This window comes from Mixophyes fleayi, chromosome 9 (genome assembly GCF_038048845.1).
Source record: "Mixophyes fleayi isolate aMixFle1 chromosome 9, aMixFle1.hap1, whole genome shotgun sequence".
NCBI lineage: Eukaryota > Metazoa > Chordata > Amphibia > Anura > Limnodynastidae > Mixophyes > Mixophyes fleayi.
Genome location: NC_134410.1, coordinates 26,616,619 through 26,688,707, shown reverse-complemented (window position 1 = coordinate 26,688,707; position 72,089 = coordinate 26,616,619). Strand labels below are relative to the sequence as shown.

The 72,089-nt window shown below is 41.5% G+C and overlaps 2 protein-coding genes across 4 annotated transcripts in view; one reads left to right on the top strand and one right to left on the bottom strand.

The window, feature by feature from the left end:
* LOC142102311 (cdc42 effector protein 2-like) overlaps nt 1-564 on the top strand; it is a 23,435-nt gene extending 22,871 nt beyond the window's left edge. For all 3 annotated transcript variants that reach the window (XM_075187113.1, XM_075187111.1, XM_075187110.1), the window contains exon 2: nt 1-564. This exon is cut by the window's left edge and continues 4,140 nt beyond it. The gene's annotated coding sequence lies outside the window, so the exon portion shown is untranslated.
* A 21,081-nt stretch (nt 565-21,645) lies between these two features.
* PPP1R14A (protein phosphatase 1 regulatory inhibitor subunit 14A) lies at nt 21,646-45,323 on the bottom strand. The gene is made up of 4 exons (XM_075187109.1): nt 44,643-45,323; nt 37,310-37,390; nt 34,128-34,160; nt 21,646-24,723 (listed from the first exon to the last, which is right to left on the bottom strand). Exons 1-4 carry the CDS (start codon nt 44,832-44,834, stop codon nt 24,613-24,615), a joined length of 417 nt encoding a protein of 138 aa, XP_075043210.1. The 5' UTR covers nt 44,835-45,323; the 3' UTR covers nt 21,646-24,612.
* Nucleotides 45,324-72,089: the final 26,766 nt, after the last annotated feature.

Sequence of the window (72,089 nt, the reverse complement as noted above, 5' to 3'; positions counted from 1 at the left end):
ATCACATTTTCGACAAAAGAGATTTGGCAACTACTGAGGATTAAGCACTAAGCTTTAGATTGATAAAGATGTAATAAGTGGGTGTATTGGCTATTGCAGCAGATTACAGAGTTGCCACATATGTATGACTACATCATTCTGCTAAACTAGAAAGTAATTTCCATGTATTCCCCTGAGACCAGTGGTTTGTCATGTAACCGGGAAGTGTTCCTATAAGTCATTAATCTAATGAAGACTTTGTGCAGAGAGCAGTTGTGAAAGTCCCGTGTTTCATTTGTTGCCAAGTTAAATAAATGGTTTTTTTCCCGGTTTTATGAATATGAAATACATTGTGTTGGGAACCACCTCTATTGGAGTCCCGGAAAAATGTTAGACTGGCACTTGGGGTTCCTGCTAAGCTTGAGCACCATTAGCCTAAATGATGACGGTCTCTCTTAACAATGATTGGGAAAACTTGTCCAGTCCAGTGGATCTGATTCTTATATAGTGTCACCTCCATTGTCATTTTCCTTCTGCCCTCTGCTGGACAGTATTGGTAGTACTGCAAATAATACATTTTATTTATACCCATCTTGAAAATATGTTACTTTTGTTTCAGACTAGACCTCAGCTGTGTTTTCTGCATGGATATTGAGATAATTAATTTTTACTTTAAAGGGAAATCAGTCCTTGTAACAATGCATTTCTATTGATACATTGTTTCTAAAAATGAAGTATTTATTTTTGATTACTATTTAGAGACATTCCCTTATAAAGAGACATTTCTTTGTTCGTTTTAATAAAAAAAAACAACTAAAAAAAAACCTGTGTAACTTGTTATATTTTGTTATGCCAAGCTGTGTTTACTAATTCTCTGATATCTATATATTATATATCTAAATAAAACTCATGTGTTGCTAATAAATGTGTAAATAATATCTGTAAGCTCATATTAGAAATCCGCTTGGATTTCTGTGGCCTATATAAAGGCTCTCATCTGTGGCCTTGTGCCTTTATAAGTTCACTGAACTCATCTCTTCTCTTAATGTCTGTGTAGTTTACAGTGGGGGGTACATTACCCCATGTAGGTACCACCTTTGCAGATTCAGGGCCCTGTGCAATATCCATTGCCTGGTCCACCTATACCACTGGAGGGGGAGTGACTGCAGGCACAGAGGGTGTGGCTAGACTCCGCCCACCACTTCCCATCCTTCTTCACCTCTATGGGGTATATTCAATTGTCGGCGGAAACGCCAAAAATCTCACGCTCCGTGCACTATTACCGTTATTACGGTAGTTTTCTCGCTGGATTTCAGCTCGCAGCTCCCTGAGCCGCGAGCTAAAATCCGGCTTACTATTACCGTAATAACAGTAGCGCGGCGGGATATTCAAACAATTGAATATGCCCCTATGTCTTCCTCCTCCCTGTAGTACTTATTGTACTTCATCAGGCAGCAGCATTATGTCACGTCCACAATATAGAAAGAAAATCTCCATCTCTACATTACTTTTGTTGTGGGTCTGTGTTATTACTACAATAACAGTTCTAACACAAGGTGACTGAAGCATCTAAGAGCAGGACCCTGTGCAGGGTTGACCCCCAAAATGTTGTTATTATGGAGTAAATTTTCCCAACAATAGCGATATATAAATAAAACATATACCACATTAAGATCACCCTCTACTTTCATTTAAACATTTCGGTTTTTCGCATCCAACAAAATCTAATTTATTCATGTTGGTACAAAATTGGACACACTCCTGCATCCAAGGAGTGCCACAGAGCTGCCCAAATTCTCTCACTGGCTGGTGGAAAGTTTTGCACCGCTTGCATTCGCCCCCCGGGCCGTTCCCATAGCGGGCTAAGTTGAGTCTTGCCCCCGCCCGGGCTAAAATTTGCCAGCCCTCCCCTGATCTTGGCCTGCAAATCCATCCTTTTCCATCCTGTAGATATAGGTATATTTCTGAAAAAGTAGATACATGGGGCCTGATGGGGCTTCATTAAGTAAGGTAAATAAAGGAGTACATTTTCTCCTGGACTAATTATGTTACAATGTAAGGGGTGCAAATTAGTTTATTATTTTGCACATAAGTTAAATACTGGCTGTTTTTTCATGTAGCACACAAATACTTGATAGCTTTATGTTTACAGCGGAATTTAATGTTGATCTAGGACATGCCCTACCCCAACTATAAATCTGTCCCCGCATTTTAAATTTATCTCCCCCTCCAATGCAACATGGTTTTGCCCAGGTGCAAAGTTACTCCTTTTTTTGCTTTCCTTTCATTAACGAATCAGGGCCCTGGTGTCACAAAGTGACATTTGTACTGCAGGGCTGCCCTATTACATAGTCCTAAGCAGCCTCTATATGTAATTACTTCCTGATGTTGTTAATGGATTATCTATTATTAAAAACAGACCATATTTCTTATATTTCTCCTATTTCTTCAGCAACTGGTTTAAAAAGATAGAAGTGAAGCACTGACTAGTACCCTCCAAAACACAATAGTTTGGGGAAGTAACAAACTTACTTTTACACTTAAATAAGGATACTTATTACATACTTGCCTACTATTCCGGGATGGTAGTTCTCCCGGACTCCTGGTAGAGCAGGGCATTCTCCCGCATTTGCCCACTCCATAATGAAGTGGGCAGATTTGAAGCCTCCATGATGCGATTTCCCTGGAATGGCATCATTTTGGCCAGACCCCCATGGTAAAATAATGCATTTTCTGAAAAAAAAAGTGACTCTGCACACTCCATAGAGATCTATGGACACTGCCAGTCCTGAGTGCATACACACTGCAGGATTGGAAAGACATCGTTCCATCGTTAACAGAGATTTTAAATTAGGTATAAAAATCGAATGAAACGATAGGATGAGCTTTGGAATGATAATAGTTCATCGTTGGAGCGTACACACTGATGTGATACCGGGCCAAACGGTCATTTATGTGTAATTGGGCCGATAGTTGGCTGAAAACCCTGTAGTGTGTACCCAGCCTAACCCTCTTGGGGTCTAATAAGTTTTGCGAACACACAGAAAGTGGTTCCTAGCATATACAGCAGGGACAAGAATCTGCATTTAGTTCATCTATCCATAATTCTTCCGCTAACATACAGTGTCAGATCTTCTCTTGCTACAATGATTAGAGAGAATAAAAAAAATGAACCATAAATATGTAATTAAACATTACAGCATCACTTCCACTGGTTTAGAGGTTTTAAAGGGCTGCAATCAAGAAGTTGGTGAAACTGGAAGTTGAAGAAATCAGAAGAATAAATTTGGGTTGTCAGATATTTTATCGGAAGAACCTGACTAGTGGGTCCTATGGAAGAGTTCTGCTGACAGCGTGGTGTATGGAAGTACTGGTGGGTTAAGAGACATAGTTATTCATCCCTCACAGCTAAGTTTAAAGGTTGGGTAAAGTATTTGTGTAGCGTAAATACTTCCTGTACTTTCTCACCTAGAGTATTGTAACCACCTTCTCACTATCACTGCTCTTTTCTTCCACTCTTTAATGTATTCAGGACTATCATCCATTCCTCATTGTCTTTGTCTGTTATATCTCCTTATCAGGCTCTGTTGGCTTCTATAATGTTTCATATACTAATGTAATGGTATGAAATAGGAAAGCCAGTAGCAAAAATTGATACATATACTGCAAGAGCCCCCTATAAAGTTCTCCACATACACCTAGGGGTTATGTTTGTCTGTCTTCCTTTGAGACGTACTTTGAGGTGTTAACTTGAGAGACGAAAATCTTGCAAATTGTTCTGCCATTTAAATCTCCCTAGCACTCGCTGTAATCCCAAAGAAATCCAGTGGAGGGCAGCATTGCAACATTTATAGCAGTCCTAGGAGTTGCTTATTAGTGCTGTTGGCGTCAAAATCGATGCCATCTGTGGAATACTGAACCCATAAAGGTGCCAGGAGCTGGATAGGGAGTTTTGATACTGGTTAGTCTACGTATCACTGAGCCCTGCTCCCCTACAAATTGCAGGTTGTATTAACTTCTACCAACTCACTTCTGCCTCACAGCACTGGGGTAGTAAGTTAGATTCCTGACCATGGCCTTATCTGTGAGGAGTTTGTATGTTCTCTCCGTGTTTGCGTGGGTTTCCTCTGGGTACTCCGGTTTCCTCCCACACTCCAAAACATACTAGTAGGTTAATTGGCTGTTTGCTATCAAATTGACCCTAGCCTGTATGTGTGTATGTTAGGGAATTTAGACTGTAAGCTCCAATGGAGCAGGGACTGATGTGAATGAGTTCTCTGTACAGCGCTGCGGAATTAGTGGCGCTATATAAATAGCTGATGATGATGATGATGATGTGGAACCGTATTTGACGGCAACCTGTATTTTTCATGTATACCTCCACTGTTTGTCAGCCACTATTATTACTTGTGTAAAGGTCCTTTACATTTTATAAACATGTACTGGCCAGATTTAATCAAACAAAACTCTCGGGAGGTAGAGCGTACACAATGTAACATGCTGATTTTGTTTCACTATATTACTTATTTCCCTATCAAATGCCACAATGATTACAAAACTGTTTTTCTTACTATCCTTGTATGGGATTATCCTCAGAATGATAAGATTCTAAGGAAGTGCCCACCCACATCACACCCCTTTGTCTACATTACTTCTCATTGCTTCACTCCTCTCTAATGAACACGCATTAACTTCTTTAATAACTTTGTTTCTTGTCTGCAATATTCTCATCCTGCTACCAGAAATACATTTTACATTATACAAGCATCTTTTCTACCTAAAATCCAAGTTTCCCACACCCCCATACACATTAGCCATATCCCATCAATTACAAAATCTTTTAAATATGCCATATTGAATGTATCTATAGTAGAGGCAGAGGGCTAATGGTATTCGCCTCTGTTTTTCCTCGGCCACACCCACAAAGCCCCAATCTGCATAGTCTCCTCCCGCATAGTCTTCACCAAAGGAGAGTTATATGAGGATGCTGTGAGAGTCACAATTATGTTCAAATCTCCTGTTTGTAATACGTCTATCAATCTTGATGGATAACTGCATTAGAGTATCCAAACTATCAGGAGCTGAATATTGTATCAGAAAGTCCTTAACCTGCTCAGGTAGACCCTGCTGAAATTGACTGTTAAGAGCCAGGGGGTAAATGTATGAATCTCCGGATTATTCATCTCCGGCGTGTTCAGCCTCTTCAGCGCTTAAATTTAAAGCGGCGCTGCCTTGTAAAGGGAAGTTTCGCTTTACAAGGCAGTGCCGCTTTAAATTTAAGCGCTGAAGAGGCTGAACACGCCGGAGATGAAGAATCCGGAGATTCATACATTTACCCCCAGATCTTTTGAACCATATTAAGCTGCCCACTGTCTGAACTAAGCACAATAACCCTCTACAGACCTGCACTCCTGTCGTAACAAAATGGAGGTTTTTCTCTACTAAAAGTAACTCGTCATACAGCAGGCCTAACTCAAGAATTAAATGCACTGTTATGTGGCTTTAGTCTAAATGCCCAAGATTGGGAAGGGTTCTTCCCAATCTTGGGAATTAGGTCAATACATGCGGCAAAGGCAGAATAGAGAACAAGTGTTACATTGTGGTGAACAAGCACTAAATAATCTGATTTTTATTACAAAGCATATAACAGCCAAACATGCATCGGTGTGTACGCTGGGGACCTAATGTCCTCAACTTATGCGTGAGATAGATTACTCATTCCAATCTTACGTATCCCTATCAATGAACTTACCCACACTGAGTGAGTTTGTAATTCACTGTTGGTCCAGTCTAATCTGGTACTAATCTGCTATACACTAGGTGGCACGGGCACCCTTCTGGTGATGCACACGCCAACAACTTCTTGCTTTGTACTTTGCTTTTATTGTCAGGATGACAAATTAATTGATAACACAATGTTCCACACACTAAGACCAACTATCTAGACACCGGTCAACTTATTTGGCATCAGTTACAACACACAATTAGCCTCTCGGGTTTTTATACTTTATACTCCTCCCACAGCCCTAGCTTGATAGACGGGTGACACTCCCACCTGGTCTTTATTGAGAAGTTCTCCTCAGGTGCTCTGCTTGATGTGTCTCACTGCAGATACACCATGTCAACTGCTGTTAGCTATGGACAAGGATACCTCTAAACAACTTCAAAAGATGTAAGTTAAATCACAATCTTTATTATTATTTTGTCACACATATGTCCTCCACCTGTATCTCTTTAACCTAGGTACACTACTGTACAAATGTGTAACTCTGCAGCATTGCCCTGCAGATTGTCAGCTAAATACCTAACTTCTCTCTTAGAGGCCTGTGGCAAACTCCCTTTGTCACAACGAATATAAAAATCCACAACTGTCCAATAACTCCATAATCTAAGAGCATAACTAACAGCGCTTTAATCAATAATCACCAAGGATCCTATAACAGCTATAATTAACCTACATTGATTTCTATCTTGAGGACATATTACAACATACTTAGATAAATATTATAATAATGAGATTACTCCCAATATATGGCTTTTAACTCACTACACTTACAAATTTTAATAAATTAATTAAAACACTATCCTCATTGAGATAATATAAGTCCATATTTTAATAGAGAGAACTAAAGTTGTGTTTTTTAAATTATTGTCAGTTCTGTTTAATAGAATTCAGACTGTTTAGTGTTTGTTCAATGTAAGGCTCACGCTCTCTTCTGCCTTTGTGAATTTATAGCGTTTCAAGTGGTAGCGCCTCCTTGTGACTATAAAATAAACTGATATTCCCAATATTATGTAACGTTAAGATCCGGGAGTCAACAAAAACAATTACATTCATAGATAGATCTAGATCAGCGGTACAATACATGCAGCAGGCAGGAAGGACAGGCAGAGGTGGAGGCAGGCGGCAGGTAAGCTTGTCCTCCCTTTCACACTTTGCAGCAGCGGGGGCCAGTGAGCAGCAGTGAAGGAGTGATAGAGACGGGGTAGCTGGGTTGACTATTGGCAGTAAGCATCAGAGCAGTTTGAATTTTCTGCCAGGGTGTTCCATTTACAAGCCATGTCTGTCTGTAAGAGAGACTTACCTGCACCTTCAGCCAGGGCCGGACTGGCCATCTGGCAGTTCTGGCAAATGCCAGAAGAGCCGATGGCCAGATGGGCCGCTGCGGTCACGCTATCACTGTCTTACAGGACCTGACTGCCATGTCAGGTCCCGGCAAGGCAGTGTATGCAGCAAAGCTAAAGGGGCCGGCCCTAGCCTAATAGTTACCGGCCCCGACTTCACTGACTTCTGGGTGGCTGGCTCCTCCCAAGGAACCAGTCACCTTACTAACATTGCCGGGCGCGCTCGTTTCCCCCCTTCCCAGATGCTCAGAGCCTCTTCTGTCCCCTGCTCTCCGGCGGGTGCTCCCATCTTCCATCACACAGAAGCTGACAGCTGCAGGTCCCTCCTTGCTCAGCACCCAGAACAGCACCATAATCAGGTATGTATATATTTTCTTATATGCAATATATTTTTGATTACTAAAATTTATGCCACTGCAGTTGGCACTGCTGTAGCATAAATTGAACCTGGGGGCACACCTGTGGGGCATAATTTAAACATGTTGGCACTATTTTGGCATAATTGAACCTGGGGGGGCACTACTGTGGGGCATAATTTGAACCTGGGGGCACTACTGTGGGGAAAAATTTGAACCTGGGGGCACTACTGTGTGGCATAAATTGAACCCGGGGGCAATACTGTGCGGCATAATTTGAACATGTTGGCACTATTGTGGCATAATTTGAACCTGGGGGGCACTACTGTGGATCATAATTTGAACCTGGGGGGCACTACTGTGGATCATAATTTGAACCTGGGGGGCACTACTGTGGGGTACAATTTGAACCTGGGGGGCACTACTGTGTGGCATAAATTGAACCTGGGGGCATGTAATTCTTTTATTATAAAAGGAAAGTACACTTTTAGCTGTATGTTCCCCCTTCACTCTTTCTCTGGTCAAAGTTCACAGGAAATGATCCTGAGCTGTGGCACCTCAACAACAAATGCCAGACTGTTATCAGGGAGCCTTTCCCCCTCTCGGATCATCACCTTATTAGCTATTGCGTTCACCCCCAGTTCTTTACCCTCCCTAGTGTCAAACTCTTCCAAGCCTCCTCGTACCCGCAGGAATATCAACGCTATTGATTTTGAACAGTTTTCCACCTCTCTCCAACACCTTCTCTCCCCAATTTCTACATTCTCCTCCCCTGATCGGGCAGTACCCCATTTTCATCAAACCCTAGCAACTGCCCTGGATCAAGTGGCTCCAGCGACACTACATACTTCGCGTAGAATTCGTTGCCAACCATGGCACACTACAGTAAAGCAAACTCTACAAAAACTTTCTCGTAAAGCAGAACGTCACTGGCGTAAATCTTGTGCCTCTAATGATTTCATCACATATACTGATATCTACCACTCCTACAGAAATGCTCTGGACACTGCTAAACAAGCATACTACCGATCTCTCATCTATGCTCAGGCTTCTAACCCCAAACGCCTCTTTAACACATTTAACTCTCTTCTGAATCCTCCTGCCCCAAATCCTCCAACTAACATCAGTGCACAGGATCTTGCTTCCTATTTCAAGGACAAAATTGATAAGATCAGGCTTGAAATGGTATCTCCCTTGGCAAGCAATCTGCTCAATTCCTTTGTAGCACCCTCTGACACTCTCTCTTCATTTGATCCCACAAATGAAGAGGAAGTTTCTACTCTCTTCTCATCTTCCTACTCTACCTCCTGTCCTCTTGATCCCATTCCCTCACAAATGGGTATGTCCCTGTCTCCTGTGCTCATTCCCCCTCTAACTAAAATCTGTAATCTATCTCTTTCTTCTGGTATTTTTCCATCTATATTTAAGCATGCAGTGATTACTCCCATTTAAAAAAAACAGAATTCTGACCCTAACTCTCTCATAAATTACCGCCCCATCTCCCAGATCCCATGTCCCTCCAAGCTTCTCGAGAGAATTGCCTACACACGCCTCACACACTTTCTTACAGCAAACAACCTATTGGATCCTCTTCAGTCAGGCTTTCGCTCTCAACACTCCACAGAGACTGCGCTGACCAAAGTTGTCAATGATTTGATCACAGCAAAAAATAATAACCAATACTCTCTTCTAATTCTCCTGGATCTCTCTGCTGCATTTGACACTGTTGACCACTCTCTCCTCATACAAACGCTGCAATCCCTAGGTCTTGAAGGCACTGTCTTATCCTGGTTCTCATCCTACCTATCTAATCGCTCTTTCAGTGTTAATTTCTCTGGATCCACCTCTGCTCCGCTTCTTTTATTAGTTGGAGTTCCAAAAGGCTCAGTCCTAGGTCCTCTGCTATTCTCTATCTACACCACTTCTCTTGGAAAACTAATAAGCTCCTTTGGATTTCAGTATCATCTCTATGCGGATGATACACAAATTTATCTATCCTCTCCTGATATCTCGACATCTGTGTAGTCTCGCGTTACTGACTGTCTTTCTGCCATTTCATCTTGGATGTCTTCTCGCCAACTCATACTCAATCTTTCAAAAACTGAATTAATAATATTCCCACCCAAGAACAGAAGCTTCCTGCCTGACATTTCTATTTCTGTTGATAACATGACCATAAATCCCACCCCGCAAGCTTGTTGCCTAGGTGTAATCTTTGATTCACAACTGTCGTTTATTCCCCACATCAACTCTATATCTAAATCATGTTACATACACCTAGAGAACATTTCCAGAATACGCACATATCTGACACAAGACACCGCAAAAACATTAATTCATGCACTCATCATCTCCCGCATCGACTATTGCAATTCCCTCCTTATGGTCTTCCCAAAGTCAGACTTGAACCCCTACAATCTATTTTGCACGCAGCGGCTAGACTGATTTTCCTTACAAACCGTTATTCCTCTGCTGAGCCACTCTGTCAGTCTCTACATTGGCTGCCTGTATTTCAACGAATCCAATATAAAATTCTTCTACTAACATACAAGGCCATCAACAAAATTACACCGACATATATTTCCTCACTTGTCTAGAAATATCTCCCTACTCGACACCTCCGTTCTGCACAAGATCTACGTCTCTCCTCCACTCTCATCACATCCACCCATTCTCGGTTACAGGATTTTTTCCGGGCTGCACCTACTTTGTGGAATTCCCTCCCTCGCACAGTAAGACTTTCCTCTAGTCTTCAAACCTTCAAGCGTTCACTGAAAACCCACCTCTTCAGACAAGGTTATGATATTCCTCAACCATCATCTTAATTTCCCCAGATTACTCTATTGCCATCCTCTACACTGCTTACGCAAGACAACAACCTTCTGACCAACATTGCAACACACGCAGCCCACTCAGTACTTTTACTTTTGCAGTCTGGCTGGTCCATTCTGTAATATGATGTAGCACATGCCCTTGTGTGTCTAACTCCCATTGTCCTATAGATTGTAAGCTTGTGAGCAGGGTTCTCTTACCTCTCTGTCTGTATGTATTACCCAGTATTGTATTATTAATGTTTGTTCCCAATTGTAAAGCGCTACGGAATTTGCTGGCGCTATATAAATAAATGTTGATGATGATGATGATCCTCTCAGCTCCAGAAAATAATTCTCTCCTGGTACCACTCCTCTCGCTTTTCAGGCCATGTCGGAGTTCGGAAAACCTTAGAGGTTATCACCAGAAGTTATTAGTGGCCCACTATCCAAGGTGACGTTAAGGACTTTCTGGCCGCTCATGAAACATGCGCTCGATTCAGGTCTTCCCACCAAGCTCCAGGGCCACTTCGTCCACTTCCTATTCTTTCAAGCCTTGGACACATATTAGTATGGATTTCGCCATGACCTTCCACCTAGCAAGAAGTTTAACACTATATGGGTAATTGTGAATAGATTTTTTAAAATTACTCATTTTATCCGTCTTGTTGGTCTTCCTTCCTCTCCGATCTTGGCTAGCCATTTCATTAGGGAGGTCTTCTGACTCCATGGATGTCCCTCTGAGATCGTGTCTGACAGGGGAGTACAGTCCGTCTCCAGTTTCTGGCGGTCATTATGTAAGATTCTGGGTATTCGCTTGAATCTTTCTTCTTCTTACCACCCTCAGTCTAATGGACAGACTGAGAAAGTCAATCAAGACTTAGAGACTTTCTTGAGAATATTCTCTTCAGCAAACCAGGATAACTCTGTGAATCTTCTGCCATAGGTGGAGTTTGCCCACAACAATGCTTACCATGAATCCACCTCCACTACCCCATTCTCAATTGTTTATAGGCTCCATCCTTCTCTCCCAGAATTCTCCTCCCTCCCTCCCACCCAGGTTCCGGCTGCTAATTCCTTGCGACACAGATTTTCATCCATCTGTACTAAAGTTCGGACCTTCCTCAAGAAATCATCAGCTAAATACAAGTTTTTCGCTGACAAGAAAAAGGCGGCCCGTTGCCGATTTCAAGATTCAAAAGATTCAAGGTGGCCTCTGTATCTATGTGATTTCTTTTACCGGTGCTTGGCTATAGACCTTCTCACACCCAGGTAAATACTTTTGATGAAATTATGTTCAGCTTTGCCAATATCTATGGTGGGAAAAACCATGCTTGCCTTATCTCCCACCCTGAAGAGCAGGCATCCTCCCTGATGCCGGGCAGAGGCGGGGCTTAATGACACGATTCTCCTCATCAGGACTCATCCCCAGCTGTGCGATGCTGTAATTCTCACCATTACATAGCAGGGGGAGGAGCCACAGTGATGCAATAACCTCACCACACCCCTCCTCAATTTGAACCTGACATCTTCTGATTTTATGAATTTGAATTAAAAAAATATTTTCATAAACAATCTTTTCATTCAACAATTTGTCAACTCGTGGAATAATCAATTATATTTTGCACGGCACAGATCATTTTGATTGCTCACGCACACAGCGATACAATTGTTGTCACGCAAATGGTGATGAAAACGATGAAGTTTGGATAATCACATTTCTTAAAGATCTGTTCAGCAAGATTACATTGATTTTGACCTTTCCAGTGTCACACACACACATAGTGATAATGATGTGAGCTCATCAAACATAATTGCATCACAATCATTGTGTGTGTGGGCACCTTTACTCTGCATTCTGCAAGTCGTTATCTGTGCAAAGTGGTTCAGGTTTTCAGGGTTAATTCATTTCTGCAAACTGAAACCCAGCAGTGGAGGTGAAAGGTGTTTAAAATACCTCTAGAGACAAGAAGCCAGCACAGACGTGAAGGAGTTAACAAGTCACCAGGTCTTATACCAAATTTTAAATAGTCAAATTCCAATAAGACCAGTGTAACCAGTAAAAATTCTTTGCATACCAGCATCTGAATGTTACAAGCATTCCTGTAAATAGACAATGTCACAAGGGGAACACAGTGGAGACTGAGACAAACAAGTGGCAAGATTTTTCGGGAAATAACTGCACATTTCCTCAAACGTTTGTACCTGTCAATCTTATGTGTGCTTGACTAGTGTCTGAGCACCTACTGTCATAATTCCGCAAATGCAGCGACACAAATACTAAGAAGAGAAAACTATAACATACTGTAGCCAATCAGAATTAGGGGTAGATTTATCAAACCTTGTGAAAAGGAAAAGTGGAGTTGTTGCCCATAGCAACCAATCAGATTCTAGCTATCATTGTCCTCTAGAAAGTACTAGATAAATTATAACTAGAATCTGATTGGTTGCTATGGATAATACCTCTACTTTTCCTTTTAAGAAGTTTTGATAAATCTGCTCCTAAGAATGTTCACAGCAGTACCGAGTATTTCAGCTCTGCAAATGTCTGCATGTCAACCTAAGCCGGTTTGAAATCTGAGGCGCTATGCCAACAATTAGTTAATGCTTATGCTGTCACATGCTTTTTTCCTGCTAAAGGCTTCAAAAACCTGTGTAACAGGGAAAAAACATATCCCATCAAATGTAATGTCATGACAGCCATGATTGCAGGTATTTAATCTATCCATAGTTGTCAACTTTCCTTAATTTCCAGAGACAATCCCAGGTTTTGAGGATTTGAGCTGGATATATCCATAGTTTTCCATGCTGACCAATTGCACAGTATTCTGCATATTGGATGCAATTCCCACAGTCTAGTGTTATTCAGTGGTCTCTACTAATTGAAAATGAGTGTAGATGAACTTTTAAAATTCCAGTTCACGCATGCGCACTGGAAGTGTAAGCCTTGACATAGGTTTCCAATTCCAGATTCATATTAAAAAAAACTAATAAAAAAAAAAGTACCGAATAGACAAAATAAAGTAAACTTTATTTAAAAAAAGTAAAAATGTTTTATTTTACTAATAAAGCCTTTTTTTCTTTACAGTACCCCTGGATAAATAGGCAGCAGTGTATTTGGAAGGTGAATAAATAGACGGCTACGTATCTGGTAGGTGAATAAATAGGTGGCTACGTAACTGCACATTTCTGCTCTATAGATACATTACTCTCACATCAGACAGCAAAGCAGATTTAAGGACAAAACACTTTAAACAACTGTATCGGGATTACAAAGTCATCATTTATCATCATCATCCATTTATTTATATAGCGCCACTAATTCCGCAGCGCTGTACAGAGAACTCACTCACATCTGTCCCTACCCATTGGAGCTTACAATCTAAATCCCCTAACATACACACACACCAAGAGAGACTAAGGGCAATTTAATAGCAGACAATTAACCTACTAGTATGTTTTTGGAGTGTGGGAGGAAACCAGAGCACCCGAACTAAACCCACACAAACACAGGGAGAACATACAAACTCCACACAGATAAGGCCATGGTTGGGAATCAAACTCATGGCCCCAGTGCTGTGAGACAGAAGTGCTAACCACTAAGCCACTGTGCTACTTAAAAGAACAGAAAGACCGGGATAAATAAAACAATATATTTGGTTAAAATTGCAGGAGGTTATGTACAAGACGAATGAAAGTAGGCGGCAAATCCCTTCGATCTATCACTGTACGTGCTCCGTTGACTTCTAAATGCTTTATGCTTGTGCAACATTATGAGCCATAAACCACAGAGCGTTAAAACTATTCACAGTGGTAAAATCAAGAACATTTCTTTGTTTTGTGTAGTCAAAAATGGAAAAAAATCCCTCCCTTTTATGGTAATAACCATATGGAGTGTCCAATGCGTGTATCAGGATAATTACATACAAATGTCTAAATAAGAGCAAACATATCTAGACAAATAATTACAGGAAGTGTGAACGTGTGTCATTAGCAACCCAGGCTTAATTCATCACAATACAAGAGCTCTCTCTCTCTCCATCTGTCTGGAGGAAAGTGTAATTATGCAGATGTGTTGGAAGTAAAGACTGTCCATCCAGATGACCCACGCTCAGCTGAAGTAATGGGGCAATCACCAATATATAAAAAATATAATTCTGCCCATATTGTTGTATCAAAATATTGTTTATCAAATAAAAACAATGTTAGTAAACAGTGATGGTTTCAGTGGTGCACGCAGGGGGGGGTTCTGAGTCTCTAGAAACCCCCCCCCTGCGCTAACTAAGTGGCCACTGTCCTATACAGCAGCCGCGGCGCTGTCAAAGAAGCGTCCGCGGCGGTGCTGTATTGTATGCCGCAGACGCTTCTTAGACAGCGCCGTGGCTGCTGTTTAGGACAGCGCTGGCGAAACGGAGCTGCTGCGCATGCGCAGCAGTTCTCTCTCGGGAGAAACCCCCCCCCCCCGACAATGCTCCGTGCGCCCCTGGGTTTGATCTTCCCCTTTCTCCAGCTGAATAGATTAATAACGATACAGTGGGGAGTGTTTATGAATACTGTATTACAAGTACTTTAAAAAAAGTTGCGTAACCCATAGCAACCAATCAGCCTTTTCCTTTTATTTTGTAAACTCTACTATAAAAATGACAACTGGACCCTGATTGGTTGATATGGGTATCATTAATCTTTTACTTATATAGTGACAACATATTACCCAAGTCTTTAGAAGTAGAATGTGCATTAATTCACATCCATCCCTGCCACAGTGGAGCTTACACTCTAAGTTCCCTACCACACAGACACTATGGTTAAGTTTTGTCAGCAGCCAATTAACATATAAGTATGTTTTTGGAGTGTGGGAGGAAACCCACGCAAATACGGGGGGAACATACAAACTCCACACTGATAAGGTTCTGGTTGGGAATTGAACTCATGACTCCAAATGGTATGAAGCAAAAATGCTAACCCCTAAGTCACCATGCTGCCCAACATAACATAATATGAATAGTACAACAGTGAGACTGAGCCTCTTATCTTTGTTCATTATTTTGTGTGGACTATTGCTGTAATGGACATCACTGCTACTGCTGACATACTCTGTGCTGCTAATGCTTTGTGGGTCTTTAAAGGGCCCATGGCAGATCCTCAATATTGGTGGCTCACACTTATAGTATTAGTAGCATTAGTAGCGATAATACCCTGTGGAGATCCCTAATCAATTACAGGTGAAATATTAATAACATTTAATAATACTATAATTGTTTATCAATAACTATTTATTTTTTAAAACAAAATGTAATGCTAAAAATACATTGTGCAGCCACTCTGAGCATTCAATGGCTGCATATAAGGCTCCCAAAATATAGTGGTCTATAGTCTTAACATAATGAATAACCAAATATAGGTGCAAAAAGTTCTACCGGCGTAATGCTGATCCCGGGTTAGCAATCCGTGTTGTTTTTGGTTGGCAATTTTAAAAATCTTCACAGACAGCATTATTACTGATGCAATATTTATGTGTTGCCAAAATGAGCACAAACTAATTGCAGAAATATCTGAGGGACAAAGAAATTTGGGGATTGCTAAAAATAAGATTCCCAAAACCTCTAGTATGGCGCATAAGTTTAACTTGTCAATCGGATGTCATATATATAATCATCTTTATTTTTCTCTTAGTGGGAAAAAAAGGTCTTTTTTTGTGTGTTTGTTTTACTTATTTGGCAATCATTAGTCTGTTGTAGGGGCGCTGCCAGACCATGCGATGACTGAGCAGTAATGATGAAAGCTGCGTATAACAAGGAATTAGGATGTGTTTATATGGAGATGAGCTTTGCAGTCACACCGAGGGTCTGGTCTGTCCTCACAAGCTGCACGTGATGTTTTCCGCAAACAAACTCAAGATGTTTATATTTATAAAGGAATGTCTCTCATTACTGCATGAAAGAAAATTCCTCTTCAGTCTTATTAGTGCAGGCACCGGCTGTCACTGGGAAACACAGATTAAGGCCACATGTCTATCCCTACAGGAAGAACAATAACACATTGACAATGGGCTCGGAAGAGAAGGGGTGGTGTCTGTACAATAGGACCCGTCTTCAGGGGGTACGAGAGCCATCTCCAGTGAGAAACTGCTTTCAGGACCGAGAATCAAAACTTCTGTCCATGCAAATCGCTCACTAGACAACAACTCAGGGCAGATTTGCTAAAAGGTCTAAAAAGGAAAAGTGGAGTTGTCGCCCATAGCGACCAATCAGATTCTAACTATCATTTATCTAGTACAGTTGTGGGCAACAGACGGGCTGCTAAGCTTTCACCTGCGCCCGCCAGGCCGGCTTATGCTCTGCTTCAGGGTCACGTGCCCTTGCGTGACTGGTGGTAATCATGAAAACGATTATCACCATCCCGACACCGAGGAGTACTACACTTAAATTCCGAATGTGGGAAAAAACTATTGTAATATAAGCAGACTTACCTCCAAACCGACGCTGTAGATCTCCAATCGCAGCAGGATGGTGACTCAAAGCTATTCCGAATAGTCGGGTGTCCGTCAGTAGATTTTGACGTCATCGCGACCTGTATCACTTTTAATTTAAAGCGGCAATGTCAGAACCCCACAGGTTAAGTCTGCTTATATTACAATAGTTTTTTAACACATTCGGAATTTAAGTGTAGTACTCCTTGGTGTGGAGTTATCCACACCGTTAAACTATACCCAACCCCGCGTGACGTAGGGAGATCATGCTACATAACGAAGGAGGAGGGAGCGCATTGTACTCCCTTTCATTCTTCAGTGTGGCCCTCCAGGAAGACAGACTTGTCCGTCAATGATCTGGTGCTTTCAAAGTTTCAAAAGGGACAATTTGCAGCTGTTGTTCCTGGGACTTCTCCATCCCTCTCACAGCTCCAGGGTGTTGGGGCTGCCGGAATACAAAAAAAAAAAGGCAAAATCATGAGATTGATACACTGGGACTGAGGGGGGGGGGGCTTTACAAATTACTGGGGGCCTCTTAGCCCAGGAGCCCACAATCTGGCCCTGGATAGACCTGGCACTCCCAGCCCTCTGGCACTGATGGCAGGGCCGCCATCTGAAATCGTGGGTCTCAGTACAATGAAGCAGGCAGGGCACAGTGACAGCCAGGCTAAAGACAGCAGCGAAGACGCCGGGACTGGAGGACAGCGGGCCCCCTGGTGTGCCGCCGGGCCCCCTGTTGAGCCCGGGCCAGGTACAAGGGTACCCCCTGTACCCCCCTGATGGCGGCCCTGATTGATGGTCCTTCATAAAACTAGACTTCCTTTCTGTCATTCCTTGCTTGTGATTGGTCCTCCCACTCATCACTTCCCGACGGTAAGCTTGAATGATTGGCCGGCTCTGTATTACAGAACTTGCAAAGCCCCGGGGAAAACAATGGCCTGCATGTGTCCGCCCCCAGGGTCCGCCCAGAGGGTGGAGTCATCTTAGTCAGATGTTTTCCTAGATGTTGGTGCAGCTTTAAAACCAACCAAATTAATTTTAATCTCCGAATATTAATGTTGCCACTTTATTTGTCCACGTAAAAACCAAACAGGACAATGATTTTAGGAATAACAGATTTCTATTATAGATTATATGTTTCATTTTCTCTTTTCTCAATTGTTCATTAATCTCCCTACCCCTATTTTATATTTACCTCAGGATATTTGCCTTCGCAGACGCTTCCAGGCATACATTGCCTAAATTATTTCCCATCTCTAGCTGCCATATGTAACGTATAAATAACATAATTCTTACTACAACCTGTATTACATTATAGTTATCTATGTTAAACTATCTCGCTGTCTGTAGTGAGTTACTGCTCTGCTTTGTGTCAACAACCCCACATAGCTCAGTGCCATGTCCAAATATGGACACCTTACTTTCTAGCCCATCTACACGGCCTTTAATAAAAAGAGTGAACAAGACAAGAACCAATACTGATCACTGTGATAGACAGAGCTGGCACTCCCAGCCCTCTGGAATTGATGGTCCTTCATAAAACTAGGCTTGCTTTCTGTCATTCCTTTATTTTCAGTACACAGTGGGTAAGTGGTTAGCACTTCTGCCTCCCAGCGCTGGGGTCATGAGTTCGATTCCTGACCATGGCCTTATCTGTGTGGAGTTTGTATGTTCTCCCATTGTTTGCGTGGGTTTCCTCCGGGTGCTCCGGTTTCCCCCCACACTCCAAAAACATACAAGTAGGTTAATTGGCTGCTATCAAAATGGACCCTAGTCTCTCTCTCTCTGTCTGTGTGTATATATGTTAGGGAATTTAGACTGTAAGCTCCAATGGGGGCAAGGACTGATGTGAATGAGTTCTCTGTACAGCGCTGCGGAATCAGTGGCGCTATATAAATAAATGGTGATGATGATGATTTTTCTGTCTAGCATCTCTTACAAGCTCTTCAAATATCTCTCACATCTGAGCTAAGCTGAGTTTCACTGATCTAGTTTTTTGGTTGCATTATGCTTCTTTTGTAAATACTGGTAACAAATCTACCTTAGGCTGGGTACACACTACAGAAAAAAGTCCCGATCAGCAGCCAATTCACGTGTACGCACTATACACGTTTTACAAGATTTACCTTCAGATCTGTGCTCTTCATCTGTCATAACCATCGGCTGAAAAGATCGCCACTCTGCTCACTCCATAGAGATCTATGGACACTGCCGGCCGTGAGTGAGTACACACTGCAGGATTGGAATGACATTGTTGAACGAGATTTTTAGGCTGGTACAAAAATCAAATCAAATGATACTATGAGCTTTGGAACAATAATCGTTCATCATTGGAGTGTACACACTATACGATATTGGACCAAACTGTCGTTTATCGTGTGCTTGGTACGATAATCATCTGAAAACACTGTAGTGTGTACCCAGCCTTACACCACCAGCCTTGTGGTACTGACCCAGTTATGATGGGTCCACAAATATAAATAATTATCTGTCTATCACTTAACTCCCTTAACATGAGTGCATATGATCTGGTCAAGTACGAACATGATTGCCAACCATCAATAAATTTACTGTCCATCAGTAAATGTATTGATGGTAATTTGTACATGTAAGATAAAAAAAACCAGATATCATTAACAAAACATGAGCCCCTCTGACAGTAGTGTACCTGACATTCACTAAACCAATAGTTTGGTTTATATGTGATCTGTTTCAGTATTTCAAAGTACTCCTTCCTTTCTAAACACTAATAGAAAGATGGCACGAACAGGATTTAACTTGAGCGTGTTTTTGTGGCTCAATTTTGTATGTTAGTGTCTATCTTAGACATCATCATCACCATTTATTTATATAGCGCCACTGATTCCGCATCGCTGTACAGAGAACTTATTCACATATGCTCGTAGACAGTAGACTTAGCAATAGTGCTCAATGTCAAGCAGCAGCTGCAAGGGCAAACAAAGTATTGACATGCATAAAAAGGGGCATAGATGCAAGGGAAGACAGTGTAATTTTGCCACTGTATAAATCGTTGGTAAGACCTCATCTTGAATATGCAGTACAGTTCTGGGCACCACTCTATAAAAAAGATAATTTGGAACTAGAAAGGGTTCAGAGAAGGGCGACAAAATTGATAAAGGGTATGGAGTCATTAAGTTATGAGGAAAGGTTAGCCAGTTTAGGCATGTTTACTTTAGAAAAGAGGCGTCTAAGGGGAGATATGATTACTATGTACAAATACATTAGGGGTCAATACAGAGAGCTTTCATGGGAACTTTTTACCCCAAGGACCATACACAGGACACGTGGTCATCCCCTAAGGTTAGAGGAGAGGAAATTTCACAACCAGCAAAGGAAGGGGTTCTTTACAGTAAGGGCAGTCAAGATATGGAATTCATTGCCAGGGAAGGTTGTGATGCCAGATTCAATAGATATGTTTAAGAAAGGGTTAGACAAATTTTTAGCGGAACGGTGTATCCAGGGATACGACCGTTAATTTAAAATGAAGGATAGTAGTGGATATAGGGTAAAAATAGGACTGCAATATTGAGTCTGGGGGGATTTTCACAATTGAAACAGATTGGCGGTTGCTTACTCTGGATTAATTTCAAATATAAGTGCAGGATCGCAGGAGATCCAAAATAGGTTGAACTTGATGGACTGGTGTCTTTTTTCAACCTCATCAACTATGTTACTACGTTACATCAAACATATTTCATTTAATTCCTTGGACTTCTTTAATGACCCCTCTGTCTAATCCAGTGTTAATAATTTAATAGCTTTCTTCTTTGCACGTATAGATTCTAATTCTTTCGTATTTAGCCAACTCAGTGCCTATAGGTAAATATACCTGCTACAATACTTCTTTAGAGTTTCTTCCGGCCTGGGTGCTTTCCTTTAAATGTCATCTCAGTGTATTAGTTGTAAGTAACAGTGTTTATTCATTTAACTTAACAGACGTTACGTCTGTTAAGTTAAATAAATTAACCTAACATTCAAGATTTTGTACCCATGGTACATAATTGATTGAAACACAATTTGAACCTTATGGTGTTATGATGACCAGGGGCAGGCTAGGCTGGGGGGCAGGGGGCATACTCCCCCCTGGGCCAGCCCCATAGTGGGCTATCTTGGGCTGGCTTTAAAATAGGCTGCTGAGCTGAGCCTTGCTCCCTAGGCTAAAATTTACTAGCCGTCCCCTGATGATGACTGTGTCCTAAATTCCCCCTTACCTGTTAGTTAGATGCAGATATTCTGTTACATATATCTAAGCCCAATAGGATTTCTGAGAGATGAGTAAAATGTTTTAACAAACTGATTTTGTATGAATATCAGGGTAATGCAGCTGTCAAATCGGTCCAAGGTCAGGCTGAAAAAATATTTATATTTGGGTGGATTTTCTTTTTTTCAAATTTGGACAACAAATTCTGAAAAAAATGAAAATAAATAAATTAAAGTATGGAATAAATCCGCATTATAAATTACTTTTTATACCCCTAAGGGATCTTTTTAAGACGTTTAAATCACTTTTTTACATTTGAACTAGTAATAAAATCAAACTATTGGACCACAAACCAAGCCGCAGGTGTTTCGCTTATGTATAGAGCTTACACTAGTTTCCAAATCCAATGTATGGTTTGAGTGCATAGAATCACCCTTGAGGACTGCACTTTGCTTTGTTTCTGTGCATTAATAATGAATCTCAGTATAATGTGTTACGCTGGACGACCTCTAATGAACCTTTAGTTTGTACTAAACCAGTGTCTTTGTCTACATATTGATCTACCAATGTTGACAAAGACTGCGGGATCCTCCTCTGCCATATGCTGCTTTCTATTGACAATCTCCACCTGACCTGGAGGCTACAGACATTTTAAATAAGTACATTTCCACCACAACAGACCAATAAGTGGTAAACCAAATTTTATTAACATTAAAGTAACAGTATGGCATGTTAATACTTATATTACAAAGAAACAAACCTGTATAAATATACTGTAAAGGGCCCAATGTTATGTCTGTAAACAAGCCAGCAGTACAAAATGTTATAAAGTGAGAGACGGTCCTGTGGACATGTTATGGGGTTTAGTCATAACATGTAGAATTTCTCACCTGTCACTAGAGTGTCTGGATTCTGGAGTGTAGGGTCTTTTTCTCACTACCGATTGAGCACAACTTCCTATACCAACTCTCTGCCACTGGGTGAATCACAAAATGCACTCTGGGAGAATGGCCTAGCGGCCATTTTGTTGGAGACCAGCAGATACAGCAAGTGCAGGAGTGAATTGCTCATTTATGCTGAGCAGATGAAGTCCATTTGTCTGTATTGGATAAGACAAATATAATCTATAATTAAAGCTAGTGCTTGGCATGCCCCATGCCATGGCCTGACCATACACCCTCTGGTGATGCCCATGAGTTTTTGTGCATTTTATCCTCTGAAGTTAGAAAAATGTATACTCAGAAAGGCCTGCGTTTTGCTTTAGAAGTGGTCACCGTACAATTTTAAGAAAACTGATATGTAAATACTTTATTGCAGAATTGTGGCATGGGCAGAGATATTAGTGTCTTCCAAAATAAATTGGAAGGGTGATCCCTGCTTTTCAGTGACTGCTAGTGGAAGAGGGGCCAGATTCTCTGTTACTAACAAGCCTTTAGCCCGTCATGTACTTTCTGTGTCCCAAAACTGATCCCTCTTAGGGGTCCATACACAATTTACTCACACATGTGGCCAAATCCAGGTTTTTGGAGTTCAGGTCTAGCACATGAGTTTGATGGTTTGAGCTTGTGGAAGCCAAAAACTGTCCACAAGCTCATCAGAGCGAAAGACATTATGGAGTCTGTTCCAGGGCTCACTGTTGCTACAGCAAAACACATGTGGGAGAATGTGGACTCTAAGAGGAGGCTTAATAGACATAAAGACATTGCATGGATGGGTATCCAGGGGGGTCTGCCTCTCAGGACATTCATGCACTCCCGGAATCTGTGCAGATATATTCACTGCTCCTTCTGTATCACCAGAAGGGAAACAGCACAGGATATTTTTTGGGACTGCCCCACTGCACAGGCACTGCTGGTTGCCTTGGAACATGAACTTAAGGACAGTGTGCTCAGGACTTGCCTTTCATACCATTCAGTATTTCATGGATTATATTTTGGGACCCACACTATTGAGGCAATCCAGGAGGCCTGGCGCCTTATGAACTGTTTTAAGGACGCTATTTGGCTTGTCAGGAATCGCCTCATTTTGAAGCTGGAGGTTACCACCCAGGACTGTTGCAGGCTGATCCACAGCCTGCTAAGAGACTATAACAACATTGGCAGTCCTGAGGAAGATGATTGTTGTCTCCCTCTTCTGCCCCCATATGTTTTTTTTCATTAAAGCCTTGGGCTTGAGTTCCCCTCCCTTACCCCCTCCAACCCATTCCCCCATCACTGTTTGAAGTGTTATTGAATGTCATGCCTTATTTATGCACCCTTCCCATATTTGTGTCTGTGCTCAATAAAGCTTCGGGCCTGTGATCTCCCCACCTACCCCTCTCACCCACCGTCCCCTCACATCCATTGCTTTTTTTAAATGTTATATTGTTTAAGTTTGTATGGTTAGTGCAATACTCAATGTATAGTGTAGGATGTCATATCTTGTACTTTATGCCTTGTATTGTACTAAAATATATGAATGATTATGTTTCACGGTGTACTGTGTACACTTGAATGTAATGTATTGTGTGTTTTTTGTACCTTTATACAAATAAAGCTACTTTTTCAATAAAAAAACATGGGTTTGATGGTGCCCAATTAGTAAGATAAGATGATGGTCGCACACTGTCATATTACGGTCAACGGGATTGGCAGTTGTTTTCGGCAGTGACTTGCACCCAATTTGTTCTAGAATAGTCAAATTCACTATTGCAATCACTCTGTACATGAGCACTTTTTGCAAGAATCCTCAATTTTTTTGAGATGCTTCATTCACTCATGTCTAATGTCTGAAATCTCTGAAAATAAATAAAACCATAGATAGCCAGACTACCACCCAACTGTTCCTATTTTGGCAGGACGATTCCTATTCGCGGCCCACAAATGGGACAGGGTTTAATGGGAAAGTGGGTGTGTTTTGACCAAATATGGCCATTTGTGGGCAGAGTTTGGCCATAACTGGGTGGAGTTTGGGTGTGACATGCTTATTTTGTCCCACTTTAGGGATTCTGAATTTTGAGAGCTATGGGCCAGTCCTAGGCATAGATTAACTGTACACTTTTTGTTCTCTGCTGTATGTAGGGAGTTACTGGTAAAATTGAAATGTTAAGTGGACCCATCAGCTACACACAAAGGAGGCAGCCATTTTGGGCTAATATTCATGCAGCTTATCAAATCACTAAGAAGTAACTTTGTGCCTTATGTCACAATGATGTCAATAGTTCCCGTTGAATAGAATGGCTTCCCGTTGTGTGTAGACGACAAGTATACGTTAAATCTGGGATCTCCTTATTGGGAACAAACTACTTCTATATAGGATCTGAACTTATTTTCTTCCCGTACAGTATGTATTTTTTTAAGGATATCAATGCTATGTCACTGTATAATACATAAACTCTGCGCCATTTAGTGAAGAACGTGAGAGGACGCGTTATGGAGTCAACTGTAGCTCAGGCTTCAGGCCTGTAATATGAAAACAGCAGGGTTTTCAGGAGACATCTGGAGTGGGGGGAATTATTATGTTTCACACAGGTGCATGGTCCTTTCATAAAGTCCTGAGGGTCACACAGGCCATTGTAGTCTATTCTATGCTCCAGCTTGACCTTGACGGTATGCTCCGTGTACTATACTCGCTGACCTGTGCCCCTCATTATATGTTTTTATTTTTGTGGGGTCACAGATGTTCCTGAATAGGCTCTTCATTGTTGACCTCCAGTCCATTCTTCCTCAGCAGAGTCTGTTTCTGAAGTCCCTTTAGCTTGAACAGAAGATCCCGTATAAACACCTGCAAAACAAGGAACGGGATTAACTATTTTCTTAAATGAATACTGTTGTGCCGTGATTCACTGAACATAGATCAGTTATGTGTTACACAAATATTTTGTTTTTATACAGTTTTTAAATAGAAAATGTTTGAAAGAATACAACAGTATGGAAATGAAGGGGGTACTTGGAAATACTGAAACAGATGGTCATTTTTCACATATTTACTAATCAGAGATTACAGAAAAGGGTAAACATTTAATAACATTGATAATTTAAAACTTAATGATTAACATTGTTTCATGGTATACTGGTATACTTCTAAATCTCCACTTTGACCACTGTGTGTGTGTGTGTGTGTGTGTGTGTGTGTGTGTGTGTGTGTGTGTGTGTGTGTGTGTGTGTGTGTGTGTGTGTGTAAATATACACACACGCAAACAACTTATTGCCTTTTTACTTTGTTTTAATGTCAGCATAGTAAAGTACTTGACAACATAAATATAGATCTTTAAATAACAAGAATCACTTATTAGAGATTTCAAATAATTATATCCTGTGTTACCCTTAGGTAAACCTAACAAGAAATATTAGGAGTAAGCATGATCCGTACTATTGGTAAAATTGGATACTTTACTAGACGTAACAGTGATAGAGCTTAATCATTATTACTGTACATATAACCTGAGCAATACTGCTTTACTACTGCCAGAAGTGTAACAAAAATACATAGAATTTACAGATCATGGAATGTGGATTGTACAAAGTTATAGCTATTTATAGCTTTTAGTCACCCCAACATCATAGTTCTAAAGAGGGTCACCTCTGCAACAAACGCAACACTATTAACCAACTTCCTCAATGTGAAAAATTGAATCATGTCAATTATTCAAAAAATGTGGTCAAACTGCCCTTTTGTGTGATTTTCCAACTATCTCGGTTGCGTCAGAGGAAGAGAGAATAGACTGAAATATTACATACTCATGTGTAGGTAGTGCGAGGGCTGAACAACGTATACATATATGCTCATGTGACACTTCAGTGCAATGATGGACAGTGCTGGACAAAAATACTATCACCCTTGCACTTTTTTCAAATAACTCACAATTTCCTCTAAACATAAATTGATATGTACAACAGGTCTCCAGAATTCTTTCTCTGTTCATGAACCTTTGTTTTTGATTCTGAGTTTAAAAACTGTACATCATTTTAAATCAGAAAATGAAAAGAAATGGCATTGAAAAACGAATGACGTCCTAGACTTCATTTAGCCCTTGATCAAAATAACTGCAATCACCTGCTTCCCACAGCCATGGATGAGCTTCCTGCACCTGCCTACTTGCAGTCTGGTCCACTCTTCTTGCCTTCTCCCAAATGATGATATCAGACCTCTCCACATGTGTTATATGGGATTAAGATCTGGACTTATTGTTGGCCACTTCAGAGCCTTGTCTTGAACCATTCCTTGGTGCTTTTTGAAGTATGTTTGTGATCATTGTCCTGCTGGAAGATCCATGAGCTTCAAGACCCAGCTTTCTGATACTGGGTTCAATATTGCACTCCAAAATGGCCAGGTAATCTCCATAATTCATGATGACATACACATGTTCGAGACACCCAGAGCTAGATGCAGCACAGCAACCCCAAAACATCACTGAACCTCCTCTATGCTTGACTATGGGGAAGGTGGTCTTTACTTTCAAAGCTTCAGTTTGATTTCTGTAAACATAGGGATGATGAGCCAAAAAGCTATTGTGGTCTCATCTGTCCACAGGAAAGTCTCCCAGAAGGAATTTGGCTTGTTCATGTGTGTTCTGGCAAACTCCTGTAGGCTTTCTTGGCGGAACTATCATTGGTGCAACAGGTGCCATGAACCGGGGCCCATGGAGATAATGGGGCCTGCTGCATGGGAGATGCAGAGTGTCAGGGGCCCCGGTTCCCACCTCTCCACCTCCCTGCACTGGGGCCCACAGCTCACTAGTTCCGCCTCTGGTCTGAAGGTCAACTTGAATCTGTTTGGCGGTCCATCAAGGTCTCCGGAGATTGATTTATAGCCTTGAGATTGTCCATGCTTGGCTACAATCTTCTGTCTGGCCTCCAGACTATTGTCTGTCTTTCTTTCTTTTCTCCGTGTAATGAGTGATTTTTATATTGCAGGTACCTGCTACTGACCACAGGTGACTTCAGTCCAAAGTGAAGGAGGATCACCAGCTTGACATCTAATTATTTATACTTCTAAAAGGTGCCAAAAACTTTGTCCGGTCCATTAAGGGTTTCTGTGTGGAATACGCTACGATTTAGTACTTTCTATGTTTTATTCCACTGTAAACCAAAGAAATACATATGTGGATTCCAACATCATTTTTAACAATTTTCTGGAAGACATGGTTCATTATTAGAAAAAACTGCAAGGGTGCCAATATTTTTTTAAATAACTGTAGGTGTTTGTCAGTACAAAGGAGATCTAAGTGAGTGATTTGTGCAGGAATTAGGTGTGCATTCGCCAAGTGTGTGACTCAAGACTAACTGTAAACACACACTGCCCTTCTATCACTACATCCAAACACATGATTAATAAACAGAAGGACATAAATAGTAATTAGAGGCCAATGGATCCTCTGGCAGGTTTTGCAGAAAAACATACTGGCTGGTTATTGTTAGCATTCGTGTGCTTATTGCCTATAAAAAAATGTATCTCCCCCTCAAATGCAACATGGTTTTACCAAGGCGCAAATTTACTCCTATTTTATACTTTGCCCTCCTTAATGACTCAGGCCCTTTCTGTCTTCTTAAGGGTCTGAATGCACCAAATGAAAAGGGAAGATTTTTCTTTTCAATGTCCTGCTCTCTGGGCCATTACCATGGTTTCCTTAGGTGGACCTGAATACTGCTGACTCCGTAAGATTTTGTGCTCACACAAGCACGCCCTTAACAGGAAAACGTTTAGACCTCGGCTGCAAGGAGGGGTTTATTGACCCCAAATAGCTCATTTATTAGTGCCAGGTGGAGGAAATGACCAGGACATAGAGCATAACAGACACATTTTACAGCCAAAAATGAAATCCTCACTAAGGAATCTGACACACACAAGTTCTGTGGACACTGCACCCACTGTACATTGCCCACACCCATCCTCTCACACTTCTCTTCTCAAAACCTGAGCCTCCATCTTCACTAACAAGCACCAAGAGCTGAGTCTCTCCAGCAGCCATTTTGTCGGCTGTTGATATGAGAACGTGGCCATTCAGTGCACTAGGTCACAGGTGCAAATTAATCACTAGAACACATTACTGCAATACTATACAGAACACTGTATATAAATATCTTCAAGAAGAATTCACTAAAATTACGTCACCTGGATCTTTATTCCCACCAAATACAAGACACGTGGGGCCTGATTCATTAAGGAATTTAAAATAAGAAGTTTCTTATTTAAGTCTCCTGGACAAAACCATGTTACAATGCAAGGGGTGAAAATTAGTTTTCTGTTTTGCACATAAGTTAAATACTGACTGTTTTTTCATGTAGTACACTAATATCAACTTTAAATTTCAGTGTACAAATAAGCTATCAAGTATTTGTGTGCTACATGAAAAAACAGTCAGTATTTAACTTATGTGCAAAACAGAAAACTAATTTTCACCCCTTGCATTGTGACATGGATTTGTCCAGGAGACTTAAATAAGAAACTTCTTAATTTAAGTTCCTTAATGAATCAAGCCCGTGATGTTTATTAAGTGGAGCAACGCTAGGAACCATCCACTGTGTTCTCAGTAACTAAGTAGAAATGAAATTACATTTGCAGAATAGCATTTCCCACAAACCCCAAATAGAATAAATAGAATACCGTCCAAGAAATTAATTCTGTAAAGTAATTAAATTAGTATGGCTGCATTCCAAGAAGGAAACACTCTTAAAGCTGCACTGTTTGTATACTGGTCCTGCTTATAGCCCCCTAGATTAGAGGACAGCGGATCGATTTTATCTTTTACTGTTTTCATGTGTCAGTTAGTTGTGTCAAGAATACAGATCTGGAGATGCTGGAAGGCAGGATTCAGCAAGCACCACAAACACTACGCATTGGATTATATTCAGTCAGTTATCTGAGTGAGAGAGTACAGTCATTGGGATAGTCTGCAATAAAACTCATGGTGGTCTGGGGAGGGAAAATATCTTTGTAAAAGTCTGTAATAAAACTCAGCAGTAGTCTGGGGGTGTACAGTCCTTGGGATAGTCTGCACAGTCCACAGAAGGCTGACATCTGGTGGTCCTGCCCTAGATTCCTGGTTAAGAACTTGATCAAATCGATTTTGCAGACCAATGTCTCTTTCTCCCAGGTTCTTTCTTCTATCATTGTGAATCCACTCCGCCACGCGCCATCAGAATAAGCTAATACGACATATAGTATTTGCTGCCACCTGCCAGCTAGCAGCGGACTGGAAATAGACTACAGCTCCCTCGCTCCAACTGGCACCTACTACATGGAGTTCATGACCAGTGTCCTCTATAACTCATCAAAATCTTTTACCAAAACCTGGGAACCCTGGACATCGCAATTCAACATCCGTCCTCTATTCTCCACTACCCCATCTGGATCTTTCCCTTTTCCTCTCTCCGTCTCCTTTAGCACCCAGTTTACTGTTATTGAAAGACTCTGGGGCAGTACAATATGTGGAATGGTGTATAATAAAACTCACAGTGGTCTGGGGAGTATAATATGTGGAATGGTGTGTAATAAAACTCACAGTGGTCTGGGGAGTACAATATGTGGAATGGTGTGTAATAAAACTCACAGTGGTCTGGGGAGTATAATATGTGATATGGTCTGTAATATCACAGTGGTCTGGGGGAGTATAATATGTGATATGGTGTGTAATATGGGGGTCTCCCTGTCTTCCGCGCCCTCCTTCTTGGGCCCCGTCGTTTGCGGATCCTCCCTCCCCCTTCCCTGCCCTCTCTAGCTGTGCATTGAGCGTACTGAGTTGCTGTGTTTACTGGGGAGTATAATATGTGGAATGGTGTGTAATAAAACTCACAGTGGTCTGGGGAGTACAATATGTGGAATGGTGTGTAATAAAACTCACAGTGGTCTGGGGAGTATAATATGTGATATGGTCTGTAATATCACAGTGGTCTGGGGGAGTATAATATGTGATATGGTGTGTAATATGGGGGTCTCCCTGTCTTCCGCGCCCTCCTTCTTGGGCCCCGTCGTTTGCGGATCCTCCCTCCCCCTTCCCTGCCCTCTCTAGCTGTGCATTGAGCGTACTGAGTTGCTGTGTTTACTGTACTGTGCTGTCTCCCATTGTATTGTGATTTTGTTTGTCTCTGTACGGCGCTGCGGATGCCTTGTGGCGCCTTATAAATAAATATTATTAATAATAATAATAATAATAATAATAATAATAATAAAACTCACAGTGGTCTGGGGGAGTACAATATGTGGAATGGTCTGTAATAAAACTCACAGTGGTCTGGTGAGTACAATATGTGGAATGGTGTGTAATAAAACTCACAGTGGTCTGGGGGAGTACAATATGTGGAATGGTGTGTAATATCACAGTGGTCTGGGGGAGTACAATATGTGGAATGGTGTGTAATATCACAGTGGTCTGGGGGAGTATAATATGTGGAATGGTGTGTAATATCACAGTGGTCTGGGGGAGTATAATATGTGGAATGGTGTGTAATATCACAGTGGTCTGGGGGAGTACAATATGTGGAATGGTGTGTAATAAAACTCACAGTGGTCTGGGAGAGTATAATATGTGGAATGGTGTGTAATATCACAGTGGTCTGGGGGAGTATAATATGTGGAATGGTGTGTAATATCACAGTGGTCTGGGGGAGTACAATATGTGGAATGGTGTGTAATAAAACTCACAGTGGTCTGGGGGAGTATAATATGTGGAATGGTCTGTAATATCACAGTGGTCTGGGGGAGTATAATATGTGATATGGTGTGTAATAAAACTCACAGTGGTCTGGGGGAGTACAATATGTGGAATGGTCTGTAATAAAACTCACAGTGGTCTGGGGGAGTACAATATGTGGAATGGTGTGTAATAAAACTCACAGTGGTCTGGGAGAGTATAATATGTGGAATGGTGTGTAATATCACAGTGGTCTGGGGGAGTATAATATGTGGAATGGTGTGTAATATCACAGTGGTCTGGGGGAGTACAATATGTGGAATGGTGTGTAATAAAACTCACAGTGGTCTGGGGGAGTATAATATGTGGAATGGTCTGTAATATCACAGTGGTCTGGGGGAGTATAATATGTGATATGGTGTGTAATAAAACTCACAGTGGTCTGGGGGAGTACAATATGTGGAATGGTCTGTAATAAAACTCACAGTGGTCTGGGGGAGTACAATATGTGGAATGGTCTGTAATATCACAGTGGTCTGGGGGAGTATAATATGTGATATGGTGTGTAATAAAACTCACAGTGGTCTGGGGGAGTACAATATGTGGAATGGTCTGTAATAAAACTCACAGTGGTCTGGTTAAGAACTTGATCAAATCGATTTTGCAGACCAATGTCTCTTTCTCCCAGGTTCTTTCTTCTATCATTGTGAATCCACTCCGCCACGCGCCATCAGAATAAGCTAATACGACATATAGTATTTGCTGCCACCTGCCAGCTAGCAGCGGACTGGAAATAGACTACAGCTCCCTCGCTCCAACTGGCACCTACTACATGGAGTTCATGACCAGTGTCCTCTATAACTCATCAAAATCTTTTACCAAAACCTGGGAACCCTGGACATCGCAATTCAACATCCGTCCTCTATTCTCCACTACCCCATCTGGATCTTTCCCTTTTCCTCTCTCCGTCTCCTTTAGCACCCAGTTTACTGTTATTGAAAGACTCTGGGGCAGTACAATATGTGGAATGGTGTATAATAAAACTCACAGTGGTCTGGGGAGTATAATATGTGGAATGGTGTGTAATAAAACTCACAGTGGTCTGGGGAGTACAATATGTGGAATGGTGTGTAATAAAACTCACAGTGGTCTGGGGAGTATAATATGTGATATGGTCTGTAATATCACAGTGGTCTGGGGGAGTATAATATGTGATATGGTGTGTAATATGGGGGTCTCCCTGTCTTCCGCGCCCTCCTTCTTGGGCCCCGTCCTTTGCGGATCCTCCCTCCCCCTTCCCTGCCCTCTCTAGCTGTGCATTGAGCGTACTGAGTTGCTGTGTTTACTGTACTGTGCTGTCTCCCATTGTATTGTGATTTTGTTTGTCTCTGTACGGCGCTGCGGATGCCTTGTGGCGCCTTATAAATAAATATTATTAATAATAATAATAATAATAATAATAATAATAAAACTCACAGTGGTCTGGGGGAGTACAATATGTGGAATGGTCTGTAATAAAACTCACAGTGGTCTGGTGAGTACAATATGTGGAATGGTGTGTAATAAAACTCACAGTGGTCTGGGGGAGTACAATATGTGGAATGGTGTGTAATATCACAGTGGTCTGGGGGAGTACAATATGTGGAATGGTGTGTAATATCACAGTGGTCTGGGGGAGTATAATATGTGGAATGGTGTGTAATATCACAGTGGTCTGGGGGAGTATAATATGTGGAATGGTGTGTAATATCACAGTGGTCTGGGGGAGTACAATATGTGGAATGGTGTGTAATAAAACTCACAGTGGTCTGGGAGAGTATAATATGTGGAATGGTGTGTAATATCACAGTGGTCTGGGGGAGTATAATATGTGGAATGGTGTGTAATATCACAGTGGTCTGGGGGAGTACAATATGTGGAATGGTGTGTAATAAAACTCACAGTGGTCTGGGGGAGTATAATATGTGGAATGGTCTGTAATATCACAGTGGTCTGGGGGAGTATAATATGTGATATGGTGTGTAATAAAACTCACAGTGGTCTGGGGGAGTACAATATGTGGAATGGTCTGTAATAAAACTCACAGTGGTCTGGGGGAGTACAATATGTGGAATGGTGTGTAATAAAACTCACAGTGGTCTGGGAGAGTATAATATGTGGAATGGTGTGTAATATCACAGTGGTCTGGGGGAGTATAATATGTGGAATGGTGTGTAATATCACAGTGGTCTGGGGGAGTACAATATGTGGAATGGTGTGTAATAAAACTCACAGTGGTCTGGGGGAGTATAATATGTGGAATGGTCTGTAATATCACAGTGGTCTGGGGGAGTATAATATGTGATATGGTGTGTAATAAAACTCACAGTGGTCTGGGGGAGTACAATATGTGGAATGGTCTGTAATAAAACTCACAGTGGTCTGGGGGAGTACAATATGTGGAATGGTCTGTAATATCACAGTGGTCTGGGGGAGTATAATATGTGATATGGTGTGTAATAAAACTCACAGTGGTCTGGGGGAGTACAATATGTGGAATGGTCTGTAATAAAACTCACAGTGGTCTGGGGGAGTACAATATGTGGAATGGTCTGTAATAAAACTCACAGTGGTCTGGGGAGTACAATATGTGGAATGGTGTGTAATAAAACTCACAGTGGTCTGGGGGAGTATAATATGTGGAATGGTCTGTAATATCACAGTGGTCTGGGGGAGTACAATATGTGATATGGTGTGTAATAAATTATTTTGAGGCTTCCAGCATAGAGACTAAATGTGTGCCACAACAGAAATACTCCATGAGGTCCAATTGTTGCACTCCACCGGCAGTGTTGTATACTGTGCTTGACAGGTACCTGTCTGAACTCTGTATAGATTATTTCATTGCTGGGAATAGAGGTGAATAATCTGTCTTTGCACATAAAAACACAATATAGTGTAATACAGTACATGATAAAATATAAAAATACAGTATAATGCAACAAAATACAATATCATAGGGGCTGTGTGTCCCTAGCTGCACACTACATATGTCTGCCTGGCGGATGAGAGGCAGGCAGAGGATCCTGCCCAGCTGCTTCCATTATGTTTTAAACACAACCAGAGTGGCCTGGTAGCGCCCTCTGACTGTTTCTCAGCCGCTAGGTCCAATCAAAGTGAAGACGGGGGTGAGACTCACCAATCAGAGTGAATGAGGGGTGGGGCTATGCTAAATCACCTTCCCACAGCCAAAAAAAAAGTCTAAGTCTGCCCTTGAGGACAACATGGCTCATTTGGGCGACATATAAAGAATGTTATGTTCATTCTAGGTTTTTTTTATTACATAGACTTTACCAAGTACTTACTTTTCACATTCAGAACACTGAGGGGGGTTTGATAGAGGTTATGGACATGTGGTGCACCTACGGTAACTACTATAACTGCAATATAATATAATATAATACTAAACAAGATCATATAGGGAACCATATAATCCAATTCAAACAATGCAATATAATATAATGGAATGCAGTAAAGCACAGAATAACAGTCCAATATAGTATGATGCAATAAATACCTCTGTGCTGTTAGTACAAGACCGGAGGGTGACCTGGGAGGGAGAAAATAGAGATTCAATGATCAGAGGTTGTGTACACAATCCACTGGGAGCACTAGTTATATTTACATTAATCTGATGACATCATTTCTCTCCCTATATAGAAATAAATGCAGCTCCTTATGAAGTGAGATCCTTCTTGCTGTGCTGCAGTCTAAGGGGTAGATTCATCAAACTTTCTAAACAGGAAAGGTGCAGATGTTGCCCATAGCAACCAAACAGATTCTAGCTATCATTTATCTAGTACGTGCTAGATTGGTTGCTATGGGCAACGCCTCCACTTTTCCTTTTAGAAGGTTTGGTAAATCTACCCCTAAGGGGGAGTCCAATTAACCGCAAACTGTGTCATGAACGTTCGTGAGACACTTTACGGTGGAGATTTGAAAAAAATCTCCGTTCATGAGTGGAGATTTCTACCGCATTTACCAGCAATGTGCGCGGCGTGATGTCCACTCGCCACGTCACCGGCAATTGAATTCCCCCCTAAGTATCATGCCTAGTGGGCAGAGTCTTTCCTTACCCTAAGGGTCAATAGTAAACATTCATATAGATAGACTAACCCTTGGAGCCACAGGTGGATTCACAACGTGGCCGAGGGAAATTGATAAATGAAGATAAAGTGAAAAAAAAAAATAACAACACAGGACAACATTGATTGATGGGGGGTTTCATATTGCACTGTACACCTAGATGATTTGCCCTGCACATATGAAGGTGCACACCTACTCTCTGCTAACGGGAGACTCCTCTGTAACCAGGATATGCCTCGGTTTGTGGAGAGGCAGAAACATCTGAAGAGGAGCCATTGTGCAATAGTCCTATGTATTCCTCTGTAGGACCACTCCTTTCATTAAGTTAAACGTTTTTATGCTAATATACAGCTCAGTTCAGCCTTATTATTGGCTAATCAGGAGAGGGAGGGGACTGTCTCTATTACATGTGGCACTTGTGTGTTTAAATATTTATTTTAGATTGTACTAAAGATGCTGAAGCGTAACTAGAAAGAGCCATTAAAAGTACATACAAAACCTGCTCAGATCTGATCAGAGGAGGGCTGGCAAGACTCGACTCAGCAGCCTATTTTAAAGGAAAAAAATGAAGGTGGCCCGGTGACCCAGCCCAAGGTAGCCCACTATGGGACTGTCCCCTGCCCCCCATTCCAGCCTGCCCCTGGATCTGATGCACCAAGCTATCCTTTTGTGGGGTGGAAATGGTCCTGCTTCCCTCATGTACAGGAAATGTCCCTAAATATGGACCCACTCCCTTATCCCATTTCAGGAGTCTCAATCCGCAAAATGAAATCTTGTTTTTTTGCACTCAGTAAGGAACGCCATCGCAACGCCCAATGAGACCCACAGACTCTTATCTTTTATTGATTGTGGATGTAAAGGAGAGGAGAGAATCAACAGACTGTCAGGGTCCCGGATGTCATAGGCTCAGTGGAAGCCACTCAATTACATAATGAAATGTATTCAGGGGGAAGGGAGATTGGGGGGGAGGGCTGAGAATAGATGTGAGACCCTCGCCCCCTCACTCACTGCCAGCGTTTATCTGCTCTGCATGTGTGGGAAAGGCATTAGTTCTTGACCACATCAAAGCTGGGACAATTTCAATGAAATTCACAGAAAGAGCAAAGATTACAGCTATCAGCGGAATGTTATTCATCACTGGGCAGATGTCTGATGTGGTTCATCTCTTTCCAGTGTAATCTGCAAATAAAGCCAGACAGCCCAACATCACAGACTTTTGTCAAAACATCTTAAAGGGCCACTAATCAGGAACAAGAGTTGCCTTACAAAGCGATGAAGGTGACCCAGTAACAGTAGAGGAGTAGGGTGGATTTACACCATCCCTGAGTAGTGGAAAAATCTGCCCTGCGCCCACCTGTAAAACTGGCATGCTGCCCTAAATGCAGCTTCGTCATGTACGTCAACTTATAAACAATGACTAGGTGGGGGTAGAAATGCATCTTTGCATTTGAAGATAAAAACCTGTAAATATTTCTGAAAAAGGTGCTGTATGCCATAGCAACCAATCAGATTCTCTGGGATATTTTTTTACAACAGTTTAGAAGGAGGAAGCGAACGTCTAGTGGGTTGCTATGGGTTATGGCATTTTCTTCTTATCCCTGCAGCAATGTTCATAAATGTTCCCCAGTGTGCCCCTGAAATAGGACAGGTGGGATATTTACTGGCTTAGTTATTTAAGAACAACCTGTTAAGTCTAAACTAAGAATGGCAGATTCCTGTCTTCCACTAACTGAGATCCTTTTTGGCGTTACAGACAGTGCATGTTCTGCTTTTGAATCAGGAGACTTGTGCAGGGCACTCATGTGGCCTGAAATTTTTGCAGGAAATAAAACCAACCCTGTGTTGTTTAGGTCTCAAATAAGGTAAAACAGTTATAGGAGCCTATTTTCACTTGTTTTGTTAATTTGGATTCATCAAGAGTCTGAATTATAGGACAATAAAGGCAAAATCTGGACAGACGAAATTTCTACATATATAGGATTTATTTTTGGTAGTAACCAGAACATACTGGACTGAAACAGTGCCTGTCTGCTCTCTCCTCCATATTTGCCTCCTCTGGGGTGGTTTGCGTAGCCATCCATGCCCGGAGAAGGAATGGGTGGGGATCCAGGTCATGCACATATAGTAATGATGGGCCTGATTCATTAAGGATCTTAACTTAACTTAAGAAACTTCTTATTTCAGTCTCCTGGACAAAACCATGTTACAATGCAAGGGGTGCAAATTAGTATTCTGTTTTGCACATAAGTTAAATACTGACTGTTTTTTCATGTAGCACACAAATACTTGATAGCTTATTTGTACACTGAAATTTAAAGTTGATATTTGTGTGCTACATGAAAAAACAGGCAGTATTTAACTTATGTGCAAAACAGAATACTAATTTGCACCCCTTGCATTGTAACATGGTTTTGTCCAGGAGACTGAAATAAGAAGTTTCTCAAGTTAAGATCCTTAATGAATCAGGCCCGAGATTATTACCATGTGACGTGTTGCATCACTCTCTCCCCTTCTCCTTGTGCCCAAATCAGAGCTGCTGGAGCAAAGGTGTGACACAGTTCTGCCAAAATATGGAGCAGCCAACTGGATAACATAATATCCAACACTCCTCACCTGTAGGCTGCTTCTTCTCTGCTCATCGGTTTCCATTTCCAGGAGGTCATCAATGTTCACCTCATCAGGTATGTCCATCTCCTGCAACACAGAAGAAACATGGGTTGGTGGGGAAAGGGTTAAAGCGGAGAGCTGGAACTGGCTGATAGCCACATCTGTGTGGAGGAAGCAGCAGGAAATGGGAGGGGTGTACATGGCGTGTCTTCAGGATGGCAGATATGCCTCATGGGGCCACTAAACCAACTAATAGGGTTATTATTCACTAATTAGCATGAGGTTCCTGGAAGAAGTCAAATCTCCACCGGGGAACAGAGTCTGAGAGTTACCATTGAATCATTCAGAGGTCACTCTGTTAGCTCAGTAAAATGATATCATCAGAGGCATTTCATTGGGTGAAATGGGACACATTCCTAAATATAAGTCTTATCTGATGGACGTGTCACTTACATACTGTGGAGGCAGCCATTGTGTGGGCGAAACCAATAATCATCCTATCAATTCATTAGGAATGTGGTCAAGACAGCCATTTTGTATCACATGACTAGGTGATGTAACTCTCTCCTAATGCACAGCTCCCAGCATTTCTGATATGGCCTGTCAATTTGGGGTCAGGACCAATGATGGTAATGTCGAAAGGGAACATGACCAAAATTGTCTCAATTGTGAAACTCAGAGCTGTTGGGCGATATGTCCTAGTGAACTACATTCACTATGGGCAGCACAGTGGCTCAGTGGTTAGCGCTTCTGCCTCATAGCGCCGGGGTCATGAGTTCAATTCCCAACCATGGCCTTATCTGTGTGGAGTTTGTATGCTCTCCCCATGTTTGCGTGGGTTTCCTCCGGATGCTCCGGTTTCCTCCCACACTCCAAAAACATACAGGTAGAGTAATTGGCTGCTAACAAAATTGACCCTAGTCTGTGTGTGTGTGTGTGTGTGTGTGTGTGTGTTAGGGAATTTAGACTCCAATGGGGCAGGGACTGATGTGAGTGAGTTCTCTGTACAGCGCTGCGAATCAGTGGCGCTATATAAATAAATGGTGATGATTCTTCTAAATATTGGTCCAGCTAACAAAATGGCTACCTCTACTGTGCATACCCCCCTGAACTGCCCCAAGTTCAAGGTCTACATGTGGTGGCACTTAGCAGCTGGGGGCCTGGCACTGGTGTATGGGCATGGGTTTTGGCTGATTTGGGTGCAGCTTGGGTGAAATCTGGACATGGCCAATTTTTTCAAGCTGTTTAGTCCTGGCATGTTGGAGGGATGAGTGTGTTTTGGGGACTAGTGCTCCCTGGTTTATAGTGGAGCATCATTATTTTCAGTGGCTACAAAGAATAATCCAGGCAGCTCATTAAGTATAAGTGGTGATATAAACAGAAAACTGGTGGATATCATATGTTTAGTATTATTTTATGGTGTTTTCTAAACAGGCAGACAGACTGTGATTACATATAACAAAGCACAGCTGTGCACAACACAACTGCACTGCATTAGTACAACCTAGGCACACAATGCTAGTTAGGAACACTATTATATAGACCAGACCAATCAGTATACAGATCAATAAATCGCTGACACAAACAGCTGACATCGGAGCTGAAATTATATATTACCAGGGCTGGATTTACCAAATAGACTATTTAGCGCACTTGTCTAGGGGAGGGGCGCTGGGCATGCAGACGGCACAATTCGGATTTATTATCTCACATCAATGCTGAATTGTGTGTATCAGACTGTACAAGCTCAGTGGCAAAGGTGTATATATTATATGGAAATGCAGAGTACGTATTTGTGGTATTCAAGTATGAAATATCTGGGTTATACACACTTTGCACCCTCTAACATTTACAAAAAGCATTGAATGATTGAACAGAATATAATAGGGCAGCGTATGGTCAATTCATTTCTGATGAGGAGGATCTTCTAAAGACATTTTTTATTTAAAATGCTCTTCTTCTATAGCTATTAATCTATAATGTCCACAAGTATATACAATACAATATATAGCAGTACAAGATATAAGAAAGTAACTGAGCTTTATTATATCACATGGAGAACATAGGGCCTGATTCATTAAGGATCTTAACTTAAGAAACTTCTTATTTCAGTCTCCTGGACAAAACCATGTTACAATGCAAGGGGTGCAAATTAGTATTCTGTTTTGCACATAAGTTAAATACTGACTGTTTTTTCATGTATCACACAAATATCAACTTTAAATTTCAGTGTACAAATAAGCTATCAAGTATTTGTGTAGCTACATGAAAAAACAGCCAGTATTAAACTTATGTGCAAAACAGAATACTAATTTGCACCCCTTGCATTGTAACATGGTTTTGTCCAGGAGACTGAAATAAGAAGTTTCTTAAGTTAAGTTCCTTAATGAATCAGGCCCATAGTTTGGATCCCACAGAAGATGGGCCTACGGAGGATACTGCAAGTCAATACTTTGCAGTTAGGACAAGTTTCCAATGCTCCCACTACAATGATCTCTCGTTAATATTCATCCAGCTGCCTTGGAGGAACAAACAGACATCTCATTATTTACCTGATGTACTCTGAATACCCCGGAGGCAATTTATGAAGCACAAAGCGTCTGCTGAGCAGTGCAAAACCAACTCTGAACTGGCCTAGATTACCACTGAAGGACATGGGCTTAAGGAGCAAGTTGGCAGGGTGCAGAGCAGCAGAAGTTTGTACATGCAAAGGGGAGGAGTTGGGTGGAGTGAATGAAATGCGCCTACTTTTGCGGAGCAGTGCAGGGACCAGATTTACTATTATTGAAATAAGATGGTGTGGAAAGGGTACATTTTTCGGGGTATTCTTTGCTGTGCGGGGGGGCGCACACCGCCATTTCAACTCTGTAAAAGGAATTAAACCTACAAATCTTTAATGGAACCCGTTTTGTGCCTCTATGTTGACAGAGGAGTGCATTTGTAGACACACTGAGCAATATAATTAAACTCATACACACCAAAGTGCCACATGTAATAAAAACAGTCCCATGGGCATATTTACTAAACTGCGGGTTTGAAAAAGTGAAGATGTTGCCTATAGCAACCAATCAGATTCTAGTTATCATTTAATTAGTACATTCTACAAAATGACAGCTAGAATCTGATTGCTGCTATAGGCAGCATCTCCACTTTTTCAAACCCCTAGTTTAGTAAATATATCCCCCAATATCCCCTCACTCAGTTAAGCCCTAAAAGAGGCTGGACTGAACAGTATGTTTTGGAGAAAGATGGAAAACTTTATTTTATTGAAATGTGTGGTTCTAAAGTTGTAGCAGGCTCTAATGTGATATGTGAATATTTACATTTTTACACAGTGCGTCTCTGGAGACTTTCATGGCTGACAGCACCCAAAACACACTTCTAGCTTGCTAAAGTTTTTCACCTTGACGTGCGCTGAGTGGAACATCCAGCTGTACAACATCAAGATGTGGGCTACGTAAATTACATCCTCTGTATTTAAAGTATTGAGATAAAAGGACTGTAATTCTATTGTATTCAACTGATAGGCTCCATCCTAATGAATATTTGTTTAGCCCACAAAATGACTACCTCCACTGTGTGATGATATCAGTTGCATTTGAATTGGTAAATACGAGATTGTAGGTCCAACAATGTAATAAATAAATACTGACAAATCCGATCCACTGTTTTCAAAGTATAAAGTAATGATAAGCAAATAGCACGCAGGTCACCTCCCACACTACAGCTGACATAGATGGACCCAGCTGCCAAATTTGCAGATAATTAGCCGATACCCCCAAAGGGGGAAGAGGTGACACTCATAGAGGGGGATGTGCTCCCCAAGGGAGAACTGATTAATGTCACATACACACAGTGCCCATTCAAGATTACTGGAACATGAATGATAGATGTCTCAGAGAAGCTGCTCAGTGCTGGGTTAGTATGAATAATTCATACAAAGTGTCTGTAAGGAAATAGGAATATGAGGATTTCTATAGTCACAAGGAGGTTTAGTGCTGAAGGTTTACATACATATATCCAATGTTCTGTGTTTACATGCATATAGCTAATTCTAAATAGCCTGTTCAATCATTTACTATATAAATACAGAATTGCTCTGTAGCTTATGTCATCATTGTCGCCAACTGTCCCTAAATCCCGCTGCCCCTGGAATGTAAAGGTCTATCCGTAGAAATGTCCCTATTCTTCAGTCTGATACTGACAATAACTGCTCTGTGCAATCCCTCTTATTTTGCACGTACAGTCTACTTCTATTCTCTGTATAAGTTAATCATTATACAAGACAAGTATATAAATGCAAAAATAATAGATTATACCCATGTTCAGTAAACATGCTATTATGAGGATTGCAATGCATGGAGGCAGACAGAACCAGTGCCACCTGGATGGGCTTAAACCTATCTTCCAAGTGTCCCTGGAATTTTGTAAAATAATGGCCACTGTGATGTCATGTTATTGGGAGTCATTGGCATGAAAAATAGTGTTACATATCCATCCATCCTCAATTGTTGCTGGTCTTTAAGGTCTACCCAACCTTTATCCACCAAGTGGCCTATAAAGGTCTAGGATAGCACTGTACCAGCAGAGAGATGGTTTATAGTAACGTGGCCAGTGGGGAGGGCACTGGGAGCACTAACAACTACCCGGCGTTCCCAATGAAGCCAAGGTTTACTCTCTGACACAGCAACAAGTGGTGACATTAACTGAAATCGCTTTTGCATTTTCATGAGTAGGAATTGCACTGTTTTAATTTGAAACCACCTGTAATTTCATCGCATTGGATTAAAGCCCAGCAATATCATTGGATGAAATAGCAGTGCTTCCACTCCATTTAAGAGGTGTCCATTGAAAAAGGCAGGAGAACATGAACAGTAATCGGCATAAAGATGAAAGGCTAGACACTGAGCTATATATGGTGGGCATTGGGCTGTGGTCAAGAGACTGATAAGCTTGGCAATGCATATGGTGGGCGCATAAGAAAGATAAGATGGCACAATATTGTGCTAATAAGCCTGGTATACATATGGTGGGTATAACACTGATGAGTTGGGCTTAGGGTACACACTACAAGATTGTCAGCTGATTATCGGGCCAATCACATGATAAACGACCATTCGGCCTGACATCACATTAGAAGATGAGTGATTATCATTCCAAAGCACATCGTATCGTTTGATTTGATTTTTAAAACAAACTAAAAATCTTGTTGAATGATGGAACAATGCCGTTCCGATTCTGCAGTGTGTATACACTCACGACCAGCAGTGTCCATAGATCTCTATGGAGTGTGCAGAGTCATGATCTTTTCAGCCGATGGTTATGACAGATGAAGAGCACAGATCTGAAAGTACATCTTGTAAAACGTGTTTACGGTGTACACATGAATCGGCATGCTGGTCGGGACATTTTTTTCTGTTATTGGTAAAATTGTTAAAAGATGTCGCATCGGGAAAAAATTTCGGTAGTGTGTACCCAGCCTAAAGCTGTATATGGTGAGCACGTGGCTGTATGTTTCTCTTTTGTGGGACACAGGGTATTATGTGGTAGGTATGAGGATGTTTGGGGCCGTCAGGAGGTGGTGAGCAATGAGTCTGTCAACTATTCATAATCACTATTCTTTAAATACCACAGTAAGTTTGTTATTTGTTTTTATTTTGCATATATGGGAAAGCTTTATGTAAAGTACAAACAATAGGTGGCCCAACCTTGGTCCTTATCTTATCTAAAACTGGTATATTTAGTTTGTCCTGTTTTTCTTCTCTGTTTTGCTATCTGCCCAGTGAAGTAAATATAAAACAGGTCAAGTAATTGCCGAGCGCATTAATTCACAATGGAACAGTCTTGCTGTGAGCTTTATTTATAAACTAGGAGAAATCGCCCCCACAGCACATTTTGTCCAAATGCACCTTTTTATGCTGAAACCAGATACAGAGATCCACGCCCACATTTCGGTTTTTGGATCTGCCCCTGGAAAATCACTCTGTACCCACTTTTACAGGATTGCAACCCAACCAGATATGTGCATGATAGAAAGAGTTAAATCGTCACGTCCATCATTTTATAGGGGGAATTCACAGTGAGTTGCCTCATATGTCATGTATGTGCTATTCAATTGCTCATTGCATCTGGAAATAGAGATCAATTGTACTCTTTTCTACTCACACCTCCAGGAGGCGCTGTATTGAATTCCCCCTATGACTACACCTTCATTACATTAAACTTTTCCTTTCTCTCTCCCAAAATTCTGCTCATTCCAGCATCATTTATGCCACTTTACATGTCAATATTTTTATTACATTGGTCATAATGCACTTATATATATATATTATGTAGGGTATCCAATCGCAAGCATGGATCCAGACCCAATTATTTTCTCATAAATGCCCCCTCTCCATCTCTTTCATTTCATTTAAAAAGTATGTAGCAAAGAAAATTTCACGTCCCATGAGAAGATATAAGATGTTGCAAGATCAATGTATCCTTATGCCAATCTATTTCTCTGGCAGTATTCAAAGCTGCACTCCATTTGGAACGTTGCTACAAATAAGTTTAGTGTGGACAAGTCCTTAAATGACATCAAAATTAGACATTATCATAAAATCACGGAGCAAACCTTAAATGAAGCACAAAAATATCACAAATCTGCTGTTACCTCTGGGTATTTAAAATACAACTTTTACAGCGGCCGTAACCCAGAGAACATTTTTTTCCTGTTGTAAGACTGTGATATTTCCCTGTATGCAGCGTACCTAATCTTAACTGTGTTCTTATATGCCTATGGCAACAGAATTTCAAAATTTGTTCCAGGGATCAAGAGAAATAAATGGCTAAATATAAGGCTTTTATTCCAAATACACTTTTATAAATATATTTGAGTGGGTAGAGTTCCTCTTTAACCTTCTCTCAATACATCACCCTCTTCATCATCATCATCTGCTATTTATATAGCGACACTAATTCCGCAACGCTGAGAACTCGCTCACATCAGTCCCTGCCCCATTGGGGCTTACAGTCTAAATTCCCTAACACAGACATAGCCCAAGAGAGACTAAGGTCAATTTAATAGCAGCCAATTAACCTACCAGTATGTTTTTGGAGTATAGGAGGAAACCGGAGCACCCGGAGGTAAGTCACACAAACACGGAGAGAACATACAAACTCCACACAGATAAGGCCATGGTAATGGCCCCAGTGCTTTGAGGCAGAAGTGCTAGCCACTAAGCCACCGTGTTGCTGATATCCTCTTATCCCTTCATCTCATTTACTTCCCACAAATTTGCTACCATTAACCCTCATACCCCCCATGCCTCCTCAGTTTAACTCCTGTTACACTTACCCTGCCCTGGTACAGCTGCTCAATGCTGTCATCTATCCACTTCTCCACATCCAGCCTCTTCTGCAGCTCCTTGCGGTCATACTTAACTGTGACCCGGGCTTGTCTCCTCTGTATGGGTTGTCCTGAGTCTCGGCTCCGGGATGGGGAATGGGTTTTATTTATCATTCTTTTCCCAACCTTATTTGCTGCCATTTCTGGAAGTCCTGCTCTGGGCAGATATTGAGCTGGGGTTTGTGGTGTCTGCTGTTCAGGGCAACCAATTCATTCAGTTAAGACCAAGATTTCTCAGCCACAGCCAGGAGAATAATTAAAGATGTTCAATTGGATGTTACACGCAGGGTCCTAAACTGATGTTAAAGTCATGTGTTAATGTCATCCGTAATAGTGATGTAAATCTGGTATTAATAAGTACTCCGGTAGTATAGAGTACAAATCTATGAGAAATGTCAGGTCTCCAGTAATTGATCAGCACGTCCAGGACTGTATCCACAGATATAATCCACAGATCTGCTCACAGTCTGTTGTCTCCACGTGTTCATAGAATCCTGAGTACCACAAAGGCCGTACTGTGACAGACAGACATTGTCCTGTGATGCAGTGTTAGTGCTGGGGTCCTGCACTCAGTGCCTCTCCTCACACATGCTCCTCTAGCTCTGTACAGCAGCTCTGACACAGCACAATATCTCTGACTGAGCAGGAGGGCAGGGGAGGAGCTCTCGTAAAAATCACTGTATTGTGCTTGCTGCTATTCCCCCATGGACAGCAGGACACAGACCTTGTGGAAGACCACTTAGAACCTGCTAATACACAGACCTCTTCTCTCCTCTTAATACGCAGCCATCAGAAGACAGACCACTCACCTCTTCCTAATACAGACATCAGGGCACAGACCTCTTACCTCCTCCTAATACACAGACATCAGGGCACAGACCTCTCACCTCCTCCTAATACACAGACATCAGGATACAGACCACTCACCTCTTCCTAATACAGACATCAGGGCACAGACCTCTCGTCTCTTCCTAATACACAGACATCAGGGCACAGACCTCTCGTCTCTTCCTAATACACAGATATCAAGATACAGACCTCTCACCTCCTCCTAATACACAGATATCAAGATACAGACCTCTCGTCTCCTCCTAATACACAGACCTCTCACCTCGTCCTACTACACAGACTTCAAGATATAGACCTCTCACCTCCTCCTATTACAGATACAGGGAGTAGATTTTTTCCAATCTCTGTAACCTGTGGGTGCACAATTTTGCTCCTTCAAATGATAGGCACTGAGTATATCAGTCTATTCCTTACTGAACGCAGGCTAGCCATCATAATGTGCTGAAATGTTGCAGCCAAAACCAAGATTTCAATTTCAGGAAGAAGCAGTGGTGTAAAGTACCAGTTTGCCATTATTTTTAATTACACCATCCAGTTGCACTTTATACAGGAAATCACATTTATAGGGGAACAAATGCCAATGTAATAAAACATCAAAATGTAGAAATCCGCCATTACCCTAATAACTAATGTAAGACATTAATGAGGCTTCAATGGGCGGTATTTTAGGATAAAAATGAAAAAGGGGCCCGTTGAAAAGTGATAGTAGGCGGAACGTTGGTATGAAGTGTGACATCCCATCTTGTACTGCAGTTTAGTAAATGGTTGCACACATGTCTATAACTATGTACGTGCAGGAAGGTGTAGTAGGTGCATTTGTGCAAAACGTCTGCATATCACATGCTTATATTGCGAAAACTGCAAGCACTACGGCTTACAAATACAGCTTGTGGCCAGCACACAGGGGATAGGTCCAGTGGAATGCAGTCTTCTCTAGCAAGTAAACCCCATGAGCATGTAACATGTGTTTAGCTTGGAATGTAAAGGAGCAGTGTGTGCAGGGCACGGGCTAATCACTGACACGCAAGCAGGTAAAAACCAGAATAGGGTGATAACAGCATAAATGCCCACTCACTTCAATACAAGAACTGTGTTTAGTGGACCACATTGTCTAGCTCATTTTTGAATACTGACCAGCAATCATATGGCAGTGACTGATACTTGGTATCATTGTACTGATATAGGTGGGACAGTCTCGATTATGTGGGGTTGTCCCATTGTCCCGACAGGTAGGGCATTTGTCCCGTCTGCAGTAAGTGTTGGGAGGTCTCGTTCAATGATGCCCTGCACAACAGATGCTCTGCGGTAGGCACCTGCCACTGGCGCGTCTGTCAGTGTAAAGGTGTTTTCAGCGGGGGTTGGGGGTGGCCTAGCGCTTCAAATGTGCAAACACACTCCCGGAAGGCATGACCATGTCCCATTGCGACATAGCCAATTCCCCCGCAAGGTTTCCTGGCATCTGGTGGGTCAGGTGGACAAGCATAGGGCGAGTACAGTAAGGGATTATTCACATAACTGTGGAATTTACTACTAACACTGTCAATCCACATCTCTAGGCTGTCTGTACAGTCGTACTGTGGGACATAAGTAAACGCAATTGTTAAGCCTGGCGCAAACACTGCTGAATTTGAGCTGGACGTATCTTGACATGGGTCAGACTCAGCATATGCACGTAGACACGTTTTTTTTTTGTTTCGTTCATATTTTCCCTACATATGTACTAAGCACATGAGCTCCGACATCTAAATGAGCCTCTGTGTGAAGAGGAAATGTGGTAAATTGTTCTCTATCGCCATCTTGTGGTAAGCAGCAGTAGGACTAGAGCTCTCATAAATTCTAAATTAAAACATAGGAGCACATTTATTAACAAACGGCGATAACGGATAAGTGGAAGTCTCATCTGCCTGCTGTGACAAGGGGCGAACTCCCTCTCCAGACGGGTCTTCCTTTGCGGCTGGTAATTCCTCGCTGGTGAACAGCTGGAAGTCCCGGCCGCCATAGCCTCCTTCTTTTCCGATCCCCTGTGCACCACAATGCATGCGGGAATTTAGACTGTAAGCTCCAATGGGGCAGGGACTGATGTGAGTTCTCTGTACAGCGCTGCGGAATTAGTGGCGCTATATACATAAATGGTGATGATGATGATGATGATGCGTAATGCCACACTAAGGCTCAAGTAATATCATAAACACTGCTCTGGCGCCACCTAGAGCATGTGATGCCTAACTTCATGTTATCTTAAATTACACAATTCAGGGACATCCGGTGGGCGGTGCACCTAGATGGCCGCGTTTTAACAAGCCTCCTTGTGGAATCCGTCGTAATTGTCTCAGCGATACGGTGGGGAACCATGTTGGTTGGTTTTGCAGGACTTTCTTGAACCCGAGGAGGACTCATTTCATTCCCCGGAGTCCGGTCACGAATGTGGGCCTAACACTAGCAACAACTAAATATTTTGGTTACAATAAAATAAAAAGAACAAAACAAAAAAAAAACAACACTTTTATTCTTATTTGAGACGCTGAGATTTGGTGGAGAGAGGTGCTGTGATTCACCCACTCCTGACTGCCGTGCCGGTGGGGAACAGGTTTTGTGTGACGCTTCCTCTTCTACGACCCGCTGGATGCTTGTCTCACATGGACTTAGAGCGGAGAGGTTTAGGAGATAGTTGTCCACACAGCTGGACTGAAAGAACTGTGCCACACAGACCTCAGCGAGGATCATCTGCCCTCGGAGGCCGACCCGGCGGATTGCTGACATTAAGGACGCATCTCCATTGCATATCTATGGATGTCGGAGCGATACAGCCTTGAGAAAGGGACTGAAAGATCAATGCCACACGATCATCCGCGAGGCTCATCTGCCCTACGAGACCGAACCGGCTTATAACAGCAACTCACCTCGACTACAGCTCCACAGTCGTTGTTACGATCCAGCTCCAGAGCGCCTATACTCTTACTTCAAGATAGAATTGCATTTTAATTCATCGAACATCGACGAATCCTGCTAATATTTGGTAATCGCTGACAGTTTGGATCGTAGCTTTCAGAAAATCTGATTGCATTGCTCACTATTACATAACATCATCACCACCAATTTTTGTAAGGACCGGACTTCGAATGCTTTTGAGAAATCTGATGAACCAGGTTTTCTTTATTGGGGTTACTTCTTATATTAGTGTTTAGCATAATTCAGATAATCTCTGTTTTGCCTTACGGTTCTTCTCGCTGAGCTTTCTATCTCTATTGTTCGTTCTCGTGTATTGTGTACCTTCCTTTCCAACTGCACCCACATCTTGTTGTAACTTTGATATACTTTGGAAGGCTCAAGGTGATAAAAATTTGATAATTCTAACGTACTTGTGATATAGTTGTCTGGTAGGTAAATAACTTTGTGATCAGGTTGTCCTTACACATAACTGGATCTCTAAAAAGCCCGATCCTAAATCACCTTTTCATTCTTAATTGATGATGTCCACGTGATTCGTTCATTGTAATGTGAGAGAGTTCATTACATAATCTTAGTCAGGTGTCTCTGGGATCTCTGATATTCTGTATCTCAGTGGGTTTCTAGAATGTTGTCTCGCATATTTCTCCTTCTAATTACGGCATGGAAAAATATTGTAGCAAAAACGTCTAAACGCACAAAGAACAAACCTGATCAGGTTAAAATGGGCAGAAATAAACATGTGGCGGGCAGGGGTGCTTCCCCTCCTGTCTTGCCCCTATCATCGGGGGGCATGAGGGAGGGGGACCAGTCCTCTCTCCCAGGATCTACTATTACCACAAGCTCAGATACAGCCCAAAGCATTCTAAGAGGCATATTCAATTGACGGCGGGATCGCCGAAAATCCTGCGCTCCAAAAATATTACCATTAATACGGTAATATCTCGCTGAATTTCAGTTCGCAGCTCCCTGAGCCGCGAGCTGCAATTCAGTGAGTAAATTACAGTATTAACGGTTTTCTTGCGCAGGATTACCGTAACAACGGTAATATTTTTTGAGCGCGGGATTTTCGGCGATCCTGCCGTCAATTGAATATGCCCCTAAATATCCTACTTCCCATCATAGATCACACATTTGGGGCCATCAAGCCACTTTAGATGCGGCTGTGGCCAAGATCTCAGAGAACACAACTAGAATAAACTACTAGCGACGCTGAAGATAATACTCTAGCATTGCAGAATGGGTCAGAACAACATTCACAGCAGTGGTCTCAGATGCAAAAAAACTAGACGATCTGGAGAACCGCCGCCGCATCAATAATCTTTGGTTTATTGGCATTCCGGAATCAGTAAAAGGCCCTGACTTATATTGTTATCTTAGTCAAGATTTGTATTGGTATTTAAAGTGCCAATGCCAGCACCCTAACTTGTAAATTAAATATTCAAGTGATGGGATCCTGCCATTGGCGCTTTAAATACAAACATATCACTTCGGCTATGAGCATTGACGTGAGTTTGAAGTACCGGAATTTACAGCACTCGGGATGTAGCGTAAGAAGGTCCGCCATCAGCCGGCTATGTAAACTGTCATTTGTCTTGTAAGTCATTATTTTATTTTCTTAGGCATTCTAACAATCAAATTTTATTGGGAGGATTAGTAGTTGTCGGAGTAGTGGTAGTCATTAATATGACTACCACCGGATGGCCAGGTGTGGTATGGTTGATCCGTGGCGCCTTTAAACCCAACAGACAGATCATACTCTTTTTATTCCAGCGTACATGGTTCTTTCTCTGGAATAGATTATATATTGATAACTGACTCATTGATGTCGCTGGTCCGAAAAGTAGATATAGCGAACATAGTTATATCAGACCATGCTATGGTATCGCTCTCTATTCAAATTCCACATTCAAGTCAGAGACCCCGGCATTGGAGATTCCCTCTTATTTACATAGTTCTGACAATTTCCAACAATTCCTAAGACACAAATGGGCTGAATACCTGGATGATAATATCGACCATTGGGATGATAAAATTGTATTTTGGGAAGCCTTGAAAGCAGTTATGCGTGGCCATATAGTAGCATATGTGTCTAATCACCAAAAAAAGACGAGAGATACTTATGAGGCCCTACATAGGTCATCAGCAGAGACTTACACTAAATACATCACCGCTCAATCGGAATGGACATTGGCCGCTTACCGTGAGGCGAGACAATTATTAGAAAGTTTTTTTTACCTCCCAAGCAAAACAACAGATTGAGTTTGTCAAAAATACATTCTTTAGATGGGGCAATAAGGCGGGTAAGTTACTTGCCAACATGACCAGAAACGTAGAAGTCATGTTGTTGCCCTCAACTCACCCTGCTCCACTAAGCTCCTGACAAAATCGGAAGAAATACTTACGGCCTTCCAGACATTTTATACAGCCTTATATAGTGGGACTCCACCAAAATTTCCCTAGTTGACGCCGGACCAAAGAGAAGTTATGGCGGCTGACATCACTTCTGAAGATGTAGACTCAGCAATTAAACGTCTGGAACTCCATAAGACCCCAGGCCCTGACGGCCTCACTGCAGAATATTATAAGGCCCTTAGAGATTTGACGCATGTCCTGGCAGAATTATATTCCAAAATTCATAGGGAACACTCTTCGTACCCCTCATTCAATACAGCCCATACGATTCTTATCCCCAAACCAGGCAAAGACCCTCTGTTGGTAGGGTCCTATCGCCCGATTACTCTACTAAATTTTGATTACAAGATTTTGGCGAAAATCATAGCCGACCGTTTACAATCCATTCTCCCTGGTCTATTAACGCCCCATCGGTTGGGATTTGTGACAGGCCACCACTCGGTCAAAGGTATTAGAACAACTATTTCAGCAATTGTAGCCTCCAATTTGGGACCCACGTCCAACATGCTTCTTAGTTTAGACGCTCAGAAGGCATTTGACTCTGTGGCATGGCCATTTCTTCATGAGGTTCTCTCGTATAGACGTTTTGACACTGATTTTAGAGCCTTAGTAACGTTTTTCTATACTTCTCCCAGGACATCCCTTTTGGTCAATGGAATTATGGGTCCTCCTTTAAAAATGTCCAGAGGTACACGTTAGGGTTGCCCACTCTCCCCGCTGCTATCTAACTTGGTATTGGACCCCATGTTTACAGTATTGCAGAATTGGAGTTTACTGGATGGGATAAAAATTGGAAACCAAGAACTTAAAATCACAGCTTTTGCTGACAATGTTATGATCTATATCTCCAATCCCGAAATGTGTCTCAGACCTTTGATAGCCTGAATAGTGGAGTATAGATCTGTCTCGGGGTTCTCTGTCAATTTTGAGAAGTCCACAGCGATGTACTTATGTAAAGATGTAACCATCCCAACCTGGGCATGGGACATTCCCATAACATGGACAAGATCTGCCATGCCATACCTGGGCATTCAGCTCCCAAGAAACATTCATTCTCTATAAGATCTTAACATACCTAAGGTGATAAATGCGGTGGAACGTGAGATGAGGGGTTGGGGCCGTCTGTGTCTCTCCTATGGGGGCCGAATTAATTTGATAAAAATTATTTTATCCCTTAAACTTTTATACCCCCTTCAAGTTTTACCGCTTTTACTAACCTGTTCAGACTTGATTAGACTTGATGCAGGTTTTCGACGCTTTAGTAAAACCACAGCAATCTAGAGACAGAGGGGGGCTTAACTTGCCAAATGTTACTAGATACAATCAAGCTGCCCAACTAAGACATCTTAGGGATTGGCTGCATAATACTGACACTTATACTTACACTGCCCTTGATCAGAGCTTTATTCCCAATCTCAATTTATTGGCTTTTATACACCTCCATGAGCAGAAGTTACCAGACCACACATTACATAACCCACTCTTAACTACTACTCGTAAGCTTTGGCATCAATTCTGTCGCATGCATCATTTTAATCCCTATGCATCTACTCACCTTCCGCTACTTTATAACTCGGATTTCCAGGACGGTACGGCCTCTTATACCTTCAATGACTGGGCGAATCGGGGGATCATTAAAATTAGATCGCTAATCGATAAAACTACCCGTAAACCTATGTCTTATGCCAAAGCCACTTCTAAGTACCCATATATTTATCCTCATCACTTTATTTCAGTGCCAACATTACATTAAAACGTTTTTACGTAAACTTTCCTCAGCTGACTGTAATAATCCCTTAGACGTTATGCTCTCAAGACCCATCTCAAATCATCATGCTATCTCGCAACATTACTCATTATTACGTAACCACTCTAAAACAGGCCTGTCCCAGTGGCAGGACCGTTTTCCTCACTTAACACCTGAGATACTTTTAAGAGCATTATACAATTTCACAAAATTACAACCTGCCATGACCTATACAGAAATTTTCTCAATATTTATCATAGGGCATATCTATCCCCATCCCGTCGATTTCAAATAGGGCTCTCGGACTCTCATTATTGTCCAAAATGTGGATCTCCCCGAGCGGATCTGACTCACTACTTTTGGGAGTGTCCTCCAATAAAACGTTTCTGGACCCAGATCTGGAGATTTTCTTTAACTCATTTTGTGAACTACGCTCTTCTCTCACCGGAAATAGGCGATTTTCAGAATACTCCCAAATAACTGCAAAATCAGTAAAGGATGCAGAAAATTATTTTTAGCAATATCGGCAGCGGCCAGGAAGAGTATTCTCCAGGTCTGGGCCCAGAATTCTCCTCCTATGTTTTTCCTCTTTAAGGAAAAGCTCTACCATGTATTTAGCATGGATTGGATTGAACCATCCTTGCAGAAAAACTCTAGAGTAAAACAATTCTTTGAAACATAGGAGAGTTTTACTGACTTCTTACCACGTACTATACGGACACAACTCTGGAATAGCTTTCATAATACAGAGTGGTTTGAGATGAGGATTATCGCAGACCCTCCAATTAACCTGACCCCCCCTCCTCCCCTCCAGGTATTATAGCTCTATCATAGTTAATGTGGATTTGTGGTTATGTCAGTGATATTTCTATTGATCTTTCTCTCTTCTCTCTATTTATACCATGCCTCTGTATTTGATGTAAGCTCATTTGGATTGGATAGCTGACTATTCCAATTTGTTTGACATGTGTGCTTATTACTCATTGGATTGTGAATCTTTTGTGATTTATGTATTTTTGGTTTTGTATTGTATAGATTGTGTTATATTGTGCTCTATGCCTTAATAAACAAATATTAAAAAAAAAATAAAAATAGATTTTAAAACTCTAGACATAAAAAGTGCTTTAATCAAAGAATACATATTTTTATGTCTACAGTTTTCTACTGTTATTGCTATCCTGAGAAGAAGTTGTTAATTTGGCTTTGGTGATGGTGAGTGAATCTTACCAACCATAGGCAAACCGAAAGGGGGGGGGGGGTGCTAGTGCATGGAAACCCCCCTCCACGCAGCATTGCCCATGTATATTATGGGGATAGGAAGGGTTTAAGAGCAGCCAAGCACTGTCTAAAATTATAGCCACGCCCCCATGCATGCTGGTCACGCCCACTGGCGGCGTGGTGTGGAAACCCCCTCTACAAATCCTGCGTTTGCCCCTGCCAGCGGTAAGATTTGTGTCACCATAGGAATTTCCACCCATTGATAAATATACCCCACAGACCTGAAGTTTAAAATCCATCCCATACCTAATTTTTCCTTTTTTCTTGCACCAAATGAAGTAAAACAGTGATCCCTTCCCTTTTAATTTTGGTGCATTGTGAGTCTGGATTATATATAAACCAACATTAATGGTCTGGGATTCAGCTTGAAGATACACACTGCATTGAAATCATGTAGCAAAGAAACAATCCTGTAGCAGAGATAAATTCTGCATAGTAGATGTCATTTATATAGTATATCCTTAGATGCTCATCAGCAATGTAAACTTTATCTACTAAACAAAGCGCTGAGTATCAAGCGTTATTAGTGTTACTCTCACAGAATAGTGCAAAAAAATGTAAATAATATACTTACATTTTTCTGAAGTATATGTCCTTCTTCCAATATTCTGTATGTTTTTGATTCTTCAGACTTTCAAGTGGTGTTTGTTAAATATATGAAAAAACATAAAAACTTGACACATTGTGATATTGTTTACCAAACATTTGTTTCCAAGAGACACTTAAAATAAACTTAATATAATCAGAAAGAAAAAAATAAACATGTGAAATTCTTCACTCTAATATTGATCTGTTCTTTCCCAGATCAATGTTCCATGATGGAAATCCATTTACCAGACATATTTTTTCATTTCAGACTTATATTGTGTTCACCAATTATATTATATAATACAATATAAGGGTGACATGAAAAAATATGTCTAGTAAGTGAGAAGACATAAATATTGAGTCCCTCTTTGAAAGCTGCAGGATTCTAAGACTAGTTCTATTGATTGCTGTTGTTTAATACATGCCCAGTTTTTCTATAGCCCATTAAATAGGGCACAGACTATCTTAGTTAAGTTAGTTGCTCTATACCTGAATTACTGGAGGGTTGTAAATGGTATAATTTTGCCTCTGCAGCGTATTGCCATCATAGTGCTGCAGTGGTCAGGACCAAAGTTACCCAAATAATCTGTAGTAATAGACATTACTATATATGACCAAATATTTGTTTTGTGTAATTTATACGTCCCCAACACTAAGGTTTCTTTGTAGAGATTATAACACAGTTGTACAATGCTCCTTCACATCAGAATGGCATGGGTGGTGATTCTTGTATTATAGCTGATGTCGTTTTGGTTAAGCAGATGATTAAAAAGCATATGAATAATACATGTCCTACAGTGTGTATAGGCTACATTAGCAGACAGCTCCATCTAGTGGATGTCTAGAGAACTATGCACCCTGATGTTAGAGATTAAACGTGCTCTCTGCTGCTTTTGGTTCATTATCCCAGTTAGATTAGAATTTGTTAGATACACATATTTATGCTAATGTCATACATGCTAATACTGAACCAAGCTTGATCTCGGATCATGTCTTGGTGTGGTTCTGGTTGTCTTTAAACATGGAGAAGGAAACATTTAGACCTTGGGGATTCCCAGTTAAATATGACATTCAACCTCGAAAGATGAAGGGATTATTTTTTTTTAAATACTATTTATTGAATGCATCAGGGACAATACACAAAAAGGTTACAATGGAGTAACAAAAATAACTGTACAGGCAGTCCAGCTTGTAACCAAAAACAAAATAAGCATAAATTGGAGATGAAAGTTTTGTCAGAGAAACATAGAAGGGGGAACAAAAGATGGATTTAGGGAGAGGTTAAAGGGAAGGGAGGGGGGGGGGGGGGTAGCTCATGGGTAAAGTCATAACTACAGACTGGCAATGTAATAAATCACATTTTTCTAATTATTCTGTCAAAAGAGAGCTACATGCTAGAAATGCTGTTCTGTCTGCTCTATACCAAAATGTTTAATAAATACTATGAAGGCTATTCAGTTTATCTACAAAGGGTTGTTAATACATCCAACTAACGGCCTCGTTTGGAGTTTGGAGTACATCAAGCTAGATATTGCAGTGTTAAAATAAAGCTACCCAGTATGTGTGTTCTACCTGTAAAAGCAGCCAGTAATTTTCCTGCATACGAAAAAATTGTATTTGTAACCCCTTGCAAAGCAACATGGTTTGTCCAGGTAAAAATGTATGCCCTTTAGCTGGTTTTGTTCCTGACTTTAAATAAAGCACTAAATATTTTTACTTATACTTGGGAATCTACACATTATGGCCATGATATAGAGTTAGGAACAATGGGCCAGAGTCATTAAGGAAAGCAAAAAAATGAGTAACTTTGCCCCCTGGCAAAACACTGCATTGGAGGGGGAGGTAAATTTAAAATGTGCGGACAGATTTATAGTAGAGGTAGGATATGTCCTAGATCAACTTTAAATTTCAGTGTACAAATAAGCTATCAAGTATTTGTGTGCTACATGAAAAAACAGTCAGTATTTAACTCATGTGCAAAGTAAAAAAAAACTAATTTGCACCCCTTGCATTGTAACATGGTTTTGTCCAGGAGAAAACTTACAACTTTTTTGTCTTACTTTCCTTAAGGAATCAGGCCCAATATGTTTAAAATGGCCCTCGCCCCTTTGCATTGATTTAACTGTTTTTTAAGCTTTACTGTTACTTAGATATTATTGTGATACATCCAGATTGGAAATCTCAGGCATTGGTCAAAGTGGGGGTGTATCCAGTGGTATGCCACACCGCCACTTCTCCTACTGCCTTCATTGTAAAACAATCAAATTCCATTCACATACATTCTCATTTCATACAATGACTTCTAAATTTCCATACAGCCACTTCTAAATGTCCACTTCAACCCCTGATTTTATGTTTTGATAAGCCATGGCCCTATGTTGATGTGACAGGAACAGCAAGTATGATGCTCAAACATTGCCTAAATACTACCACCGACATATAACACTGGTATGACAACATGCTCCCCAGTCTCAATGCTCATTTAACATTCCGTCCTTGTATGTTAGGAACTTCAAGTCCTAAGACTATTCAGCTGGGCAGTATCATAAAGGGCCACCTTACTAACCTTAACACACAGCTCTGCATAGAAGCCAGCGCCATGTCTTATGTGCCATCCTGCTAATGATTGCTAGCATTAGTGGGGGAAGGGGGCACATATCTATTCTTCTTAGTAACATATGTGCCAATACACAGGGGTGCTGACTAGATTGGTACAGGGCTGTACCTGTCCTTGTTTTATGCTAGATGATACCTATTCCCAAAATTCTGTGACAATACTTGTCTATTCCATTGGGCAGCACAGTGGCCTAGTGGTTAGCACTTCTGCCTCACAGCACTGAGGTCATTAGTTCTATTCCCAACCATGGCCTTATCTGTGAGGAGTTTGTATGTTCTCCCTGTGTTTGCGTGGGTTTCCTCCCACACTCCAAAAAACAACAACATACTAGTAGGTTAATTGGCTGCTATCAAAATTGACCTTAGTCTCTGTGTGTGTGTGTGTATATATATTAGGGAATTTAGACTGTAAGCTCCAATGGGGCAGGGACTGATGTGAGTTCTCTGTACAGCGCTGCGGAATTAGTGGCGCTATATAAAATAACTGATGATGATGTGTGCATAATGCCACTCTTGCCTTGTGCTAAACCATAAGTGAATACAGCCATCTAGGTGTGTTTGTCTCCCGGCATGGGTGCTCTGTGTTCCTCATGTGGACATCACGTAAGTGTTATGATATATCCCTTATGACTTTTCACCTGATCACTTTACAATAAACCTTCTCTGTCATGTGGTTCCTCCAGAAATGTTATCTTCTTAGGCTTTAAAAACATAATATGAAAAAATTTGGATGACTCTTACAGCAGAAAAAACACTGTCACGTACAAATTCTCTCTCTATTATACATATTTCCATACTTATTGTTATTTGCCCCTCCCTGGGTTTGAACATGGCCTTCCATATCAGCCATCGGTTCTCTAGATTCTGGGCCTAATTCATCTTCATACATAAGAACCTGTTGGCTCCATAATGTTTTTTACATTGTTTTACATTATAGAGCCGGCAGGTCCTCCCATTACCCCCTTAATACTACGAATGTAAGTGTCGCCCTGTAAAGTGAGGTCACTCTGAAAGTCGGCTTCTTCTATCGGGCTTCACAGCGCGGTTGCCGGAATTGGTGTGTGTCACTTTCTGTGTAAGTCGCTATTTCCAAACTGTCTATATTAGAGGTATCGGAATTATTTTGTCGCAGACGCTTGTGTTGGACATTTCAGCATCGCTGTGGCATACTCCACACGATTAACACTTCCCCTCATTCCCCAAACTATTTAAGGCACCTGGGCTGTTTAGATGGTGCCAGATCTTCCAAGTCCTGTAGCCTGTATAGCTGGAATATTTGGCTCCTTGGTAACCTAATATCCCTGGTATACGGCATCCACGTGCATTCCTCAGATCCTGGTAAGTGTCATATGCTCATCGGCTAATCCTGGTATCCTGTATCCGTGTCTATTCTACTGATCCTCGTACCCAGTGCTGATAGCCTCTCTACTTATCCTGGTAACCTTTTATCCAGTATTCAATTATACCCTGAACTCTCCTTGTCGGCTATAAATCCTCTCCTATCAGCCTTGCCTGGAACCCATCCAGACAACTGCGACCTGCTGGGCGAAGCAGCGATGCAAAAAACCTCCTTGTAGGGGGTGCCTGGCAAAAACCATCTCGTTAGACTCCGCGCCTCCGAGGTGGACTGCAATGATGTGATGTGATTTCCGTGACAGTATGTTTATAAAATGGAATACATCACCTGCATTTTGAATAACTCTTTTAAAAACTTTGATAAATGGTTAAATCACTATAACACTGATAATACATTTTAATATTTCTTGTAAACGTATCGATCATTTATATATTTAATGATTCATTATATTCATAACCTTCTTCTTCACTCTCCTCCATTATTTCATTGAATAGGACATGTTGTTGCCTCTCCCCCTCCTTTTCTATTCCTCAACTAAATACAGATAGTCCATTTCTGTATAATGTTACTTATGATCATTTAGTATACTCATTTTATTTAACTTGTAGGCTTACTGTCATTCAATAAAAATGTTTTAAAAAGAAAAAAAAGCCACAGCTGCCGGATTGTGAAATGGACATTTGTCACCTAAAATATAAACCTTTATTTGTTTAAAGTGGCCAAGTCAGCGGGAGCATTTTAATGTGACCTAATAGCGAACTCAGAAGACAAAACTACTTTGTTATTCAGGGTATTTCCAGAGAACAGATTCTGGTCAATCATTGACGCAACTTTGTCTGGGAGTTTCAGGTCAGCAGGGGGAGATACATTTGTCATTTAATCTGTAGTTAGGAGGTTTTATGGCAGCCAAGGTAACCAGAGCAAATTTGTAAGTTATTAGAAATGTCTTGGACAACCTTTATGTCTCACCCAACCTGTATGTCTCGCTGTTTGCTGATGACAGGACTATATTCTCAATGGGAAAAAAAGAAAATTAAAATAATCATGGCTTGACTTGACTATCTTGGGAATTATGCCTCAACAAAGTATTTACGAGGTTTGGAAATTTTAATAAAAATAAATATTTTATGTTTTCAACTATTGTCTCTTATCAATGTTACATTAACAACATTTCAAGGTAACTTACAGAGCAGAGCTGCATTCTGCGATCTCCGCTAACATGTGCACAAGCTATAACTCTGCCCTGTCTCACAATGAGCATAGTACATATAATACAAAAAAAAGAAATTAACAAATGCATATATAAAAGCCTAAATCCAACAGCTATGTCATAATGCATTACGCTATTATATAATGAGTATGTGAAAACATAACAATTTTAGTCCAGTTACGATAAGCTAACACAAGGAGGTAACAGAGAGCACACCAGGAAGCCCTGATCATTGACAATGTACCTTACATATTAAATCCAGTATATAATTAATCATTTAGCACACCTCATTGGTTCAGCGTGTGGAATGCAGTACTATACATCTAACCAAGGATTTCCTCAACCTTATTACAGTCATAATATTTTATAGTGACTACCTACTTCACGTTAGGTTCTGCGCTTCCACTATACGTAGTGACAAACCAGATTGATTGTTTGAATACAGAGTTCTTGTGTGTTCCAGGCATCACCCCAGCTGTTTCCAAAGTTTTAGCTAATTCATCTGATTTAGAGAGATATGTTTTGTATGTGTAGAGTGTGGCTATATACACCGATCAACCACAACATTAAAACCACTTGCCTAATATTGTGTAGGTCCCCCTCGTGCTGCCAAAACAGCACTGACCCGTCGAGTCATGGACTCCACAACACCTCTAAAGGTGTCCTGTGGTATCTGGCACCAAGACGTTAGCAGCAGATCCTTTAAGTATTATAAGTTGTGAGGTGGGGCTTCCATGGCTCTGACTTGTTTTTCCAGCGCATCCCACAGATGCTCGATCGGATTGAGATCTGGGGTATTTGGAGGCCAAGTCAACACCTTGAACTCTTTGTCGTGTTCCTCAAACCATTACTGAACAATTTTTGCAGTGTGGCAGGGTGCATTATCCTACTAAAAGAGACCACTGCCATCAGGGAATATCAAAGCCATGAATGGGTGTATTTGGTCTGCAACAATGTTTAGGTAGATATATGATTGCCAGGACCCAAGGTTTCCCAGAAAAAAATTGCCCAGAGCATCACACTGCTTCCGCCAGATTGTCTTCATCCCAAAGTGCATCCTGATGCCATATCTTTCCCAGGTAAAGGACACACACACCTGGATGTCCACATGATGTAAAACAAAACGTGATTAATCAGACCAGGCCGCCTTCTTACATTGCTCAATGCTCCAGTTCTGGTGCTTAAGTGCCCCTTGTAGGCGTTTCCGGCAGTAGACAGAGGTCAGCATGGGCACTCTCCCTGGTCTGCAGCTACCCAGCCCCATAAGCAGCAAGCTGCGATGCACTGTGTGCTCTGACACCTTTCTATCACAGCCAGCAATAACTTTTTCAGCAATTTATGCTACAGTAGCTCTTCTGTGGGATTGGACCAGATGGGCTAGTCTTTGCTCCCCACGCGCATCAACGAGTCTTGGGCGCTCATGACCCTGTTTCCGGTTTACCGGTTGTCCTTCCTTGGACCACGTTTGGTAGGTACTAACCACTACATACCAGGAACAACCCACAAGACCTGCCGTTTTGGAGATCCTCAATCAGATAATCAATGTTATTCGCTTCACTTGTCAGCAGGGCCGGATTAACCATAGGGCTAACTGGGCTACAGCCCAGGAGCCTATGGCATCCAGGGGGCCCTTGAAAGTGCTCAGCAGCAGTATTGATCGGTCGGGGGTGGGGGCGCCCCCAGCCCGATCAGTGCTGCTGAGCACTTTCATTGCAGTACTTCCCCGGCGCGCTGTATTCTCCTTACTGAGGAGATCTCGTGAGTCTCACTCTCACGAGATCTCTTCAGTAAAGAGCGTACAGCACGCCGGAGAAGGAGGTAAGTGCCGGGTGGGGGGGGGGGGGGGGAAGGGGTGCGGGCAGCTCGGATCACGGCGTGCAGCTAGGATCACGGGGGGGGGCCCTCACGGGGGAATGGAGGCCCCCTTAGCCCAGGGGCCTCCATTCCCTTAATCCGGCACTGCTTGTCAGTAGTAGTAGTAATATTGTGGCTGATCGGTGTATATTCTCCTTAGGTACATTTACCACGTCCCATATAATTTCATTAAGAAAGACACCCCTGTGCAATAACTTCTTAATAATGAATGTTGCATATATCCCCACTCAAGGCTTCTTTAGCACCATTAAATGTCTGTCTATCTTGGAACAATGTCTGAAAGGTCACAAAAAAGGCAATAACCAATTAGTATATTAATTCCCAACAGTGGAAGATAGTGATAATGTCTATGAATCTTGAGAGCACCACCAACCTAATATCCGGACATTTGAATATGTAACTCTGTGGGTAGCAGCCAATCTACCCATGGAGAAAATAAACATTATGGGCCTGATTCATGTCCGGACACAAGTCAGTTGTGTAGTGTGTCTTGCATGAAATAGCTCTGCGCATACTCAGAAATAGACCTTACGCCAATTTACGCAATTTGCATACAATTCATGTCTGAACGAAAATGACACTCACGACTCCCGATGACTTGAGAGGCGAAATGGTAGAGGGAGAGCACGGACAAACAAAGGCCATGTACAGTAAGGGCGTGTCGAAGCAGATGCAGATGATTCAAGTTCTGGGTTTCTTTTAAGTATGCTTTTACCACCAGTAAGAAACGATACGTACCTTGCTCCAGCGCCCCCTGTCAGATCTAGCAGTCTTCTTCTGCTAGCACTGGCTGTCAATCAGTGTGAGCAGCTTACAACAGTAGATGTGGTCATGTGACCGCGAGGCGGGGAATTCGAATGCCCTCCACTATTTAAGACAACTGCCAACACTAGATTAGTGTCAGAGCAATAGGTTTACCTCCTAGACATCTGACTCCCCTGATCCATTATTCGTTCAGTATCCAGTGTGCATCCAGTGTATGACCCGGCTTGATCCTGACTTTGTTTCCCACTGCTTTTTTGGCCTTGGATTGCTGACTATGAATACGGATCTCCCTTGTAGCTCTTATTGCCTGTATGTGTACCAGACTCAAGGTTTGTTGACTACGTACATTGGACCTTACTGCCTTTCCCAAACATCTATCATATCAGAGGGGCATCTTGGGGGCCACGACCATGGTGAAGACCGGAGGTTCCATTAGATTCCATGCCCTGGTTTCACCAGCGGCAACTTTGTCTGATAGATAACTCCGCCTTGCCATAGGGGGCGTGACACCGCCATATCACTTTCACAAGTTACAGGGCAGGTGTAACTGCCAACTGACAGTGATGACTGACACAGCATAGTCTTTGCATTAAAAACTATATGTATGCATGCCACTAACTAGCACAGAACATGTGAATGCAAGGAAAATTCACTATATAAACCCACTGGGCCTGATTCATTAAGGAAAGTAAGGCAAAAAATTGAGTAAGTTTTTTACTGGACAAAACCATGTTACAATGCAAGGGGTGCAAATTAGTTCATCATTTTGTACATAAGTTAAACACTGGCTGTTTTTTCATGTAGCACACAAATACTTGATAGCTTTATTTGTACACTGAAATTTAAAGCTAATCTAGGATATGCCCTACCCCAACTATAAATCTGTCCTACATTTTAAATTTACCTTCCCCTCCAATGCAACGTGGTTTTGCCCAGGTGAAAAGATACTTTTTTTTTTTCATCATCATCATCATCATTTATTTATATAGCGCCACAGATTCCACAGCGCTGGACAGAGAACTCATTCACATCAGTCCCTGCCCCATTGGAGCTTACAGTCTAAATTCCCTAACATATACACACACACAGACAGAGAGAGAAACTAGGGGCAATTTTGATAGCAGCCAATTAACCTACTAGTATGTTTTTGGAGTGTGGGAGGAAACTGGAGCATCCAGAGGAAACCCACGCAAACACGGGGAGAACATACAAACTCCACACAGATAAGGCCATGGTTGGGAATTGAACTCATGACCCCAGCGCTGTGAGGCAGAAGTGCTAACCATTTAGCCACCGTGCTGTACTTTCTCAAATGACTCAGGCCCATTGTATGTACAGTATCCATTAAAGGCACGCTGAATAAAAAAAAATAAAAAATGTTACAACTTTTTTTTTTTTAAATCCATATTTTTAATTAATGACTATACTGTTAAGAGCTGTTCATTTATTTTATTTTATTTTTTTGTTTATGTGATCTTTTAGTGAAAAGACGCCTGTGTGTACACTGCAATCTGTTGTGTGTTTCTACATGCAGCAAGTAGCTTGTAGGCAGAGCGTACTTACATCAGGTTTCAAATCAAAACATATCTTGAGATACGTTTGGATTTGAATACCGCGTGATCTATGCACAAGCTCCGTGCTCTTTATTAAAACGTAACTTGTGAGCAAGTGGTGTCCGAACATGAACCAGGCCCTATGTATAAGCCAGAGTATTCGTAATATAGCTTAGGTGTGAGAAGTGTCCCTAGTATCAGTCCTGTGGGCTAGGTAGAGTACTATAGCTCTCCAGCCATCGTTGCTCATCCACCTGCTCCTTGAGCCTTTCCATCATGGTGGGCACAAAAGCATGATGAAAACTTTTTGACTGATACCCGTCTCACACAACAGCTTTTTCACCAGTACAAACATATCCCTTTTTTGCAGGGTAACAGAGAAATCTGGGAAGAAACGGCACTGGTGTACTTGAGAAAGATTTTTACAGGCAGCGTGCAAGATGGCGCCCAAATCACGATCACTTTTAATTCTACTAAGTTAGGATGTGTCAGGACCCCTGCGGCGGCAGGGAACTCGCTAAGCACTCTATCTTAATGTGGCAGAGAGCTCAGTGACAGCGTGTCCATTGCCTCACATCTCGTGTCCAGGTGATCTGTGGCTTTTTAACACATTAAAAGACAACCTTGTGCATGTTAACTGCATATAATACTTTGCAAGTCTGTGTCATTTTAATTTACAAATGACTTAAATGCTGAGAATGATATCCTAACTAAAGACATATATTTGATCCAAATAGGCACCATGTGTCTGAATCACTAAGGCACACAAAATAAACTTTTTGTGCGTTTTTTTTTTTTATAAACGCACATAAATCGGCATACGCACGTCCGTATTCAACAAGGACTGGATCTGAAGATGCGTATGTTGATGAAAACAGGTATATGTGCCCTGTGCTCTATCAGACAATACACTGCAGGATACATCCACTGCATAGGTTGAATCACGCCCCATGTTGCTAGTGTCTGATTCTTTCTTATTGCAAAAGTATTGTATTGTGCCTCTAGTGGTGGCTGTTGGCTCTGCCGAATATAGTTTAAAACCTTCTGAAGAACTACTCATACCAATATTTTTAAAGAAAAATCCTAGGCAAATAAAAATTTTGTCAATAAACCACCTCCTTTCAACAAACAGAACCTCCCAATGCCTTCAGATTATGTTCTAAGCTGCTTGAGTTGCACATGCCCTTCTGTAACGTTTCCCTAATACATATATTTTTGGCATCTTTCTGTGTTTCTCACCAAGGCCTTTATATCTCATAGACAATTTTTTTTTTTTTTTCATAGCCCTTGGATATAACACAGAGTTTCTCTCCGGCAACAACTACATCCAGCGCAGAGCATCGAAGGGCAAAGAAACAAACTGACCTAGATAATATAAACAATTTGCTGAAAAATATAGAAGAGTCAGAAATATAAAGGAATGTAATTTGTAAAAGTAATCTGAAGGTGGATAAGACCCTTTGACAGTAAGTTTCTAGATGGAAAAAGAAAATCTGTCTGTATATTTGTGGCTCGAAAGTATTTTCTGCTGGGGGATGACAAAGTAATAGTGGTCTGCAGCTGGCGGTCTGATCAGCAGGATTCAGTTCCAGTCCTCGCTGTGCAGAACACTTACCTGAGCTATGACTGTATATTTATGTTTTCCTGCTCTGCTCCGCAGCTCATCCTTTACGGTTATCCCTGCATGACCATACATGGAATAATTGCTCAATCCCAGTCACTAATCCATCTGTGCAGATCTACAGCACCCATAAATCCTACCCTCTGGGTGTTACAGAGACATCGTTTAGAAAGCAATGTGGGGCCAAGCACTAACAGGGTTAATGGCATAATATATACTGTCACCTTTGCTTGGGAGTGCCCTTCATACCACAACCAGTTCGACCAGTTTATACAGTTCTTTCTCTAGTTAGTTGAATCATTGCTTTGAAATAGTGCCTGAACCTTGGTTTTTCTACAGATAGTCCCTTGTGTGGAGCTTCCAAATATTGCAGGAAACTCAAAATACTCACATTCTTCAATCATTTATTGCTGTTAACGACAGCAGTCTCTTATCTGCCTCGACCTCATAGGAACATGGACTTTTGACAGCAGGCCGGCTCAGCTGTGTGCTTATTTTACTTATTACAGAGCAACTCCTTCCAATTATTATAAGTGTTTCCAGTTACATCTCCATTCTGTCAGCTTGCAGGACAGTGTCAGTTTGGTGTTCAGAAAGCCCCAGGGGCAAACACAGGATTTTTTTGTAGGGGAGGTTTCCATGCCACGCCACTAGAGTGGTCATTGCAAGTGGCATGGCTATCATTCTAGACAGTGCTAGGCTGCTCTCCAATCCCTTCCCATCCTCTTCAGATAGATGGACAATGCTGCGAGCTCGTCCTTCACAAGCAGTATAGTGTGTAGCCGGACATACCTCCCAACTGTCCTTGCAGTCAGGACAAGTCCTGATTGAGTGGGACAATGACCAAAATCGGGACTGCCCACCAGAATCAGGACAGTTGGCAGACTGTCCTGCTCTCTCCCACCTGTTCTTGCAGTTTTCCCTATCTGTGGTTGGTGTTCGTGTCTTAAGCTCAGTTGCAGCTAGTCTGGATCCTGGAATGTTGGGGCTCTGATTGGAAATAGCATAGGTACGTGAATTATGGAAAGCCTAGCAATGAGAGAACAGTCTAGGCCTCCCTGCCCCAAACCAGTCCTGGCATTGAATAAAAAACACCCAAGTTTAATAATTGGGCATCCCTCATTGCAATAAGCCCAACATAAAATTAATAGCATTCACGTTTAAAAAGTATATCTATATCTCCCAACCAGTCCCAACATTAAATTATTAGTAGTCACATTTAGTTAATAGACCTATTTCCCCCTACCTACCACAACATTAAATTATTAGTATTAACATTTAATTAATAGAGCTAGTTCCTCCCAAACAGTCCAGTATTTAAATAATAATTATCCACATATAGTAAATATCCCTCTTTCTCTCCAGCCTTAGACCCATGTTCAATTAATCACAAAACACCCCAGCTATAAGTTAATAGTCCAATCACTCCACTTTATATTAATAGGCCCCACTATAGCCCCAGTATTAAATGAACAACTTCCAACACCATTAAATGATTAGCTCCCACCCAAATGATTAGCTAAAGTGATTAGGACCTAAGCCAGTTCATTGTCCTCTGAGTTTCCTCCATTTATATTTGTACATGCTGGCATGTTGCTATGATGATTCATATCTAAAAGCAAATATCTGTTGATCACAGCAGTGATTGGTTGGTATTGGGGAGTACACATATCCCTTGAATAGAAGCAGGTGTTGCCCATCTAATCCCCTTTGATTGATTGTAGCAGGTATATATAATATATTATATTTTATATATTGAGACCTACTGTGCGCCATCAGGAGATTGTGTGTTTTTATTACTGTTTAGTGGGAATTAATTACATGTTACTGTAAAAGAGCATCACAGAACACAAATGGAATACGCATGGCTATAGCAAAAACTCAGAAGTACATTCACAGAGGAGAGGAGGCTATGTGTTCAGTATAATTAGTATTCTAATCAAGCCATTTAATCAGGGGAGGCGTAGCAGAAGACGTATATTGGAAACCTATGGTCTCCATGTCATAAAAATTTTTTAAATTTTGCTAAATATTACAGAAATAAGTGGAGGGGACGGAGAGCTCCAAGATTGAGCAATCACGGCTCAAGTAGCAATAATAATAGGTCCCACAACATATCTTATATAATGTTGGAGCAGCGGGGCAGGGGGTGATGGTGTAAAAGAGCTACCACTGGGGAGGGGGTCAATGTCACATTTACAACCCAATAAACTCCAACAAATATTTCAGATCAAAAGTTTTGTATCTGTGGGCAGCTCCAGAAAATATGAGCAGGCTCCCAACCTTTCCACAATTCCTTTAACAAAATTTAGAAACATTAGGCAGAATTTTAGGTAACCTATTAGGCGTCAAATACAATTTATGAATAAATTTAGCTGATATTTCCAAATGATTCATACATTTGGACATTTCAAAAATATTTGGAAAAATGCAATCCCGTTCCTCCTCCGTCAAGGACAGCTGGAGATCCGTTGAATCCAGTGTTGATTAGGTAGATATTTAGGAAAATGTTGGGTAGGGATAGTACATTTTTCGTGGAGTTGGGAAAAATAAATCAGAGCACTAGCCTCAAAGAGGTTATGAAACTTAGTGGTACCCTGATTGTGCCAGGACAACAGTTGTAAGTTTGGGATCAGTTTAGATAAGCCAATAATCAAAAGATGAGATGACGGGAGCACGGTGGCTTAGTAGCTAGCACTTCAGACTAACAGCACTGGGGTTACGAGTTTGATTCTTGACCATGGCCTTATCTGTGTGAAGTTTGTATATTCTCCCTGTGTTTGCGTGGGATTCCTCCGGGTCCTCCGGTTTCCTTCTACATTCCAAAAACATACTAGTAGGTTAATTGGCTGCTTTCAAATTGACCCTAGTGTGTGTGTATGTTAGTGTATTTAGATTGTAAGCTCCAATGGGGCAGGGACTGATGTGAGTTCTCTCTACAGAGTTGCAGAATTAGTAGCGCTATAGAAATAGCTGATGATGATGATCACGGGAGGGCAAAGTCTAAGGTTAATTGTAACATTCTAGTCCAGATTGTGAGTCTCGTGTGCTTCTTAATGGGGTGGCTGCCAAAGGTCTACATTTTGTATCTATCCATATAAGATCATCTAGAGGAAAGGAATATGGGATAAGTGTTACTCAATAGTTATCCATGACTTGGGTGGGTCAGGTGCAAGCCATTCCTTAGTCTGATCTAACAAACAGGCAATCTGGTAAAATTCGAACTTGGGTGTGGCTAAACCATCTTTTAACTTCGATCTGGCCATCTTCTCTATTGCTAACCTAGGACGCTTGCCTCTCATATGAAGGTAAGGGATACAACATAAAACATATTAAGAATTTAATGGGGAACTAAGTAGGAAATGGATCGAAAATGGTATATAATTGGGAAGAAGCATCATTTTCACTGGCGCTATTCTGCCTAGCAATGAGACCTCGTAATTAGTCCACATTTTTGTCTTAGAAGTAATTTGGGTCAAAAGGGCAGAGTAGTTACTGTTGATTAAATCTGAGGGGTTTCCATATATGTAAATACCAAGGTAGTTAAAATAATAGATTTCCAGTTATATTCATTCTTTGCTTTGAGAGCATCTTGAGAAGCTTGCAGGATTGCAATCGCTAGGACTTTGGATTTGGGTTTATTAAGTTTATAGTAGGATGTCTCAGAATATTGGTAAGAAGGTCTCAGGGTCCGACACAAACAAAAATACATCGTCAGCGAAAGGCATAGGTTACGATACGTTTTCCCAAAGATCGTACCTGTGATCAGATCAGACTTGAGTATTCGTCCTGCTAGAGATTCTATTGCTAGCACAATCATAAGGGGCGATAGGGAACACCCTTACCTTGGGCCGTTAGCAAAGCGCAAAGACAAAAAGCCATTGTTACATATGCGAGGTGAGGGTTCAGTAAACAGGGTAGATATGGCATTTAGGAAGAGACCAGTGAATCCAAATTTAGATAAGCTCCACTGGGATTATATGTCCTATCAAAGGCCTTCTCCAGTCAAGAGAAAGCAGTAACAGGGCCGTCAGCTAGAGGAGTGGTGTTGGACTATATTCAGTACCCATCTAACACTGTCAGTGGCTTGCCTACTGAGCATAAAGCCTACTTGATCTTGCTTTATCAAGTGGGGAAGAATTGGATTTAATCTATTGGCAATAAGTTTTGCAAAAATCTTTGTACCGGAATTTTAAAGAGCTATAGAAGGATAAGTTTGGCAATGAGTGGGATCTTTACCTGGTTCTGGAATTGTGATGGTTTGGGCTTCCGGTATTTCAGAGGGGAAGGAGTAAGTGGCGGGGGTGTGATTAAACAGTGCTGTAAGTAGTGGAGCCAACTCAGATTGGAAAGAAAGAAAAAGTTATTAGTAAAACCATCTGGACCAGGTGCTTTATTTTTTTAGAGTTTTAATAGCCGTTTTAAATTCATCTTCTGCCGAAGGGGAGCACAATAATTTGGCCAAACACAAGGACAGAGTGGGACGGTCCAGTAAGTCTAAGAAACAGTGAATAGGAGCTGACGTAGGTTGTGGAATTGTGTTATCGGTTTGGAGGTCATACAGTTTTTAATAATAGCTGGAAAATTGGTTTGTTATGTCTAAAGGATTGGAGATACACTTACCCTGTTTATTAGTCAAACTTTAGATACGGTTAATAGCATTTTTCCCTCTAAGCGTTCGTGCCAAAAGTCTACTCGCCCTGTTCTCCAAGGTGTGGAATTGCTGCTGAAGTCATGCTATAGCAGTTTGGATATGAAGTAGCGAGGCCAACTGCAAATTTTTACGGGCTTGTCAAATCTGCTTTAATCTTGCAATTTCGCGGGTTATTTTTAAATTGGGCTTCTAAGCTTACTACTTACTCCTTGTAAGATTTCTGTATCTCTATATTTCTCTATAATTTTGGCAGCAACATTAGTGCTCAGTGTACTCACACTAAAATAGGATGACTAATGAAGAGTGTCTAACATGATTACACCATAACAGAAGAGATATTATATAATGCATATATAACAGCTCAGAATCTGACATGCAACATGGTGGCGCAGTGGGATCAGCAGTTTTATTCTGACTGTGCCGCATTAGGGAATTTAAAATGTAAGCTCCAATGAGGCAGGGACAGGTGTGAGTGAGTTCTCTGTACAGCGCTGCATAATATGATTGGAGCTATATATATAAATCATTGTTTAGCTGTGCTGGAGGCATAGACGTGACAAAGGTCATTAGTCCCATTTTATACAAGACAATAAATTTTGAGTATATTTGTACTGTACTAAATCCATCATTGCACACTGTATTATGTGGCATGTTGCTACCTAAATGTCATAATCCAGCCTAGTTTGGGAAATATTTTAAAACCACCTTCTACAAAAACCCATAGTCTTGACAGCAAGCCACGAATTTGTAGTAAAATCAAAGGATAATGTTGGTGCATACCTGACATTATATCCAACTAAAACCTCATGACACCTCATCATTTGGTAGACTGGGTTAGAATGAACAGCCGCCATCTGCTCTCGAGACTTCTAGTCTTCTGAGTTAGATCAAGCCAGCTTCCTCCGTCTGCTAAATCGGGCTCCCGTCAATTGCTTTTTCCATGTGTGCTAGCTCTCTGCATGCCTTCATTAGGCCATGTATGATGTTGTGTTGTTACAGTATCATACCTGTTAGTTTGCACTTTGTTAGAACTGTTTTATATGTAACAGGTTGTACATTGGTCCATCATATTTTCCACTGTACTATATGCAATTCCACCAGTCTCTTCTTGTTGAATAAGCCTATGGCCAACCCACCATGAACACGCCCGATCTCGTCATCTTGTCGTATTAAGAACCAAATCAGGACACACTTGATAACACCCCTGGTCTGCCTCACCAAGACATGAGCAGTCAAGCACCTTCCCGATCTGAGCAGCCAAACGACTTCCCACCATCTGACCAGTCAAGTCATACCCCTGATTTGACAACCACTCCCAAAATTTGTCATGACCATGTCCTGTTCCTTAGGCAACATACACTTTTTCCCATTGTAAAAATGGGACTGGACTTTAGAAAAAATAGGACTTTTGGATGTTTATTGTTGGGTTTTGGGGAAATTTAGAAATGTTGACGCCAGATGTTGAATTCCCAGAATAAACCTCTAGAACCAGGCTAGACAAGGGGACCTTTAGCAGACCCTCTTTCCCTCAGAGCTGGACATGCTCACTGGTACACAGTTGCCTCCAGTAGTAGAGGCCTATTCCCAGACAAATGCTGTAACCAGACACATTGGACATACCAATCAAGCAATACAGAGAGCTGAGGAAGAGAAGAAACACAAGAACTTACACAGGCTAGAAAAAGATGGGACTGGGTTCCCTATCCAAACAGAGGTCAGGGCAATCAAAATACTCCTATGAAGCTAAGCACCCGCAGCCCGATACGCCACAGTGCAATCGCCGCAGTGGAATCACGTTGCACTACTTGTCCAACTGCTCGGAGGAGAGGTGGACGCTGCTCATGAGGGAAAGAGAGAGATCAGGAAAGAAGTAAATGTATTTATAATTATTGTTACTATTGTTATTGATTTGTAATGCTCCA

Excerpts from the sequence above, each read along its gene's own strand:
- PPP1R14A (XM_075187109.1), bottom strand. The coding sequence starts at position 44,834 with ATGGCAGCAAATAAGGTTGGGAAAAGAATGATAAATAAAACCCATTCC. Across the intron at positions 34,161-37,309 it reads AGAGAAGAAGCAGCCTACAG|GTCACCCTCCGGTCTTGTAC; the intron begins GTGAGGAGTGTT and ends TCTCCCTCCCAG. Across the intron at positions 24,724-34,127 it reads CTTGTACTAACAGCACAGAG|GTGTTTATACGGGATCTTCT; the intron begins GTATTTATTGCA and ends CTTGTTTTGCAG.